General features: G+C 42.0%; 2 protein-coding genes and 1 non-coding gene across 5 annotated transcripts; all 3 read left to right on the forward strand.

The window, feature by feature from the left end:
• Positions 1 to 12217: 12217 nt before the first annotated feature.
• On the forward strand, positions 12218 to 26213 carry LOC143293468 (hydroxyacylglutathione hydrolase, mitochondrial-like). 2 transcript variants are annotated; one of them, XM_076604356.1, is made up of 9 exons: positions 12218 to 12335; positions 15748 to 15920; positions 17275 to 17339; positions 18347 to 18464; positions 19367 to 19472; positions 20206 to 20309; positions 21232 to 21333; positions 21735 to 21814; positions 24983 to 26213. In XM_076604356.1, the coding sequence occupies exons 2-9, from the start codon at positions 15816 to 15818 to the stop codon at positions 25074 to 25076; spliced, it is 774 nt and encodes a 257-aa protein (XP_076460471.1). In that variant the 5' UTR covers positions 12218 to 12335; positions 15748 to 15815; the 3' UTR covers positions 25077 to 26213. The 2 variants fall into 2 exon arrangements, with proteins under 2 accessions (XP_076460471.1, XP_076460470.1); XM_076604355.1 differs by lacking the exon at positions 12218 to 12335 and adding an exon at positions 14645 to 14789.
• Positions 26214 to 31481: 5268 nt separating this feature from the next.
• Positions 31482 to 55826, forward strand: LOC143293469 (splicing factor 3B subunit 1-like). Of its 2 annotated transcripts, XM_076604357.1 has the most exons (21): positions 31482 to 31541; positions 34242 to 34438; positions 35508 to 35594; positions 35966 to 36083; positions 40811 to 40890; positions 41754 to 42147; positions 42429 to 42880; positions 43349 to 43558; positions 44662 to 44763; positions 45325 to 45591; positions 46106 to 46376; positions 47010 to 47155; positions 47738 to 47884; positions 48728 to 48853; positions 49121 to 49342; positions 50743 to 50925; positions 51322 to 51500; positions 52050 to 52235; positions 52913 to 53185; positions 53773 to 53989; positions 54749 to 55826. In XM_076604357.1, exons 1-21 carry the CDS (start codon positions 31520 to 31522, stop codon positions 54905 to 54907), a joined length of 4038 nt encoding a protein of 1345 aa, XP_076460472.1. In that variant the 5' UTR covers positions 31482 to 31519; the 3' UTR covers positions 54908 to 55826. The 2 variants fall into 2 exon arrangements, with proteins under 2 accessions (XP_076460472.1, XP_076460473.1); XM_076604358.1 differs by lacking the exons at positions 31482 to 31541; positions 34242 to 34438; positions 35508 to 35594 and adding an exon at positions 39929 to 39980 and having other exon boundaries at positions 35998 to 36083.
• On the forward strand, positions 50169 to 50273 carry LOC143294419 (small nucleolar RNA U6-53/MBII-28). The gene has a single exon (XR_013056904.1). It is a non-coding gene; the product is annotated as a small nucleolar RNA U6-53/MBII-28 (small nucleolar RNA).
• Positions 55827 to 68768: the final 12942 nt, after the last annotated feature.

The raw sequence follows: 68768 nt of genomic DNA on the forward strand, positions 1-68768 counted from the left end.
TCAGCAGAAACGTTGTCTGCTCAGCTGTCATGTAGCACAAGCATTACTATTAGGTCAAAGAGCACTAACAAGAGGGAAGTTTGTGTAGAGCAGAAATTAACATTAACTTTACTTACTGTTTTATTTTCCTCTCTCTCTCTCTATCTCTCTCTCTCTCCTCAAGGCCTGACAAGGCACGTTGTTGGTCAGGCATCTGCTTAGCAGATTTGGTGTAGCGTATATGGATTAGTCCGAACTTCGCAGTGACGCGTCCTTGAGAAACTGAACTTGACTGAATTTAATTTACTGATGTACGCTCTCGCTCGCAAATATACACAGTTAGAAAACAACAACAATGTTCATTGTGTAACATTTTTATTTTCTCTTTCACCACACCAACAATAAGTAACAAACTAGGACATCAGTGAGAACAATATCAGAAATGACTATTTAACTCTCTCCATACGAACGGCGAAAGAGACGACGTTAACAGCGTTTCATCCCAATTACCATCATCAAAATATAGCAAGCGGAACGCTCTTATACTGAAGAGGTGAATGTTGACAAAGAATACCACAGTTCTGACGACGGAAGCTAAAGGCTGGGTCATTCAGACACCCACTGGACACCCGAGGGGTCTGTGTAGAGGAGAAGAGAGGACTGGCCGTACTGAGTGAGTTAAAATACTGACGAGTAGCGGTATAATATTTCACCCAAACCCGCAACGAACAATGGTAAAGCAGCCCCAGTTTGTCCAACAACAAAGACAGGAGCATTGTAGCTGTGAAGGAATTGGCTTCAAGTTCATCAAGATACAAACTGGACGATGCTAAATTGATGTTTCCGTGGAAATCATACTCCCACGTGCAAGACTGTGGCTAAATGTACCGAATTTTGTTGTTTTGTTTTCACATAATTCACTGTGAATAGATTTGTAAATAAAACAATAAGATAGTTTGGGTTTAATACCAAGACGTTTTTGGTTTGTTTTTGTTTTTGTCGTGGAAAACGGCAACATCATTGTGGTCTTTAAGTAACATTTAACACAATGTTTGGTCCAGCCGGTTTTTCAGAATGATGAAATGAATGGTTCTGTTTAGGTAAGTGCTGTTACTAAATCTTCAGACCAGAAGGAAGTCATAGTCGTGGCTGCATGGCTAACCAAACGATGAATAAGATAAAATAAAATAAAATACGAACATGGGCGTATCACTCTCCTTCCCCTACCCATCCCCATCCCTGCCGTTACTAATCACAGCATTTTATTTCCCAGTCGAACTCCTCTATCAATCATTCTGAAATGCTTATCACCTCATTGAAAATGTTGTTTCAGCTGGTTATCTCACCACTTGAAAATTCACCCCACCCATTACGCAGTTAATCCTGATATTCCGTATGAAGTATGATACGATCTGGAAGATCTACGTTGCTGTTTTATTCGTTCTAAAATGGACACAGCAGACAATGGAGCCATCGGGGACACTGAGTTTTATTTGTCTTGGACACTGATGAAGTCGTTCGTTGAGGCTAAAGTCAGTCACAGAGGGCAAAGGGCTTTCCACCCAGGAGTTTCAGGTCTCGTTGCCGGATCGTCAGTCTGTTCCCCATGGGTGCTGTCCCCCTTCCTTGAGAAGCTGGTGTGTGGACGTGGTGAACTGAACCAAGCACGGCATCTGTTGGTTATAAAGAAAAATAAATAATTATATTATCCATTAGATACTGTGTAACTATCAAAATCGACACTAGAAATAAGATTTAATTTCTCGCTATCTTACTCGTCGACATCCACTTCAATCATGAAGACCCAAATAATTATATCGAAAAAGATCTTTGCACCTGGCCTGAAAATGGTCTTTAGATGAGTGATTTCGACTAAATCAATTTTGTTTTAATAAATATCATGACATTGTTCTGGAAGGATTTGGCTGTATGTATGATTTTGCTACCAACGTATCACGGATACCATGTGAGAGTCATCACGTCTCCTAAAAACTGCACAAGGTCGACCTCCACACTGACAACAACCCGCCGACAGGTCTGATTGTCACCACGTCACAGCCTGTCGTTCCACACAACACTCACTGGCCCTCCTCTCTCTCTCTCTCTCTCTCTCTCTCACACACACACACACACACACACACACACACACACACAGAGAGAGAGAGAGAGAGAGATACTCTGTGTGTTTAATCTTTATTTGATTTAACGTCTTATCACTTTGAGTAATAATATACGTGTCATGTGTGTGTTTGTGTGTGGGAGGTGGGGGTGACGATGGGTATGGTGGTTAAAAGAGAATATAATTACAGAGAAAGGATAAACTAAAACAGTAGAATCACATGTGTGTGAGTGTGTGTGTGTGAACTGCTTACAACAGAAGATGAGACATTCCCTCAGGAAACTGGAAACTGCAGTCTAACTAACTAGTATTTTATAACACTCTCTACTCAGATACTGTCAGTCTCTCTTCTCAAAGCGTTGTCTAAACCATACCAGTAGGGAGTGCTCTTGAATCCCAGCTCCTTCAGGAAAGCTGTCTCTGTGCTGCTGGCGGAGGAAGAGGAGGAAGAAGAAGAAGCAGATGAGGAAGCGGAGGAAGAAGAGGAGGAGACGGGGACACCGGCAGAGGACGCCAGGATGATCCGGACCAGGTCCGCATGGACTTGGGCCTGTGCTTCAGCCTCAGCTTTTGCCAGGACGGAAGCATCCAACTCCAGGTCACTCATCACAGAGGTCCCCGCATTGGCAGCAGCAGAAGCACCCGCAGAAGCCGTGGACGTAGAAGGAACAGCAGCTGCAGAGGACCCCCCAAGAAGCTGAGCCATTTCTGCTGTGGACCGGACTCCAGCGGCAGCTGATCCCCCCAGTCCCGCCACGCCGTTCTGCAGGCCGGATCCCGCACTGGCGGAAGCACTGGCACTGGCAGAAGCAGTGGTGGAGGCGGTGGCAGACCCAGCTGAACCCTTGAGGATCTGCGCAAGATCCGACCCCGAAACCTGTGCTCCGGATGAGGCTGCCTGTGCCTGGGCCTGGGTTCGAACCTGGGCCACCGCCTCCTCCGCTTGCTGCTTGGCCGCCGCGGCCTGGGCTTGCACTTCCGCCAGTGCTTTGGCTGTGGCTGTGGCCTGGGCCTGGGCCTGCGCTCTGGTCTGAGCCAGGGCCTGCAGGGCTGCCTCTGCTCGCGCCTCTGCACGGGCCACAGCCCACGTCTGCCTCATGGCCGCCATGCCCTCTGCGCGTGCTGCTGCCACGCCCTGTGCACGTGACACCGTGACTTCGTTCCCTGCGGCCTCGCGGACACAGTCATAGCCGGAAGCTTGTTCTTCGCGGGGATCTGAAACAGACCACACACACACACACACACACACACACACACACACACACACATGACCATGATAGCCTGTATGCCTGCGAACAGCTGTACAAGTCACAATGAAATGGCACTGGGACCCAGCAGAGCAATCAGTGGCTGCTGCGTTGGGACAGCCGAATGCATGTGAATCCGTTGTTGTGTGACTGGCAAAGAGGAAAGACTTCCACTTGTTTTCAGTGTCGCTGAGCAACTGCTTGGGTCTCCAGCTACATGTTTTACGCGTGTACCTCATGTACATGTTTGTCGGAGTGTGTATGTGTGCGTGCCTGAAATCTGATTGAATGACACAGGAAACGAATGATGAGCGCCTAATGGCAGCCGTCAGTTGGCTCTACCCAGGTAGACGGCCTATTGTGTAAATGACCCCGTGTTTATAAAGCGCTTAGAGCTTGGTCTCCAACCGAGAATAGGCGCTGTATAAGTATCATATCAATCAATCAATCATGTCATGCACGTTGCACTCGTGGAAGTGTGACACAGCGCGACATGTAGGAAATAACATAATTTCATAGTTTTACTGTGAATACCGGGAGCGAGAGGGTGGATGGGAGAGAGATGGGGAAGAAACACAGAGAGAGAGAGAGAGATGTCAATCCATGCATGTGATTCATCTTTCATGAAATTTGTAGCAAACAAAGTTGATGTTGAAGACTGAGAGACCGGGGTGGTGGACACTCAAGTCTCAAGATTCCAGAAACAGAAAATGAGAGACAGACAAACACAGACAGAGACTGAGGACACTGAAGACTAATTCTTTATCAGCGAAGGCAGAAGATGAGCAACATACATTTTTTTTACATCCAGTCCTCGTCAAAACAAAAAAAAAGACAAAAGAGAAAAGAGCAATTTGTAAGCAAAAGGAAAAGAAAGTTCAATGAAAACCCATGTATCACAGCAGCCAGCCTCACTGCTTCCTGTCATTCCGTTCAGAACAGAAGAAACGAAAATACTATATCGGAGTATGTAAAGAGAAAGGCATGTAAACATGAGAGAGAGAGAGAGACAAAGAGAGAGAGAGAGAATTGATAGTAGTAGTAGTCTTCAATTTTCCGTCTTTCCACTTTTAAGTGATATTAGTGTGTGTGTGTGTGTGTGTGTGTGTGTGTGTGTGTGTGTGTGTGTGTGTGTGTGTGTGTGTGTGTGTGTGCGCGCGCGAGTGCGTGTGTGTGTGCCACACGCTTGAAAGAAAAAAAAACGGAAGGAAGGTAAGGCCTTCGGGGAAAAAAAAATCACACTTATTTGTTCAGTTAATCCGTTCAACCAAGGGACGACAGTTCCTTGAATGCGAACACAGTACAACAAATCGGGGATCTCTGACAACACACACCACGCACACCCGACACTGTCTGATCCCTCAGCTCGGACAACTCACCGTGGAAGGAGATGTCACAGCTGCATGTATGGGGGTTGTAGCGGGTACCTAGAGCACACTGCAGCACGTAGGTTCCACCCGTTTTGGTCGCCTGTTTGTAACATACCCCTAAAGGGTCCCGTGCAGGTTGTGTCTTGCACTCTGCAACAGAGTGCCGCGTGAAAGTAACACGTCTTTCTCCACACACACACACACACACACACACACACACACACACTCACACTCACACACACACACATACTCACACTCACGCACCCCCCCACACACACACACACACACACACACACACACACATACACACACACACACACACACACACACACACACACACACACACACACGCTAACTCATTCATACGCACGCGCGCGCACGCACGCACACAGAGCAGCAGCAGCACGTCTGTATACACGCAGACGTTCTAACGGTAATTTTGTCGCACCAGCCTCCTACACTGCACGCACCGACATACCCATTCGAAGGAGCTAGAGAATCTGAGCTCTCAAGTTCGAATCACACAGTCGCCAGTATTTCCCGCCCCCCCCCCCCCCCTCCCCACACGCACACACACTCCCCTCCACTAGACCTTGAGTGGTTTCCTGGATGCTAATCATTCGGATGAGACGATAAACCGACATCCCATGTGCAGAATGCAATTAGCGCACGTAAAAGAACCCACGGCAACAAAACGGTTGCCCCTGGGAAAATTCTATAGAAAAACCCACATCGATAAGAAAACAAATAGCATTGCAGACAGAAAATAATAATAAATAAAATATATAATAAAAAAATGTGTGGCGCTGTAGTGTAGTGACGCGCTCTCCTTGGGGAGAGGCAGCCCGAATTTCACACGGAAAAATATGTTGTGACAGAAGGGTAGTACAATATAGGTCATGATGATGAAAAATGTGAAGCGACATGATAGCCGTGAATGTCTACGGGTTCGATTCCCCCACCGGACCAGGATTTTTACTCCTTCCCCCTTGACGAGACCTCGAGTGGTGGTTTGGGTGCTAATCTTTCCGATGAGACAATTAGCCGAGGTCCCTGTGTGACGCATGCACAATGGAGCGCCCGTAAAAGAACCTACGGCAACAAAGCAGAACAAAAAGCACATTTTATAGTAAAACAAGTTCACATGCACATCATAGAAATAAGGGTAGGAGCTGTACTGTAACGACGCGCTCTCCCCGCGGAGAGCAACTTGAATTTCACTTAGAGAAATCTCCAGTGTTGTGACTTAAAATGATTATACATTACAATCTACAGTACAACACAATACAAAACAATACAAGCCCAGAACAGCACAATACAACGCAATACAATACAGCATAACACAAGCACAAGCACAACACCCCTCAACACAACTCGACGAAACACAATCCACACGAATACACACCGAAAGTTCAATCACAAGGGATGTATTAGTAAAAAGCACACGAATATACAAACAAACAACAACAATAACACAAAAAAAAAAAGAAGGAAGTAGATACCTTTAGCGGGTAGCGTCTTCGGCCGTGAATAGTACACAGCCACCCTGGGTCTGCTGTACCTCACACCACTGTAGCCAGACCCGCGGTACCCGGGGTGGACACGAGGACGGCGGAAAAACGTGGCCTCCACACTGGATGCTGCCACTACGGCAGACAGCACTAAGGTCATCGTCGTGAACGTCGGCAGGTGCATAGTGTTGTCTCAGGTGAGAACGATGCCCTCACTCGACTCCGCAGACCACTCTATGATACGATGATTTTATTGTTTAGTTACTCATTTGTTTTGAAACGACATCATACAATATAAATATGATATTCCGTTGGGGTATGCAACAACAAAAAATTATTGTTAGAATTTCAATAAAAAATAGACCGCGTTACGTAGATTTAAATGAGAGCAACTGTGTTTTTTAACTCACGAGCTACCGTACTGCCAAGTTTAAGTAGTGTTAGGTTAAGTAAACGATTAAAGGTCCCTAAGTTTTTTTTAAGGTCTTAAGGGCAAAGAATCCGTACTTTATTCACTGCAAGGGTTCGACTGGGTGAAGGAAGGCCTGACTAATGATTAAAGAAAGAATAAAAGTAGGAAGGATGATAGTGTGAGATGAATGAGAGAGGTAAGAAATAAGGGGGAAATGAACTTGGGAACAGAGAGCGGAGGAAGCGTAGGGAGTTAAGGGAAAGGAAGTTCGTGGATCAGTTCACCGAAGAAAAGCTAACAAAAACATTATTTAGAGAGGGAATTAGCATGAGCACACAAATCTTTACATCCAACCCTGAATGCAATGACAAAAATCTTCTGTTTTTCAAAATTCACCAAAAACGATGGGTACACACACACACACACACACACACACACACACACACACACACAGAGATGTACAGCTCACAATTTTTACTACTGAATGTACTTACTGCGCAAGTGATATATCTGCGACCTTCCCAAGGATCGCTTTTACCGCTGGAGTTTTCCTCTTGCTGTTTTCCGCGTGCGCCTTTGTCACGGGAGGACGCCTTTTTATACTTGTCACCAGGTAAGTGGGCTGTACTCTCTATGTCACGTGACAACTTCATTTGCATGATTAATTCACGCAAATAATATTATGGCTGACAAAAGAGGGGGAAGAGAGAGAGAGAGAGAGAGAGAGAGAGTCCAGAGACTGAACACAGGAACGAAAGCGAACACCCAACCCCACCCGTCCCACAGTGCGAATGATATGAACTGGACGAACGCACTTGCACGCAAATGAGAGCAAAGACCTAATTTTTAATGCAAAAGAAAGCAAAAGTTATAAATGCAAATGAGAGCAAAAGACCTTCTTCTTCTCCTGCGTTCACTCGTATGCACACGAGTGGGCTTTTACGTGTATGACCGTTTTTACCCCGCCATGTAGGCAGCCATACTCCGTTTTCGGGGGTGTGCATGCTGGGTATGTTCTTGTTTCCATAACCCACCGAACGCTGACATGGATTACAGGATCTTTAACGTGCATATTTGATCTTCTGCTTGCATATACACACGAAGGGGGTTCAGGCACTAGCAGGTCTGCACATATGTTGACCTGGGAGATCGTAAAAATCTCCACCCTTTACCCACCAGGCGCCGTCACCGTGATTCGAAGCCGGGACCCTCAGATTGACAGTCCAACGCTTTAACCACTCGGCTATTTCGCCCGTCGAGCAAAAGACCTAATACGTATTTACATAGGGACAGAGGAGGGTGGGGAGGTGGGAGATGTGCAAAAAACAAATATAATGACATGTTCCATTGAACTTTCAGAGTTGTTAATTATTTCGATTACCTCCTCCATTGACCTCGGTCATGGTAGATTCATAGTTGTGGAAAACATGAGAGCAACATGACGGAATAAACCAGACTTTTTTTCTTTCTTTTTTTCCTCTGTGTGTGTGTGTGTGTGTGTGTGTGTGTGTGTGTGTGTGTGTGTGTGTGTGTGTGTGTGTGTGTGTGTGTGTGTGTGTGCATGATTTCCATCACGGCAGGCCGAAGTACAAACCTGCGTATAGCGTTCCCCATGAACAGGAACACCATCCGCTTCGACACACAGCCGACAGACCTGGAGGAATCTCAGTGGTGAACAGTCCTGTGCGGCGCCCCAATGACTCTTACCATAGTTACGAGAGAAGAAGATGAAGAGAAGAAGATGATCCTATTCAGTTTATTGACAATTTTTTATGCTGATCAGATTACTTTTGTTGTTGTTTGTTGAACGTGTTTCCGTCTGTTTCGTTTGAAGATGGTTTCCTTGGAAAGCTTCTTCTTTCATGAGGAATGAAGCAGGTTTTCATGGATTATAGTTTGCCTCCCCCCCCCCCCCTCTCTCTCTCTCTCTCTCTCTCTCTCTCTCTCTCTCTCTCTCTCCTCCCCTCCCAATTCCCAAAGCATTTACCGATTTACCGTGACCCCCTTGTCGTCTGCACCTGCACCTTTCCTTTCTTCTATTAATTAATTGGCAGGATGCCAGGAGCACTTGTGCGCTGTTGATAGTAACTGCTTAAAAGTATCCCCTTTTTTATAGCCATCTTTCTGCTGTGCCTGCGTGCGCGTGTGTACGTGCGCACGCGCGTCAGTGTGTGTGTGTGTGTGTGTGTGTGTGTGTGTGTGTGTGTGTGTGTGCTCATTGGATGTATTTCCGATCATATTGTTACGCCTTTGTGTTTTTTGATTTTTAAAAATAATAAATTTAGGTAGTAGGTATAGTTGGGCAACAGTACTTCTGGGTGCCTTTCAGCATCTCAGTGCTAATATTCTCCGATTACAGAGTTAAATGTGCAAGTACTTAACAGTGTCTTGAAGTTTGAAAAAAAAAGGAATATATGTATTTAAAAAAAGAAAACAGTGTCTTGAAGTAGATTAGTTTTGTGTGTATGTCTTTTTTTTCTTCTTTTTTGTCTATATATGCCTACACCTTTTCCCTCAGCAATAAGTTCAATTGTGGCAGGTCCACTTCCTTTTCGTTAGCTGTGCTTGACTATGTGTGTATACATATGTATGTGTACATAACAACATGCATGTATATGAATGTGTATTGTGTGTGCGTGTGTTTATGTAAGTTTGTGCCTGCCTATGTGTGCGTATGTGTTAGGGTAGCTGTTAGATACACATGTATGTTAAAATGTATGTATGCAGTGTGTGTGTGCGTGTGTGTGTGTGTGTGTGTGTGTGTGTGTGTGTGTGTGTGTGTGTAGTCACATTTTGGTGTGTGTATGTAACATAGATATAATGTTTTATGTTAACAAAAGCGTTTTTGTAAAGCACCTAGAGCAGATTTCTGGTTAGTGTGCTATATAAGTATCCATTATTATATTATTATTATTATTACACTTCCTTCTTCACTTCTCTCCCTCCTTCTCTTTCCTCACTTACTACCATCCATGATGGGTAAGGTGGTCAAAACGTTTAAGCGCTGGATTCTCGCGTGAGTTTCATGAATTTGATCTCCGTCGTAACTGGGGGGTTAAGGGTGGAGATTTTTCCGATCTCTCACGTCTACATGATTATGTGCAGACCTGCTAGTGCCTGAACCCCCTTCGTGTGTCTATGCATGTAGAAGATCAAGTAGGCTACGTATGTTAAAGATCCTGTGATCCATGTCAGCGTGAACCCTCCCACCCCCCAAAGCCCCCTCGCCACAGCAACACCTGAACTTCACCAGCAGACGAGTGCATGGGAGCAGACATTATGCGTGCATGTGGGACTGAGCGGGTGAGCACGGGCAAGCATTTCTGTGCGTGTGTGTGTGTGATCGGAAGTGATTTTTAAATATTTTCTTATTTTACTTGGATTTCATATATCTTAATGCTAATGTACTAATTTTATTGGCGTGACATATGTTATGTGCATGCATACGTTGTGAGTGTGTGTGTGAGTGAGTGAGTGTGTGTGTGTGTGTGTGTGTGTGTGTGTGTGTGTGTGTGTGTGTGTGTGTGTGCATTTTACTTATATATACGACGATTTATTCCCTTGATGTTTTTATTAATGTATTGTTGTACAATACCTTATGGTCATAACGTGTGAGTGTGTGTGTGTGTGTGTGTGTGTGTGTGTGTGTGTGTGTGTGTGTGCATGTGTGTGTGTATGTGTGTGCGTGCGTGCGTGCACGCATGTCATTTTTAGTAATCTATACCTTTTTTTTGTTGGATGTTTTCATTTGTAAATATTGTTGTGCAATACCCTATTGTCTTAACATGAGTGTGTGTGTGTGCGGAGGGGGGGGGGTTAGTCTATCGTCAGCTATTGGGAATTCTTATTTGACTAGTTTTAATCTCTTCTTATGTTGCGCATGATGATTTTATGCCAGTGTTTACAACGAACCTGTGATTGCACAACTTAATTTCCATGTGGATTAATAAAGTGTTTTTGATTGATTGATTGACTGATTCGGTGGGTTACTAAAAACAAGAACATACCCAGCATGCACACCCCCAACAACGGAGTATGGCTGCAAATAAACAAACGGGGTAAATAAACAAAACGCTCATGCACGTAAAATGTTACATGGCTGTGTGTGTGTGTGTGTGTGCGCGCGCGCGCGCGCGCGCGCGTGTGTGTGTGTGTCTGTCTGTGTCTGTGTGCGCGCGCGCGCGGCGTAACTGAAACCTGACTGAATGACTCATTGACACAGGAAATGAATGATAAGCGCCCAAAGGCAGCGCAATGAATTTGTGTTTATTAAAAAGACCTGTGCGTTGTAAAATAAGACTCGATCACTTTTGATAATAAGAGGCGTCCAACGTTTCAGATCAAAGGTCTGTCTTCATGGACTGTATTAGCTAGAAAATGATTTTTCAACTAACACAGTCCCCGGCCGCAGGCGGACCTGTGGTCTGACGGAAGTGTTCGACGCCTCTTTTCAAAAGTGAGTCTCATTTTCAACGCACAGTTTTTATAAACTTTCTCCGTGTGTAGCTTTCAAAGACTCTGCAGTCATCTTTCATTTTATCGTCAGTCGACTCCTTGTTTGTAAAGTGCTTAGAGCCTGGTCTCTCACCGAGGACAGGCGCTACATAAGTATCAGTCCATAATGATCGTCGTCGTCATCATCCACGCCGTCTCTTCCTCCCCTGAAAAACAGGTGGCGAGCTGTGTATGTCACGGAATGGAGGGGGGAAAACTCAGCTTGTTGATGACAGATTAGGCCGACAGGTGGCAGTCTGTTCTGTTCCCATTGATCAACATGGCTCGTGACTATCTTCACAGCACAGGCGAAAAAACCCGAAGTTATTTAGTTTTGCAGGTATCGTCAAGGCTGTTCGTCAGCGTTTGGGTTTTTGAGTCGGATAAGCACCCGTGCTTTTTTTTTTTTACTTGTTTGTGGATAACACTTGAGTTACACCTATAACATGACAATCATTCATTCTTCAACTTACCGTGCAGTCGGCCAGGCATACTGTCACGTAAAACAAGTCACAGCTTCCTCCTCTTCTTCTCAGCAGTTCTCCTTCTCATCTTCATCATCATCATCATCATCATCATCATCAGTATTGTTACTATTATCATTATCGTTGTTATCATTATTACTGACTATTATTATTATTATTTAATTCACCAGCGCTCGCTCTCTCACACACACACACACACACACACACACACACACTTGGCTGATGCAAGTACTCTGTGTGTGTGTGTGTGTGTGGTGTGTGTGTGTGTGTGTGCGTTCGTATACTGTACCAGCCGGCTGCGATGTTTGTTAGTTTTGTACCCTGCACAATGTGGGTAAAAGAGCCGGAAAGGAAGAAGGTGACATGATTATGAATTGCCACACTACCATGGAGATCGTTATACATTTCCTCGCCATTGACAGTCAACACTGATGGACAAGGAGGAAATCGTCACAGCTGGATGAGAAACTGAAGATTTTTTTTTTCTTTCTTTCTTTACTTCTTTTATTTCCGTGCCGAGGGGAGTACGGGACCGCTGGTTTGACACTGACGTAGACCTATACATGGCAGTGACAGTCACAGTGTCAGCACCAGTGTTTCCGTGAGGCGAACTCCCACTCTGTCTGTCACGGTATGTATGGATGGAGGCGAGGGACGGGGCGCTAGGTGGGTGAGGTCACTGAGGAAGAGGACATCAAAGACAGAATTAACATAACAGGTCAGTACAGTATAGTTTTCTTCCTCCTGTCTCGGTGACAGAGTCGTTTCGTCTCCCCCCCCCCCCCCCCCCCCCCCCCACACACCCCCTTCCTCTCTCTCTGTCCGTCTCTCGCGGGGTGCCGTTGGGGAGGGGTTGCGGTAGTTATGTTGTTGTTGTTATCAGTTGTTTATGTTCTGTTGTTGTGTGTGTGTGTTTTGTCAGTTGTTGCTTTTATGACAATGCCGATTATTTCAAGTCAAGTCGATCCTGGCACATCATCAGTTGTGTGAAGTTTTACAGACCAGTCTACCGGCCGGCTGACTGAGATCATTTTAACGTGATTACGAAAACATATAAAGATTATGAGAGGCAAAGACAGCCCCGCAGACTGAGAGAAACATTAAACATCAAACAAAGACAGAAGAAGACCAGAATACCGTGGCAAAGGTACATTGTAGAAATCTGCTGTGTGATTTCAATCACGTGCCTCAGTCGAGTCATTTTATTTAGGCCCCATGTTACCAACAATAATAACTGCCGTAGTTGTAGGCTATTTAAGTCTCAGTTTGTCGTTGTGAAACAGCTCCCAGTGTGGGAGTCATCCTCTTCAAACTGTTCTTTACATAAATTAAATCCCGGCCGGCTCTAAGGTATTCTGCACAACCAAAGTCAGTTGTGAATAAAATCATGCCGACACTGCGTTGGCTGTCAGAGTGTGTGTGGTGTGCAGTGCGTGTGTGTGTGTGTGTGTGTTGTGAACCGGGAAGTCATGCCGACACAAGGTTGGCTGTGTACTTGGTGTGTCCGCGCGTGTGCCACTGAGTGTGTGTGTGTGTGTGTGTGTGTGTGTGTGTGTGTGTGTGCACTCCGGTCCGGGAGGGTCCGGATAGAGGCCGTGTAGCCGCGTGACGGGGTCTATCGTCGGGATTCATAATCAGACTGGTGGGAACGAGAGCCGAGTAAAGACCAAAATTAATAGGAAAACTGAATATCAGAACTGCTACTCTGATCTGGTCATGCATTTTTACAACGCCTGAGATTCACTCGGCTCACCAAGCATGACACAAACGATGTTTGTTTTGCGACTGATTAATTCAAACGATTCTCACTGATTAATTCAAACGATTTATAATAATAATAATAATAATAATAATAATAATAATAATGGTACTTATATAGCGCTGAATCTTGTGCAGAGACAAATCAAAGCGCTTTCGCGCCAGTCATTCTCATGCACGCATAACTCTAAAACTGGAGAAACTGAAGACAAGGAAGAGGCAGAGAAGGGAGGCTATTTTGGGAAGAGGTGGGTTTTAAGGCCAGAATTGAAAGAGCTGAGTGTGGAGACTTGACGAAGCGAAAGACTGTGGAAGTTCATTCCAACTGCAAGGTCCAGAGACAGAGAAAGAACGGCGGCCAACAGTCGAGAGTTTGAATCTGGGTATGCGTAAGTGGAGTGGATCCGAAGCTGATCGTAGTGAGCGAGATGGAGTGTAGAGGTGAAGGCAGCCACAGAGATAGGAAGGGGCTGATTTGTGAATACATTTGTAGCACAGAGTGCTGATCTTGTACTTTATTCGGTGTGAGACAGGGAGCCAGTGGAGATGTTGCAAAAGAGGAGTGATGTGCTCAGATCTTTTCTTCCCTGAGGACGAGTCGGGCAGCAGAATTTTGTATGCGCTGAAGGGACTGAATGGATGAAGCAGGCAAACCAGACAATAGAGAGTTACACGGTAGTCAAGGCGAGAGAGAATGAGAGAAACGACAAGTGTAGATGTTGCGTCAATGGACAGATATTTCCGGATGGAACTGATGCGCCGCAGTTGACAGTAGCGGGATTAACATATCTGATTGATAAATGTTTGCAAGGACAGTGTGTTGTTAAGGACAACGCCGAGGTTCCTGACTGAACTGGACAGAGGGATGGATATACTGCCAAGTCTGATTGTATTAGTTGTAATGGAAGAGAGTTTTTGTTTAGTTCCTATGATCATTGCTTTAGTTTTACTGGTGTGGTCAGCTTCAGTTCTCACAAACTGAGAATAAATCTACAAAAGACGTCAGTGCACAGGCTGCACCCAAGTGAGGGTGTGGGGGGGGGGGGCTGCGGGCCCGGGGGGGGGGGGAGGGGAGGTTTACGGGGGGGGGGGGGGGGGGGGTCCTTCAGCGATACAACAGCGACTGATGCCGCCCATAATATTTCCTGTATTACTGTGAAAATAAACGATATTGTTTGTATGTACTTCCAAGTTCCTCACACAACACATTCGATGCACATGTCATGACGAACCTGTTACGCTGGTCGAGATCAAGGGAGAAAACTGCACGATGTGCGGAAGTTTAAAACGGAAGTCGCACACCCTGCAGAACAAGTTTTGTCTGCTTCGAACTTCTGCAACCATACTTCGTAGATGTGGAACTTGCGAGGAGCCGCTTCCCGCATCGCTGTCATCGGTGCAATTTTAAAATCAGGTACATGACCACGTACTCTGTTTCGAGACGCGCCTTCCAAACGATGTTTTAAAATGTTTAAGATTAAATAAAAATACATGTACATGTGCATTCAAGTGTGTCCACACATTGACACACGCACGCACGCACACAAACACACACACACTTATGGAAAGTTACAAATAATGCATATGCATGTGTGCACAAAATACACAAAACCTGTGCACACACACACACTATTTCTGTTTAAAACTTACTATAACTGAATATGTTTAGAACCCATTCTGTTACACAGTGTCAGCCACTGAATGAGCATTCGTCAATGCCCCAAGACTCAAACTTTGCTATTAAGGTGTAAGCGTGTGTGCATGCATTTGAGTGCAAGTGTGCATGCATGCATGTGTCATAATGTGTTACACAGAACCACAGTTTATTGTCCAATCCAAAATGATATTATTCAGATTAATGCTCAATATCAAGTGGAGGGAAGAGTAAAAATCCTTGTCCATGCATATGGGAGCCGAACCTAGTTGAGTGCATTACCACAAGGCTACCTCTCCACTATGAAAGGAACAGAACCTAGTTGAGTGCATTACCACAAGGCTACCTCTCCACTCTGAAAGGAAGAGGTCCATCTTTCTTGATAGGATGGTAAACTTTCCTTTGTCTGTTATGTTTGGTAACTGTCAACAATAATGTGAGAGACAACTCTTTGGTAAAGTTGGGTAAAGAGAGATGGATACATTCAGTGTACATTAAAGGAAAACAGCTGAAAGAAAAAAAAGTCATTGAATCTAGCCAATGTCCAGTGATGTGGCCATATACAAGACATTACACTGAATTATAGTATTGATTGTTTTTGTAATTATATATTTTAAAAAAAAGGTTAAAGAGAGCATGTTCATAAAAAATGTGCAGGTTACAAATGCAATAGTTGTAAATCAAACATCTGTTTCATAGTTTTCTGCTGTGTGTTTAGGGGGTCTTTCGAGACTGCTTCAGGTGAACCACTGCCATTCGTCACAGACTCTGACCAGACACATTGACATGTGTGTGAAGCTTCTCCCTGCGCTGAAAGACAATTACATGTACCTCCTCATTGATGAGGAGACCAAGGAGTGTGCTGCAGTTGATCCTGTAGAGCCTGAGAAGGTATTTCTCCAAGTGGTTAGAGCACTGTACTTGCAATACTAGAGTCCTGGATTTGAATCTCAGCTGTGTCTGGTTGGTGAGGGGTGGAGATTTTTCCCCTCTCACATGTCAGCATATGTGCAGATATGCTTGTGTCTGAATCCCCTTTGCACATAAACACTTGCTGAAGATCACATATAAATGTTTAAGATCCCATGATCCTTGTTAAATGCTTGGCAGATTATGGAAACACAAACATACCCAGCTTGCACACCGCCACAAATGAAGTATGGCTGCCAAGATGGCCAGGTAAAAATGGCCATATGTATACGCTTCCCATTTGTAAATATGAGTGAATGTGGCATTTGCAGCCTATGAACAGGCTAAAAACCAAAAAGCTTCATTGGTATCTGAGGAATATAGTTTCATGGTGGTATGATCCAGTTTCCAAGGAACACTGAAGCAGAGAAATGTGTGTGTGCCAGTGGATCTCTTCTTCATCATCATTGGTGGGTTGCAACTCCCACGTTCACTCGTATGAACATGAGTGGGCTTTTTACATGTATGACCGTGTTTACCCAGCCATGTAGGCAGCCATACTCCGTTTTCGGAGGGTGTGCATACTGGGTATATTCTTGTTTCTATAACTCATTGAATGCTGACATGGATTACAGGGCCTTTAACATACATATTTGATCTTCTGCTTGCATATACACATGAAGGGGGTTCAGGCACTAGCAGGTCTGCACATATGTTGACCTGGGAGATCAAAAAAATTTCCACCCTTTACCCACCAGATGCCATAGTGCGATTCAAACCCAGGACCCTCAGATTGAAAGTCCAATGCTTTAACAACTCAGCTATTGCGCCCGTCTGCCAGTGGATCAACAATAATTGATTCGGTGAAGGGGAGATGGGGTGTCACTGGATACAGTTACATAATATGCTGTGCCTTGTCTGCAGTATTGGTGTGTCTGCATTACTGGGAGATAAAAAGCAGCTCAGAAAGGTGGCCTAATGTCTAATCATCTGTTCTACTGATAACTCAATTCTTTGTGTTCCATTTACCAGAACAGAATCCTGTGGTCGACATGTTCTTTTATGAGCATTGGTTTTAAGTGGGGATGCCAGTGTATAGCAATAGAAATCCATGGGTTGTAATATTTACATATTTTACAGACTTTCGTTTCAGTTATTTTTTCTGTTTTATTTCTTTGTTTTACATTGTTTTAGTATTTAGACACACACTTCAGTGAAGAGTTCCTTGACCCCAGCTGTAAACTTTTCAGTATTATTAAGATGGTAACTCCTACCCATGAAGTCAGTGAATACTCAGTGTCATTACTCTGTGTTTGTCCCCTGATTGCTGTGACAGGTTGTGAAGGCAGTTGAAGAAGAGAAAGTCAAACTGACATCTGTTCTCACCACGCACCATCACTGGTAAGCATCAGATACAAATGCATTCACTCACAGCTATCCATTTAACATACGCCTTTAGCTTTGCTTTTCCATTCCCTTGCAAACACACTTATGTACTCATTCACACTCAGTTGTGAACAGATTAGGAAGTGTGATTGTATAATCATGCACATTTATTTGTGTGTGTGTGTTCCTTTTGTTTGCAACTATGATTTATACCAAGGTAATACTACTTGGAGAATCCCATGGAATATAAGGGGGGGGGGGGGGAGGGGGGGAGAGAGAGAGAAAGAGGGGGAAGAAGATAATCAATGAATGAAGTTTGGAAAAGCCTAAGTTATACACACAGCAAAAAAAAAAAAAAACCCAAAAAATGATTTGTTAAAACCTTAATCAGTTAATAAAGCTAAGGTGTTGACTGATCTAATACAACATTGTAATTTATATTGTAAATGGTCACTTCATTGGCAGGTTCATTGTTCTGCCTTCTGGTAACAGAATTTCATTTCTAATAAATCCTTGAACAGAGTATGATATTTTATGGGCCTACAACTAGTACAGGGCACTTTGGATTATAAGGTGTACCCTCAAATGTTGTATCAAAACTGAAAGAGCACTGATGGTTGGTCGCTGTCACAGCCATGTTTGCAGCTTCAGTCAGTCAACCTCCACCTTGTTGAATCAGTGTGTGCTTGTTGTTATGGAAACTTGCCAGTATTTGTGAAAGATCATTCCCCTCCAGATATCAACCACGTTGTAAGCGCAGTTTTATTCATCATCACTAATGTCATATATGTATACTTCAGGGTTTGGAGGCTGACTTCATTGAGATTCTGATTCACGACAGTGTTTTTACATATTTTAACCATACATTAGGCACACAGAATTATAAATGGCATGGGTGAAATTGGAGGGGAAAAAGAAGTGAGTCCATAAAATTCTATATAACAATGCACATAAGTTGACATTGTGTCGGGGGGGCGGAGAATATTACCTTCCTTTTAGTCTACAGACTTGGCATGTTTCAGGGATCATGCTGGTGGGAACGAAAAACTGGCAGAGATGGTGGAAAAACTGACCGTGTACGGAGGAGATGACAGGATTGGGGCACTGACCAACAAAGTCACACATGGTGATGCGTTTCAGGTAAGTGATTGCTGGATGGCTGTGGAAGTTTCCAGTTGTTTCAGAATTTTAAAAGATACAATGCAATACAATGCAAACAATATAATAACAATGCATTTTTATTCATCCTACTGAAAGTTAATTGTGCATCCACAGGCATGTCACTCATGCCAAACAATATCTCGGCCCACAGCGGAATCAAACACACACAAAATGTGGTAAAGCTTGCACCAAAAGATCAAAAAGAAAAACATATCAAGCTAAATGCACATAAGCAAGAAATAACACACATTGGTTTGATTTGTGCCCCTCCTCCTCACACACACACACACGCACACGCACACCAAGTCTATTGAATAAATTGATAATGTTGATAGTAATGATAATGATAATTTTAATGATAATAGTAGTAGCAGCAGTAATAATGATAACAATAACAATAAACATGTGTGTTACTGTTAAGGAATAGAATTTCAGAATTAGAAATACATTTTTGAATTTATCCTGATAAATTGTTAAATGGCAGATTCAGATTAAAAAAAAAAGAAAAAAAAGATAGCATTCCAGCATGCAGTAAAAGAGATCTGTTTTATGCTAACACGAACATTAAAATAAATTGTACTGAGGTAAGAAACTCTGTCACAGATTGATCGTTTTAGATTGAATTCTTATATTGCTAGCATGATAGTTATGATGATATGGAACAAGCATATAAACATCCACTTTTGTAATCTCCAAAGACCCGCAACTACACACTGATCATGACAATGTTTGTGACATAATAAGGATGATGGTTAAGATGATTGTCTGTTGGATGGTTGTAGATGTTTCTGATTGTTAACGAATTTAAGAAATACACTACAAATGACAATGTTTATGATTTAGTGATGGTGATGGTGGTTGTGTGTTGATTGGCTACACAGATTGGAAAGCTTCAAGTGAAGTGCATGTTCACCCCCTGCCACACCAAGGGGCACATCTGTTACTTCATCACTGGAGGCTCTGGGGAGGACCCGGCGGTCTTCACTGGTCAGTGTTTAGCATCAGTGCTCTTGATAGATGGTGGTTGGTGTGCTGATAGCTGGTTGTGTGTTTGTGAGAACATAGGTATTTATAGTATATCCACACTTAGGTTTGAAAATGGGTTACGTTTTGTGTGTGTAGTATATGCATTATTGCCAAAACTATAAACTTAATCAGTGTGATGTGGTTAAGTGTTGTGCATTTATATCATAAACAAAACTAGATTTTTTTTTTTAGTGTGGTGTTTGGAAACTGCTTAATCATAGTATTTACAGCAGTAGTTAGAAGTAGTAATAGTAGCAGCAGTAGTAGTAGTAGTAAATTAACTTTCATATAGTTATAGTATGTTAACTTTATTCAGAAAGTTGAGATTTTCTCTCAAGATATCTACTTCAGTTATTGAATGGTTGTGAGAAAGGTTTGTGCTTGCTTTTCTCTTCTCTGTGTGCATGCATGTTTCTGTGTGTGCTTAGGGATGTGTGTGTGTGTGTGCGTGTGTGTGTGTGCGTGTGTGTGTGTGTGTGTGTGTGTAATTGTGCATGTAATTATGAGCATGTATATCAGTACCATGTCTGCACTACCCTTAAGTTGTGGTTTTATGTGGGTCTGCTTATAATGTGTCTGTTAGAATGCATATGTATGGTGAATGTTGAAGGATGAGTGACAATCAAGTCATCACCATCTGTGTCACTGATATCCAGGAGTTATGAAGGAAGAAAGTAATGTGTGTCTGTTTTAGGTGACACATTGTTCATGGGTGGATGTGGCAGGTTCTTTGAAGGAAGTCCTCAAGAAATGTATAAAGCATTGGTTGAGATTTTGGGCACTTTGCCTGGCAATACGGTAGGTTTGAAAGTTGTATTATTCATATTATTGTGTGTTCCTGTGTATGTTTGCTATTGCTCATGAGTGTGTGTGTGTGTGTGTGTGGATGCACACTCTTGTACTTGTTTTTTTGCATGCGTGTGAAATGATTAAGGTGTTATTTGCATGCTTCCACTTCATTTTTTACTCGAAGAAACAAGAATCTTTGTATCCAGAACCTAGTACAGATGCTTTGGATATTTGAAACCTTGCAACCTTTTTAGCACAATTCCTCATTTGGTGAAGGTCCTGAAACATTGAAGAAAATAGCTTGTGAAAAGAAAATGCTTCGGATTAGCTCAGAAAACAAACAACTTTTCTCTGTGTTGTGGACTTATGAAATTCCTTATTTTTTTCGTTTGATTGCCACACGACCACATAAAAACTGACTGAAGACAGTAATGTAGGCATTACCTCTGAACTAACCAGAGTGGTTGGAGACATCGTCAGAGGCAGTAGAGGTCGGGGTGGTGGTGGGGGAAAGTGGGAGAGGGGGAGTAGAAACAATGTTTGTTGTGGCTGAAAGAGCTAGACCTGTGTGCCCCCACACCCCCCCACCCCACCCCCACCCCCCACCCAGTCGAGAGCAATCTGGGCTTAATTTTTGCCCGATTGCCCAAACGAGCAATGTAGTCTTGTGACCTTGAAGTTTTCTTAAAAAAAACATACTGCACAGGAAATTAACAACTTATTGAGAAAAAATTAAGTCTCCATGCACTGCAATTGCAGTTCACATTTTACTTGAAATATATTCTCAGAAGGTTTGAGTGTGGGTGGCAGGGAGGGTTTGGGATTGATGGGGTTGTTTGTTGTATGTATGCATGCAGCTGTGTGTGTTTACATAAGTGCATTCAAGAGAATGACTCTTCCTATATTTGTGTATATGTATGTTTGTGAACAGAAAGTATACTGTGGCCATGAGTACACAGTCAGCAACCTGAAGTACGCCCTGCATGTGGAACCAGACTCAGCAGATGTGAAAAACAAACTTGAATGGGCAGAGGTAGGGAGTTTATTTTCTGCTTTCACATATTTCAACCCACATCAAACATTCCTTGTGACATGAGTGTGGATTCACCAGGAAAGGTTGATTGATTGGCTTATCCTTCATTAATGTTCTTGTAAACAGTATTTTGCACATGGAAAAATTTTACCAAACACTTCGTCTTTTTTGTGTGATCATGAGCTTGCATTGGAACTCTCTAATTACTACTCGAAGATCATTTGGAGACAAAAGACCAACACAGTTGATGACTTCTTTCATAATATCATATATCATTTTTATGTTATATCATCATTTCCATGCTGTTGGATATGACATGAATAGACATGATGATGTGGATCTTAAATCATGTTATGGGCAAGTGAAGTTTTTGTGTGAACTCATTCTTTTTTTGTCATCAGAAACAGCGTTCCATTCAAAAACCAACAATACCATCAACCATCCAGGAGGAGAAACAACACAACCCTTTTATGAGAGTTCGGTAATGTATACATGTGTTTGTGTGAGTGTGTGTTTGAGGGAAGTTGGTGTATAATATGTTTTAGCATTTGTTGGGTTACGCTGCTGGTCAGGCATCTGCTTAGCAGATGTGGTGTAGCTTATATGGATTTGTCCGAATGCAGTGATGCCTCCTTGAGCTACTGATAATGATACTGATACTAGCATGCGTGTGTTTGTTTGTGTAGTGCGTGAGTTGGTTTGTATACATATGTAGCACGTGTTTTTGGATGTGTGCTTGTGTTTGTCAGCAAGTGTCTCAGACCTGTACAGACCTGCTCTCACACACGCACGCACACTAGTTCACCAGTGATCATGCAGCAAACAACAGTTCCATTTGTTCCCATTTGTATTTCCTGTTGACTGGCAGTGTGACTGGGGTGATACATTTACACTTCAGACCTATGACCAAATATTTGTCAGTTTGTGTCATTACTAGCTCACCAATCAGGCATGATATTTTTGTCAAGTCGGTTTATGTCAAGCAACACATTCCCTGAGATGCATTTCTGTGTAATTTCTCTGCAGTTTCCATTTCAGTTTCAAGGTGTCAGAGCATGCAGACTGATCCATATACATTATACATCTGTTGTATTTGAAAAAGCAAAACTAAATTTAAGGAGCAGATGCCTGACTTTCACAAAAACACAGTGTGCTGGTCAGGCCTTCAGTCTGCAGATCCATTAGAGAACCGTCATGAAGTCTACTCATTCCATTGCTGCATGATCTGATGTATTTTCAGTTGTGGTCTCTGTTTTTGTTGTTGTTGCTGATAAGATTCCTGGAAGGCTAGTCTGTTCTTTCCCTGTTTCTGGACCTTGCGATTGGAATGAACTTCCTCTTTCGCTTCGTAAAGTCTCCACACTCAGCTCTTTCAAGTCTGGCCTTAAAACCCAAAATAGCCTCCCTTGCCTGCCCTTCTTGTCTTTAGTTTCTACAGTTTTAGAGTTATGCATGCGTGTGAATGACTGGTGCGAAAGCGCTTTGATTTGTCTTTCCACAAGATCCAGCGCTATATAAATACCATGATTATTATTATTATTTATGGAGAATATTAATTTGATAGATGTTTGGTGTAATTTCTATACAGACTGTTTTTATCAAACTAAAATATTAGGTGGTTTGGTGTTTAATGTAACTTCTGTATAGTTTGTTTTGAAACTTCAATCTCGAAGCTAATGATGCTTGACATGAAGTTGCTGTTAGGAATATATTTCAATCCTTATCAGACAGTTGACAAGCCAAGCCAAGAAGCTTATTTCACGTGCCCCATGGAGGCACAGCAACATTATACATTCGCGTCTTGACCACTTACCATATAAACAAAAAGAGTGATATCAGAAAGTAAGCAAACACAGAAACTGAGAAAGCCCACTCAAGCAAATAAGCAAATACACATTAACTCCTAGGCTGCCTATATGACGAGATAACTCGTCATCGAAATATTCTGACTTTTCCTTGCTTTGCATTCAGTTCATTGACAAAAATGCTGGTAGCTTTAGCTTGGGGAATCTTTCTAGATTCTATTCATGGCTAGAAACACCATCTGCGTCATAAGGCAGTCCTTTATTTGAACATTTTGGTTGGGTTACTGGCCGCAGTCTTTGCCTGGCTCCTCTCCTCGCTCGCTCAACAAAACGTCGGACTGACTCCGTGCTCAAGGCATGCGATTGTGGCGAACTAAATCAACCAAGATTACTTTCTTTAGCTGATGCTCAGAAAGAATTGTAGCATAAATTCAAAGGAGAAGACAGTGGTGAACATTTATAGGACGATTTGATAGAAAATAAAGGGAGCAATCAAGAGAGTGACCAAGATATGACTATCAGTGAGTGATGCCGGCTGTTCAGCTCTAGCAGATGACAGAAGTCACCGAATTTTTAGCAGGACACAGTGTGAGCTATTTTCTTGGCACTCAGCCAATGCAGTCTGATGAGAACTGGATAAAGTGACTGTGTGAGAGGGGTGAAGAGGAGGGGGGTGGAGACTGAGGGGGCGTGGCCTCACATCCATATTATCACTTCCAGAAGTCACAATGCATTATGTATCTATTTCTTTTTCAGTTTTTTTATATTGTGGTTGTTCTAGTATGATTTTGTGTGTGTAGATATCCATTTGTCCAGAAAATATGATATTTTAGTGCAAATTACCTGACTAATGTTTGTAATGAACAAGTTGAAAATGTGACAAAAAACAAAACACTGATTTCAAAACAACAGCATGTCACTAAAAATATATAAAATGGGAAAACATCATGTGTTTTGTATTTTTTATTCATTTCCCTTTCAGAAAATATATACTTTTATGGGTCTTTCTCCAATAACCAACAGCACAGAATTTTTTGAAAATTTATACTGTTTTTGTGGAAAAAGCCCTGGCAAATAGATTTCACTTGAATCTTATTTTCCTGGCAGCGAAAGGGTTAAGAAGTTGTTTTCCTTCAAGCAGACAATATAATTTCCCTGTCAATAAACAAAGTTTTCTAATGTTTGAAAAGAAACATGTGAAGTCAAGAAAAAGACCATAAGTTTTGACAATTAAGTGGAATTTAATTGGAGTTTGGTCAGCTTCTATAATTTGCAGATGATAAACATTTTCTTCCGATGTTGTCAAAAAAGGGGCACAAAAACAAACAGGAAACTCATCAGCAGTATCGTTTGTGGAACAGGTATCATGGATTCCTTCATTTTTGGTAAATTGTTGAAATGCTATTTATAAACAGGCAGTGCATTGTCGGTTATTCTAAACTCTCAGTTCAAAATTATTTGTAACACCTGTAAACTGAGCATCTTGACCAAAACATGTTTTAACATCCTGTGAGTAATATATTTGTATAGTGTAGATACATTTAAGATACTGATTTCACAAAATACATCTGACCATGTGTCATTTGTCATATTTATAGTTAGCAAATTTTAGTTGTGTAGGGAGGTTTTTTTTTCTATTCGACTCTTGTTTAATGTTTTTCTTCCTATACAGTTTCAACACACTTACAGTCTGTTGATTTTGATAAACATCCTTTTCACATCTGTTAATCAGAATATATGTCATACAGGTCACAAATGCATCACTGCAGCTGGAATTAAAGTATTAGAGGAAAACAGAATGAGACAACCACTAAAATTCATCCTTTGTCTGAATTGTGTTACAGAGAGACGGCTGTGCAAAAGCATGCCGGGGAAGAGGATCCAGTCCAAGTGATGGGGATTCTGCGAGAAGAGAAAAACAATTTCATTCCAAAGTAACATGCGCACAGAAAAACACAGACTTGCATGTGCACACATACAGATACACACAGACATACCTGCAAGGGTGGACACACACACATGCATACTTACATGCACACATAGCTGGCAGGCAGGTACTCAAGCATGCACAAATACACACATGCACACAACGCACGCACACGCACACACACACACACACGTGCGCAATGAAGTGTTACCCAGAACGCTTGCAGTCTGAATTGGAATGGTTACTGCCTTTTTGTAGGAGCTTAGTTTGTTCCTTAAATCCAAGAGTCTCATCTAATTGCTGAGGTTCATGTGTGTATTCAGAGAGCTGCAAATAATGTCTTGAAAAGAAAGGTAGGAAATAGGAAATCAAAATGGTTGCGAGTTTGTCAAAGAAGAAAAGCCTTTTCCATGAAATATGATAAAAGAGATCATATTCTTTAGGATATGTGGATGGCATTGCAATTGTTGAATTCAGATGTATGCAGATCTGCCAGCTGCTAATAAGACATAAGAGTAGCATTTTCATTATATGAGGGTCTTTTTTGTGAGAGTTGCAGCACTTATAATCAGTAACAGTTACACTGGCTTTCCATAAAAAGATCAAAGACTGAACATGTTGCCACTTTTCCCATTTAACTTGTTTAGAGGTTTTCTCATGTCATAAAACTTCATTTCAGCAGTGTGACACTTTGAAGTCATGTTGACACACAGGCCGAAAAGTGTGGTTTGAACTCAGGTGAAGGTCAATTATTCAGATATTCTTAGCTGTAAGCTTTGCAGTAACACTGTGTGGATGCTTCTTTCTTTGTTGTCGAGGTCAGTTCATCGCTGGCTTTGCTTTCACACGCATTTTTTTTCTTTCTATCAAGATGGAGTGTTGGAGGAAATTGAGCACCAGAAGGGAATGAGAGCTGGGGGAACATCTTCAGGATGATGAATGTGTGTTACATCAGAAAGATTTTTGTTTTTGCTCTTTCCAGATGTCCGTCTTTGCTTGCAGATTGATGAGGGAATTGCTCAGTTTTTATGTAAAAAGTTAATGAACTGAATAACATGTCTTTTTTCCTTTGCAATTTTTATTGATGACTTCATTATTTATTTATTTTGTATGAGAGAAAAAATAAAATATATCAGGTTTGATTCAAATATTTTTGTTGTTATGTTTTTAGTTTCACTCTTTTGGATAATGTGCCATCTGAAAGAGGAATTCATCTAATGCCGTTTTGTTGTTTGAGTTTGTGTGTGTATGTATGTGTGTGTGTGAGTGTGTGTGTGTGTGTTTTCTTCCTCTTCATTTGATGGCAGCAACTCACACGTTCATTTGGTTTTTCAACTGGTTTTTTTATGGATGACCATTTTTATACCGTTTTTTTGGCAGCATGCTATATTTTACATTTTCATGGGTGAGTATGTGTTGGATTTCTTTGTGTTTCCATTCCTCATAAAATGCTGCCAAGGATTTTGAGTTTTATTGTGCACATTTAACCTTCTGTGTGCCTGCAGTGTTGGACAGGAAATTTAAACAAAACTCCCAAAGATGCATCCATGAAGTGGATGATCTTCAGCTATGTGGTACCAGTCTTCCCATTCGAACCCATGGCATACTCAGGTCTGGGTAGGAACACCTCTGCTGGCGCTTGAAAGTTTGCACTCAGTTGTCAGTCCTATTACTGTAAGTTTCATATTTAAGCTCTCCTTTCCCCTACCCACACATAGCATTCTGATAACACCATGCTTTTTCATACCAAGGTAGTGCATGCATAGCTACTTTGCTGAGGCAACAAAAACTTTCAGTCTCACATTCAGCCAGATAAAAAGTGGCCATTGGTGTTCCCCCTCCTCATGAGGCCTAAGCACTCCTCTGAGCAGTGTCGGTGGCATTCGTCTCAATGGAAATTGGATTTTACTTTCAAATTTGCCTACTTTTTAACAGTGCAGCCAACTTAAAATCCTCTTGAAAGTTTGACTGTTTGTCCTGTGGTGCCTATCCAACTGTGCAGCCATCATAAAATCATCTTGAAAGTTTGACTGTTTGTTCTGTGTCACCGATCAGCCATTCCAGTTTCACCTGTTCAGCCTCCCTCTTTCTCAAACACATGCTCCCATGCACATGCACACACACACACACACACACACACACACATAATTATACACACACATTGTCCTGTGTTGCCTATCCGCCATTCTGTTTCGCCTGTTCTGCATCCCTTTCTCTTAAACACTTGCACCCATGCACACGCTCTCTCTCTCTCTCTCTGTCTCTCTCTCTCCATACCGGCATGGATGAGTGTTGAAATATAATATGTACATGTTGCCAGCAGGAAAAAACAGGTGTGCATACAGATATAATTTTATCCTTTGGATCACTATTTCATATTAGCGGAAATATGCAAATTGGGAAAACACCATCTGAATCCACTGATCAAATACATCACTACTTCTTCTTCGTTTATGGGCTGCAACTCCCATGTTCAGTCATATGTACGTACATGAGTGGGCTTTTACGTGTATGACCGTGTTTATCCCGCCATGTAGGCAGCCATACTCTGCTTGGGGGGGTAAACACAACACTGATCCTGGTGACACCAGATATATTGACAACCATTGCTTATATGGACTGAACCAATGGCCCCGCAGCTGAGGCCAAGCAGCCGTCATGTCAGTGTTCCCATGCCCAGCGCGCTGACAGAGCAGCAAACGTGTGCGGGCGCACACACACGCATTTGTATGTGTGTGTGTGTGTATTCTGCTGAAGTACAGAGGTGAAGTTAACAAAGTAAGTGCTTTCCACCACGTAACAGGCCTGTTTATGACTTCCTTACCTCAGTCTTTGATCATGGTGGCGTCAAAGCCACGTCTGCCTCTGTGTGTGTGTGTGTTCGTCTCTCTGCATCTTCAAAAGCCTTTGTTTCAGTCGCTCAGGCTGTTTATGGGTAAATCTGAAAGTGGGAGAGAATTAAGAGAGAAAAAATCGGCTCATTTTTTTCTTGCAATGCACAATATACTTTTATTTATAGAGTAAGTGACCATTTTTTTCATCTCTTAAAAACGTTTCCCTCGTCTCGGAAGGTTATATTTATGTGAAAAGAAAAGTGCACACACACACACACATTTATATAGATATATATATTACACAGAACAACTCAAAGAAGTGCAAAGCTGATATGACAAAACACAAGAGCAACCACAAATTAAGCCCAAGAGGAATAATATTACCATAACAAAAACAAGAAAACACTTTTCTTTCAAAAAAATATGCAAAGCAGACCTGAGGACTTACACAAGAGTGACTACTAAAGTAAGCGCAAGATCAATCATATTACTAAAACTATGATAGTAAAAAGTAATAATGATAGAAAGATGAAGAAAAAGAAAACTTTCTTTCACTACACAACGACATTGTAAAAGCTAACAAACAGTCAAACGGAATAAATTATTCCCTTAGCGATGAAATATGGTTCCCTTCTCTCCTACCTTCGAAGGTTTTCTTGAGCAATTAATGGCAGCACTAACGGAATGTTTTCTCTTTCGCATTCTCGCTCACTGAAGTTAGGGGAGTACTATGGCTGCCGTGCACGCAACGCGGTCGCCTCAAGCTGTCACACGATGAGCTACAGGATGGTTCAGTCGATCATAAAAGAGGCCGTGGTGACAACCCACTGAGCGCTGTGTTAACATACAGTGCACATCAAACAATTCACGAGTGCAAATGCTTGATTAACGTCACGCTCAATGGGAGTGTTGCGGGCCGCAGAGTTGACTTTAACGACATAAATGACAGTCTTTTCGGTCTGCACATGAAAGAAGTGCGGATGCACCTTTTCTTTTCCCCTCCACATTCAAAACAGCACCACTAAAAGACATGGGCTTGCCGGTTCTCTATTTCAACCCTAAAAGTTTGCCTTCTGCATTGATTGCACAGTCTTAACAGAGAGAGAGAGAGAGAAGAACTTCAGGGACTATAAACTCTGCACGTGATTCACTGACGTTCATCAAACCTCCCTCTCCCTCTCTCTCGCTCTCTCTCTGTACCTTCCTCCCTCCCGCCCTCTCAGTCTATGTGTGTGTGTGTGTGTGTGTGTGTGTGTGCGTGCGTGTGTGTGAAGTTCCTCTTCAGAAGATCCTCTCTCTCTCTCTCTCTCTCTCTCTCTCTCTCTCTCTCTCTCTCTCACGCACACACAGGCACACGATACACACACGTGTCTCTCACAAGCTGTTATCAAATACAGAAAAACGTATGAACAAAGTTTAGAGGGCAGTTTATGGAACAAACCATGCAGGGTTCGTGAAGTTTCAAACCATCTTTTCTTATGTATTATAGAAGTTCCAACAGCAGATTCATAAATGTACAAGTAACAAACAGCTTGTCATACTGAAATGAAGGGCCATGCACACGTCACAGTTTTGCATTTGGGTTTGTTGCACTGAGTTGCCTGATGGGGTTGTGGGGTGTGTAGAATAGAAGGCGGATCGTACCAAGAGGTCTCTTTGGATATTGTCTCTTTTATATGCAGCTACTGGAGGTTGTCCGAAGATCTCTTAGTGCTAGATCATCTTGTAGAATGCTGAAGTTCTGGTCTCTAATGGGTGTGGATGGTAGGTCAGAGTGAAGACACAGCGGTTTTCTGCATTAGGGGAACTACTGAGTAACTTAATTGGGGGTAAGAACCTGGAATCTTGGAACGGACTGTGCTTGTTTGAGGGTTTGTTCTATCAGGGTTGCTGGGTAGCCTCTGCCAGGGCCGGGGCCCTGAAGTATGTGCTTATACTGTTGCAGTTTCTATGACAGTCATTTTTTTTTTATCACTGCATGGCCGACAGAACCGAAGGTATTGAGATGCCTGTTTTGCACGGTGGAGTAGGGGAGTGGGTGTGCCAGTGGCTGGAAGAGTGCAGTAAGTACAGTACCATGGGAATTTGTGGGTTTGTAATGTACTGAGATAGGAAGGGAATGGGAGTCAGACTGGATGCTCACGGTTTTGATATCTAGGAAGGAATGGGGCATGTCGGATATCTCATAATTATGTGAATTTGTGGGACGGGTACTGAGAAGTTGGTAACATACTGGGTCAGTGGATGGAATTCAGTAGTTCAGGTTTGGCCGGGACGGTGGCCGTGGAGATTCCAAAGCCGTCGTCAATGAATCTCTTGAAGACACCCCGCTGGCTGGCCCGTCGGTGTCCCGGGTCAGTATTGCCCGGAGCAAAGATCCGTGACTTTATCCAGTATAACACATGAACTAAAAACTACTGATTTGATGGGCCCATTCGTCCAGCTTGACCACGAAGCCACTCCTCATTTGTTGGTAATCGTTGTTCCTTGTGGTGTTGCGTATATGGGTTTGACCGAACGCACGGTGACGCCTCCTTGAGCTACTGATACTGATACTTCTTCTCTTCATCACTGTCAATATCAAAATTGCCGACCAGATCCAGTGTTCTAAAACTCAAAAGAGTTATGGGTCAAGGCTACTGAGCTCTGTCAGACGAAAGATGGCGGTCACATTAATAGTTCGATAGAACTCATACTGAGGTAATGTTTGACGGCCCTGAGTGAAATAACTAAACAAAACAAGCACATACAATCCGGAGAATCTAAACATAGCAATAACTCTGAACAAGCACATACAATCCGGAGAATCTAAATATAGCAAAAACGTCATATGCTACCGTGGATGACAACTCTCAAATACGCTTGTGCGTATACACATACGCTCGTGAATGTGAAGTTTTAATTTAAAGCCCTTTTCACCTAGATTTTCGGGGGAAAATCGTTTGAAGACTGATGCTGATAATTGCAGTTGTAATGTTCAAAATTTCTGAAAGTTTGATTCACAGTCCAGTTGGACATTTAATTTGGTTAAGTTTAAGTTAACTTTGTTCTGGTTCTCGCTCCTTTGCATGGCTTTTTTCAGTTCAAGTTTGTTTTTTTTTGTTTTTTGTTGTTGTTTTTTTTGTTGTGTTTTTTTTTCAATAGTCACATTAATTACACGGCGTCAGTGGAACGTCGTTAAACTCAAGAACACACACAATCTGGAAAACAAAATCGTATAAAATCACATTATGTGGATCGATGATAAACTGAATAACACACACATTCTGAAAACAACAACAACAAAAACCCAACCTGCAACATGTGCAAGTGTTCTTTGACCAAGAATTTTCCAGAAATGTCAGTGGTTCCCCTCAGTATCAGTCTCCGGCCATGTCTGTCCATCTTTTCGGCACCCACTCTGTCTGTCTGTCTGTTTCGCTCTAGACATATACAGGAATCAATGCATTGCACAATTTCTTTTCGTAGTTGAAACCTTAACTCACTCATATCGTTAATGTCTGTTCATAAATACCTTGTTTGGATTTGTTTGGGTTGATTGCGGTTCGTTTATGTTTTGCTGAAAGCATTATGGGACGGATTCACTGACTGACGTACAACGTCAATATCCAGAAAGAAAGATGGCGGCCGCTTCACATGAGGGTTTGTTAATTTTTCTCTTTTTGAGTATTTTACAAGAAGACTAGTCATAATGACTTATATAATACACGCTGTTAACCATTCGATATTCTGTGTAAGAAATTAGTGGATTTGGATGCTCGAATTTTATTTCATTTCAGATTGTTTAAGTTCCTGTTATTGTCGCAGGTCTTTCAAAATGTGACGGCATGCTGCAAAACATTCAATTTTGCTCATTTGTGGATCTTGTCCATCTCTGAGGTCTCAGATTTGTTACAAGTTAGTAGTTCGATTATTAGTATCCAGTCGGAAGAAGACTTGAAAGTATCCAATATTTAAACAAGAATATCTAAAATAACAACACGATAATAACATGTCAAAATTACAAATGCCATGCCAGGTCACCAGCACACAAAAAAAAAAAAAAAAAAAGGAGAGAGAAGAGCACGTTGTGTTTGTACTTACACTTCCGAATCGAGGGACCGTGATGGAACCCAAGAGTTAAATATACGAGATTGATTGTTATTTCGCATGAGGAATCATGAGTGGCATTGATAAATTATCCAGTTCAGTGTCAGATAATTTTGTACAAAAAATGTATGCAGGGAATTGGGGGCGAAAAACACGCACTAAGCCCAGGTTAAATGCAGGTTTAACTTGTTGTTTTATAATCTAAATCGTTTATTAGTTGCTTATTTCTTTAGATTACTTTGTTGGTTACTCATGTCTATCACTTTGTTGTATACTGATAATGTGGGGATGTGCTTGACTTGTCAACAATGCTTGTGACTTTGAGTTTGACTTAAAAGTTCTTTGTACTGGGCACAAATACCTGACACTAGTGACAGTAGCAACTAGATTTCCTTTGAAGTTGGAAGACTTATTTCTCTTGTACACTTGAGAAATGACAACAAATATCAATGAATTGTTTTCAGCTTTGTGGAAATGAAATAATACTGTCATGCATCTCATGAAATAAAAGAAACACAATGATTATCAACATAAAACTAAAATTGATAATGAATAAATGATATTCTCTGTTGTTGAATGAATAAATGATACTGTCTGTTGTTGAGCAATAATAAAGCATCTGAAGCTTGTGAAGTTACTCTTTTCATGAAAAGAAACAAACATTGAACTTGTAGCATGTGTAAAATTCTTAATTCTCTTTTAGCTGTTTTTCATATGTTAAAAATACCTGTCATTTTTCAGTGAAAAATGTAGTGGTCCCTAAAATTAAAAAGCCACTCTACTTTGGAGTCACACAGTACAAGTGTGACCATAACCCATTAACTGGTAGCAGAACAACAACAAGAACAACAAAAAGACTGAAATTGTTCAGTTAAGTTAAGCTAATTTGATTGGGTAAAAAAGAATGCAAAGATAAACTTACTTCAACATTTGATGCGCCTCCAAAGTCATTGAATTTCTGGATTCCACATTTGGTGAACACTTGTACCATGCCATCATTGATCAACCCTTTGATCTCGGAAAGATTCAAGGGTGACTGGTAAATCCAGATTGATAAAATCTCTAATCTATGTTTGGGATATTGAAGAAGGAATTATCGAGGTGCTCCGATTGTTTTTTTTGACAGCTGGTTTTATTGGGAGGAAATTTCAACTCTGGCTCATGATGCATTTGTGTGATGAACAGAATTAAAGCAAATGCCAACTCTTTTTCATTTTGATTAATATTTAAAGTAAATTTGCTTTAAAAACATAAAGAAGAGTATGATAGCAATAATACTGCAACCATACCAACTTCTTGTTTGAACTTACTTGGTTTGAGTAACTCGTTTTGAACCCTAGGGACATGACACGAACAATGTTGAAAACTGTGCTTCAAACAATGTCTAGTGTGATGAAATTAGTGCTGCTGATTGTGTTAAAAGGCGTTATAGTTACATTTGGCTTTTTGTTAATCTGTTCAGATGCGTTAAGTGAACTTCATTGAAATGTTCAGTTTTTCAGTGTTTTGATGAGGTGCAACAACAGCAAGGTTAATTTTCACATTTTCAGGCATTTTCATATGACCCTTAGCATTTTATTTTGCAGTATTTTAACCCAACCTTTTTTTCTTTTTCATCATACATACATTTTCTATGTATGCACCTGCACCATACATACAATCAGTCGTCATGCTAGAACATGTGTTCCTGTATGATTAATTCACTGAAGTAACTAACTTCCTCTGGTGAACAGCACTGTAAAATGACCCAAATATAAGTTGTCATAGTCTGTGACTTATTAAACATATATATGGCAGTAAAGGAGCTGAATTCATTCTGATTCATTAAGAATCAGAATGAGAATACAAGTTAAACTGCAATTTACAGTAACAATATCGAATATAATTGATTATCTAAAACTTGTGGATCTGTTCTCAGATTGTGTAAGGTTCCTCGAGACTGACCTGGTGTTTTTAACAAACTGTACAGAAAGAAGTCAATAAAAAGGAACTTTTTTAACAGATAACACTTACAGTAGATTAGTGCAGTAACTGAACAAGTGGTAGTGCTTCGCAACAGTAAAATGAATATGATGTTTGTGTAGTTCCATTTACTTGAATAACTGCTTCATTTTTTGGAATGAATGGAAAATTGTTTGTGTGTTGTGGTGTTGTTTTGGGTTTTTTTTAAAAAGATTTTTGTTAAGAATACAGGTTGTTTTCTGAAGCCAGCAACTAATTCATTGAAAAGTTTTTTCTCTTTACTTTCCACAGCAATCGAAGAGCAGGTCCGGAACCTGCAGGCAAAGCGACAGGGGCTGACTGCTGGCCCACAGCAAGATGAAGAGGAGAGGGTGGGGCTTGGAACTGCTGGCCATTATGACCAAGACATTTATGGCAATGGTGGAATCAGCATGGACAGCCGCTTTGTTGGCTATGACACCTCCATTGCTGTCACAGATGAACCTGATGTGAGTATTGGCTTTCATATATATTGGTGTTTGATTTTTAACTGAGATTGCCTTCGGGAGCAGCGTGAAGTGGATAAAACTACAAGTATTTCATGATTTTAATTAGCATTCTTTCAGTATAACATTGTGTCATAATGAAAATAGGAAAAGTATACATATGCTTTCTGTAAAGGCATGTGTCTGTTTCAGTTTCAGTTTCAGTAGCTCAAGGAGGCGTCACTGCGTTCGGACAAAACCATATACGCTACACCACATCTGCCAAGCAGATGCCTGACCAGCAGCGTAACCCAACGCGCTTAGTCAGGCCTTGGGAAAAAAAAAAAAAAAAAAAAAAAAAAAAAAAAAAAAAAAAAAACACAACCACACACACAAAACAAAAACAAAAAAACAACAACAAAAAAAAAAAAAAAACAAAAAAAAAACGGGGGAATAAATAATAGATAAGCTTGCATAAATAAATAAATAAATAAATAAATAAATAATAATTATAATATAGAAAAAGGTAGTAGTAATAATATTAGTAATACTAATAAAATGATAATAATAAAACATAAATAAATAAATAAATAAGACAACAATGGTGATAAATAAGCAAATAAATGTAAAAAATGAAGACACACATTCACACATACACCCACACATGCATAACAGAAATGCACCAGACATGCAGTTTCACATATATGAAAGCACAGTCAAATACATATAAACGTACATGAGCTCCAACACACACACACACACACGCATTACCGTGTCTGTGTGTATGTTTATTAAAATTTTATGGCAGGATAATAGGTTGACTTTGTTTAACTGATTATTTTATAAATAGTGAATTTATTTTTCAGTATTGTTATGAGAAAGACACTGGTGCAAGTCGATACAATTTTCACATTGATACTAATTGTGTGAATTTGATAGTGACAAGATTTCCAGAGCTTCATGTTAAAAGTACATCATCATTATAGATTTTCAAATGTGTGAATTTTATAAACTGCTGTGCACAATTTGTATAAAGATCAGTCTGGAGCTTTTGAATAAAGTTATAAAACAGTACGACCAATTTTGTGTGCAGGATGAAGAAGACACCAGCACAGTCTTGGGAAAGAAGTCCACTTACACTGCTCCATTGAATTTGCTGCACGAGACTGCCAATGACAAGGTAAAGAACTTTTGTTGCTTCATTTCCCTTCAAGAGGTTTAGTTTATTTTGTGTTCCATTTGTTGAAAAATAATATAAAAAAAAGTAAAAGCAAAAAAACAAGTGTAGTTCCTTGATAAATGTACCTCTAAGCAAATGGTGGATGTTTTCTTTATATCCTTTGGCTTAAATGTGTATACTTATGTATGCATGTTAATAGCTCATTGTGTTTATGCTTGTTACTTGGATTCAAGAAAAAGTTGCTTGCTAAAAAAAATTACTTGTTATAAATCAAGAGTTTTCAGTGAATACTCTGCACACTTCCCAGATTTTCCTGTGTTGTGCAAGAAAGGGTCTTGACAACATTGTGACTTTGTGGTTGTGTGTTGCAGGATTATGATCCTCTGGCAGAACACAGGATCCCAAAGATTTCAGACAGGGAGGATGAGTATCGGGCACGGAGGAGAACCATGATCATTTCCCCAGAACGATATGACCCCTTTGCTGAAGGTCAGTGATCTGATGTTCACCTCTTGTCCTTTCTGTACAATCAGATGTGTTTTGGACATTCTCTTTGTGAATTTTTTCTTTCTTGCTTTTGTCAGCTTCTGTGTGCAGCTGAGGAAAAATTCATGTTTGTTGATTGGAAATTAATATTTCATCCTGCAGTTTAACAGCCTGGTTTTGTGCTGTTGCAGTTTAAGGGTTTTTTTGTTGTTGTTTTTTTAATCAAACCTGGTTGGTTGGCTGGAGGATCTGCTTTAATTATTTGATTTTTATGGGAGTGTAGCCATGGGGATGAAAAAGTTGTAAAATGTGCTAAAGTTACAGCTACTAATGATGGCAGAAGCTGACAACTGCAGCCAATCTGGAAGTGTGTTGTATGGCAAGTGAACTTCCGGTTGGTTTTTCTTTTCTTTTTTTTCGCTTGGATTTTGACTTCTTGTGATTTGACAAGGGGGGATGATGCCATCATTTTCAGCAAAAAAAATATGCAGCTGTTCCTTTATCTCTGCAATTTTCCATTTAGCACCTTAACCTTTTTACTATTAGGTGTTGAAATTGACAGCATTTTGTGCTGCGCTGTTTCATCATAGCACACTTGTCTCAGTTACTGGTGATCATGTTGGCCAATCAAATGGATAGAATACACTGCACAATTATCATCGTGAAGAAGAAGAAATCTGTGTGAAAAGGGTGCACTTTCAGTGTTTGCCCTCTAAAAACACACAACAGAGAAAATTGGTAAAGATGAGCCACTTTGGAACACACTTGCCACCTGTTTTAAAAGAGGTGACAGTTTAAATGATTTAAAGAAAGTGCTTTCTGTAAGCTGGTTGGCAAAATATAAAATGCAGAATTAAATGAGCTCTGTTCACACGGGCAACATGAAAGGGCAGGCAGATCTAGAAAAACTCTGGTGTTCACACGGGCAACATGAAAGGGCAGGCAGATCTAGAAAAACTCTGGAAGAGCTTTCTGTTTAAAGCAGAATCTTCTCTGTTGCAGTATCAGGATCTCATGGCCATATTGAATTCAAGGTGGCCAACTGTAAGAGTAATAAATATTCACTTGTATGCAAAAGCAGTTTTCGCTCCTTTTGTTTTGAACCCCATATTTACTTTTAAAAGTAAGTCATGTGCAAGATTTGCTTATTTTAAAATGTGAACAATATGTACTCCCCCTTAAAATTTAAGTTTGAGATTACACACAAAACAATTTCCCTGTTGTAATGGAAATTGAACACTCACTAGCACAGACCCAAAATAATGTTCCTGTTGCAAAGGAAATTCTAACAAAAACCGCTAGCTTTCTGTTGGAGGATGCTGTATTAATTTTATGATAAAGGACCGTCTTTGTAATGAAAACTGTTTCAAATTAAAAGCAGTAATAGGGCAGATGGTACAGTTAGTTTAAGACACTTCTGCTCAAAGGTATATATGGAACATAGCACTCATACACAGAATTGTGTATCTTGCAGTTTCAGTTTCAGTAGCTCAAGGAGGCGTCACTGCGTTCGGACAAAACCTATGATACTGATAGTATCGCAGATGGTTTAAGACATACGCATTCAGCAATGAAAGAAGCTTGCACAGTAACAATTTTAGTGGGCAGTATATCTTTAAAAAAAAAAGAAAAAAAAAAAGAAGAAAAAACAAAAGAAAAGAAGTTGAGTGGGTAGACATGTAGTATTCATTCAACACGTCAGACTTTGGGAGAGGGAGTGGGAACAACAGCAGCAGCAACACAATAATCTCAACCTTCGTTTCTGCAGAACAGTTTACTGGGTAGTCTGGTCATGGGATATTCCACATACTGCATCACTTTCTCTGCACACACACACAAATACACACACACGCACACACACGCGCGCGCGTGCACACACACACACACACACACACACACATATGCACACACACATACTTATGCACACACACACACACACAAACATGCACACACACACACACACACACACAGAGCAGCACACTCAGTCCTCACACACTCTAGATTTTAAAACAAGTTAAATCTTAGCTAGTTTGAAAAAGTGAATGTGTGGGAACTTGCGTGTGTTTCTAAATTTGATTAAGCTATGCAACTCAACCACTGCAAAGCCCGAGACTAATGAGGAAATATCTTTCCTTTCTAGCAACGCCATCCAAGTCCTGGCCACCACCAGTCGCCTTAGATATCGGCATAAAGTGCACTTTTATGCATGGTCAGAGCTGTAGAGCTTGACTGAGGAGGAGGCGCCTCGTTAACTGGGGATTTCATTTAGATGTGTAAGGGCGCTCGTTAAACTTGTAATTTGTGTAGACAAGGTAACAATGATTTTTTGGTGTCTAGTTGACCTTGGACAGACTGCTTAGGTGTTTTATATGGCGTATTGGTGATGGTAAGTTTGACGCGACCTCTGAGTGACAGCACTTCTCTTCAGGGTTTGAATCAGAAGTCTTAAAGGACTTGAAATGATTGTCATTGATTAACTTTGGGTGTTTGGTGAATTTGGTTAATTGAATTTCCCTTGTAAAATGTTTTTGCAGTAAAACTTTAATGATATCTTGATCCAGTAAGAAACTAAAAGCAAGGATGAAACAGTCTGGAACATGCTTCAACAGGTCTGAAGCTGCATGTATGTGTTTGTTTCTTTTTTCAGTAGTTATGGTGACTGACTGTCTTTGGTTGGTCACTTCCTTTTTTTTCAGTCTTGCTATTAATCAAGCTCAAAATAGATACATAAGGTAACTGTAATTTTGGGGTTACAAAAAGCCTGGGTGGAGTTAAGTTCTATTTTTTTGATATTCAAGACCAGCATTTCAGAATTCTTGGACCAAAGTTCAGAACATTTGCCACCAGGTTGGTCTGCAAGTCAGCTATCCAGGAACACATAGTTCTTTTCCAGTCCCTTTGCAAGCTACCTGTTCAATACAGAATCATCTATAAACATACATCATGCCTGATTTATCTTACATATATCATCCATGTATACATCCCATCCCATCAGCTGTTTTTCCGAAACTCCTCAGACATCTCCTTTGCATCCTTTTCTTCTGATACTCATCTCGTTTCAATCTTTTCTGGTGGAACATAGTCCTTTGATCTGTGTTACTTCTCATTTTATGGCCCAGCTGTCTGGAACCAATTCCTTTTGCAGATCAGGCACTCTTGTTCCATTTCACTCAAGTCTTCCATGGAAACCTTTGAATTGAATGGAGAACACCCCTGCTGTGTGATTCCATTATTCCTGTTGTGTACTGCTGGTGTGTGTGTGTGCACAAATGTTTGTGTATGTGTTTGTGTGTGTGCATTTTTTTAAAGAATTATATTCACATATTATGTTTATATTCCTTGTGTCTGTCTCTTCCCATGCCCATATGCACTAAGACAAACATAACAGAATCTGTACAGTGATTTATTGAAACTTTCACAAATGAGAGAGGTTGATTCCTTAGACCCCACTGCTGTTGACAGTCTTACTGAACACATTTGGGTCACCAATTCTGGTATGCTGGTCACCATTATATTTTTAAGTTTTGTAATTATCTGTTCAAGATTCTGTTGGACTCTGATTCAGATCCTTGTGTGAATGTGGATAAACGAATGCTTGCATTGACAGATAGGTTACAAGCGACGCAGGTTGCATAACAAGACAGAGAAGACGGGTTGTATGTCTGTTTATGCGTACCCAGCTAGAGTTAGAATTAAGGAAAGAGAATCCAGTTCTGTGGTGTGAGAAGGCTGGGAAAGGAAGAGGGTCGAGAGAAAGGGGGTAGGTGAGGAGCCGAGGGGTGGGTGTTGGGAAGGGGGGTGAGGTGCTGGACCCTGACTAATGTTGCCTTATGTCAGACTTATTGTAGGCTTGCAGTGTGGCCGAGGATCTCTTGCTGCTGCCGGACCCCTGAGCAATGCGTATGTATTCATCACCGCTGAAACATGCTTCTTCCTCTGAGCATGACTCCCAAAGTGGGAACTAGTCTGTCTGCACCAGCAATCCTGTCTGTCGGTGAATGCTTATCCACCTGACACTAAAGTCAGAAACTACAGTAGAAGGAACTTTTAAGACATTGAAAGAGTTATTGATGAACTTTGTTTTTCATTTTTTCTTCTTTTTTTTTACATCTTGATCTGTGTTTTGTTTTTGCTGCTGTTTTTTTTTTCTCTTAAATACCAGAAAGCACAAGGCAAACAACCACAAAAAATTGTGTGCAGGATTTTTTTTTTTTAACTCTTAACTTTCCTTCTTAATCCCCTACCCTTCCCCAACCCCAGTTTACTGTTGTCACTGCAAAATAAGTCAAAATTTGTTTGAAGGCAAACATCTGACTTGCCATAGTGTCATCAACAGTTTGCATTTGATTATTTTCTGTATCACACATCAGTTTTTGTTTTCTGGAAATGCTAAAAAGACTTGATTTTCTTCATTGATTAAAAGTTTTTGAAAGAACTGTGATGTCAGCTGCTGATCCCCGAAAAAAAGAAAACATTTGTACCAGACAGACTAGTTCTCACTTTTTGTCCACTAGACTGACACAACATGGCATTCACCCTGTCGTCAAGCCACAACACAAATCTCTATTGCCTTGCACACATGTCCACACCCACCTGCTCTTCATGTATCTGTCAGTCTGTGGACTTTCCTCCTCACATATCTCAGAAAACTTGTGTTGAGTTTTTGCCGTAATCTGACTAATTTTGTGGTCACGACTCGGGTCGTGACTCTATTCTGCTTTGTCTTTCAGGTGGTAAGACTCCTGATCCCAAACTGGCCGCCCGTACCTATGTGGACATCATGCACGAGAGAGCCCTAAACCAAGAGCAGGTAAGACTTCTTAGATTAAAAAAAAGCAACAACAAAAAAACACCCCAAAAATCATTCTGTGCTTAAAAGAAAATAAAAGAAAAATCAGAAATAGTATCACATACTTTGCTGAAATATTATTTTTCATCTTACTGGAAGGGAAGGAGGGAGGAAGAAAATGTATCTGAAAGTAGGTATTGAAGTATTGTAGATATAATACGTGACGGTCTTTCATATAAACACAATTCTACAAAGAACTACTGGCAGTTATGGAACAAGTAGATAAGAACTACTAGATGGATATTAATTATTTGTGGGAAGAATATTTGTGGTCCAGTTTCACCTCCTCCCTTTTATAATATGGCGCATCACCTTCAGTCACATTTGGAAAGAGAAATATGTTGATAGTGGTAAAATAAACTTTTTTTCTTTTTTCCTTTTATATTGAAAGAGTAGTTTATGGCAGTCTACTGTCACAGTCTTCTGCTTATTTTGAGTGACAGTAAAGTAAAAGTGTTCAGAGAGAGACATTTTTTGAATATTGTAAAGGAGTAAACGTTTAGTGATGAAGTGTAATTTTGGCCCTTCGTTTACACTTAAGCTTCATAAAAGCTTAAAAATATATATATGTATGTGTGTGTGTGTGTGTATGATAAAAAGTAGAGGGCAGAGTGAAGAAGAATGTGTAGAAGAGGAGGAGGATGAGAATGAGGAACAAACCATTAAAAACTGTGATAGTGTTGAACAGGTAGGACCTGCAGAGACATAGTGTGTTTTTGTACACCACAACAGAACTTTATTTTATACTTTCTTTAAGTCCAGTCATGAATCAAATGAATATGAATTGTGACAAGTTTGAAATAAAACAATGTTTGAACCTTCAGGTAGGACTGCGGCAGCAGATGCAGGAGAAGGCCAAGGCCGGGGACCTGCACGTGGTCAGCGGCTCAGGGGCAGCAGACTCACAGAAGGCAGCGGGCAAGCGACGGCGCTGGGATCAGACTGCAGACACTGGAGCACCGGCTGCGAAGAAAAAATCGTCCTGGGATGCCGCCGAAACGGCAGCCCCTACCCCATCCAACAGTCGCTGGGATGAAACTCCTGGCCGTCCCAAAGGGAGTGACACCCCGGGAGCTACGCCATCCACCCGGCAGTGGGACGCCACACCTGGCCATGCCACACCTGGAGCTACCACACCTGGCCGAGACAACACACCTGGTCACCCGGCCAGCAGCGCCAGAAAGAACAGATGGGACGAGACACCTAAAGCGGACAGAGGTGAGGAGTGTGTGTTTTGTCCTGTGGGTATAGTCAGTCATATGAGTGAGTGAAAACAAATTGAAACCGTGTTGTTTTATCATGTGAAGATTTTAGCTTAATGGTGCTGACATATTGGTGAATGTGTGCAACAGAACTGTAATGAGAATGGGTCTATTTTTCTGTATGTGGAAGTACTGTGGGATTGAACTAAGTTATGCATGCTGATCACATGACTGGGTTTATCTTGCTTCCTGTGAGAGCTAAACTGAAGACCTAATGATGATAATGTGTATCCACAGAAACACCAGGCCATGGGGCTGGCTGGGCAGAAACACCTCGCACAGACCGTGGAGGTGGTGACCTCATTCAGGACACACCCACCCCAGGGGCCAGCAAGAGGCGCTCACGTTGGGACGAAACCCCAGGTGGAGCCACCCCGAGTGGGCTCACCCCAAGTTTCACACCTGGTGGGCTGACCCCGTCTGGTATGACACCCTCCGGCATGACCCCCAGTGGGATGACCCCAAGTGGAGCTATGACACCTTCTGGGATGACCCCGTCTGGGATGACCCCCAGTGGGGTGACCCCTGTTGGCCAGAAGGCCATGGCCATGGCCACACCCACACCAGGTCATCTGATGTCCATGACTCCAGAACAGCTACAAGCGTACACGTGGCAGAGGGAGATTGACGAGAGGAACCGCCCTCTGAGTGACGACGACCTGGACACCATGTTCCCCCCAGGGTACAAGGTCAGTGATGTCGGGGTTCCTGCAGCAGTGATTGTAGGAAAGTGAGGGAATAGCAGGGCCCTTGAACCATGGCAGAAAACATTTCAGAATAACGAATGTCAGTCACTGCTGCCCATGCAACCAGCAGCCAGAACTATTTTGGACGTTTTCAGTGACCAGTGAAATCATGTTGCTGGCATACTGCTGCCCAGAATGGTACATTTCATACATCCTGGGGCAGGCAAGCGGTTTGTTTACACTATATGGCAAGTCTTGAATAAACAAGTTACTTTTCTGTTTCTTGAGAGATGCACTGAGAAAATGAAAGAGATTTTATGATGAGGTATGTTTTAGACTTAAAATTTCCTTTTCTAATGTCTGATACATCAGTTCAGAAGGTGAAAAAAGTTTTGTTTTTTCTCTTTTGTTTTAAACTTCTTTTTTTTCTCCTTTTTTCTGTTTCTTAACTATGGATGCTCTTGCTTTCAGGTGCTGCAACCCCCAGCAGGTTATGTACCTATCCGCACCCCAGCCCGTAAACTGATCGCCACACCCACACCTCTGGTTGGGGTGGGAGGTACCCCCACAGGCTTCCGTATGCAGACGCCAGACCATAAGACAGGGGTGGTGGACATGCAGCCCAAAGGGAACCTGCCCATGATGAAGCCAGATGACATGCAGTACTTTGACAAACTGCTGGTAAGTGTGTGGATCTGTGTATATCTGTACTTTAACACATTTCAGGGCTCGACATTAACGGTTGCCTGACTGCCCGGGGCAAGTAGATCATTGTGTCGGGCAAGTATTGCCCTTACCGAACTTGCCCAACTGGGCAAGTTATATTTTCCAAGACTGGCATGTTTTGTTTTAAAAAATATCCATCACGCTCCCGATACTGATCGTTTGACACTCTTCCTCTAGCAGACGATGTTTTGAGTCTGACTGTGACAAGTGGTCACTGGAAAAAGAGAGCTGTCCTGCAGCTCTAAAAGGTGATTTGCCATTGGTTGCTATATTTGGAGAGCCAATGGTAATTTTTCTTATAGCGTAATTCATCTTCTGCCCATCACATCACAACTAAAAAAAAATCATGTCGCAACGTACTCTAATGTCGTTCCACTTTAAACAAAAAACAACAACAGAGTTTGTTTCCATGACAGACCTGTTTACCAGTACCATTTTGGGGGTAATTTGTACATCATTTTGACTTAGAATACACCAGTATGCGAAAATAGATTTCAGTAATACTTATGATGAAAGAAAAAATATTTTGGCCAACCAGAGTTTTATGGTCCACAATAACAAAGTGGAGTTTTGACACTGTTCGTGTGGTGACGAGTTCTTTGGAGGAAAGTGGAAAGTTCACTGCTGGCACCCGTTGGTATTAACATGATAGCCAGCCAGGCCTGTCTGTAGTCAGTCCAAGAGGGCAACCTACATCAGTCATGATTGGCCGTGCCCATCTTCCTTCCCCCTACCCACCCCCACTCTTCATTTAAGAATAAGACATTTACTTTGTGGTTTAGATGTCCCTGGCCCACAACTGCAGACTTTTCAGTATTGTAAAACTCAGTGACCTAAACGTGCATGTGAAGTCTGGTCAGGATCAACTGTGTAAGAGAAAGAGAGAGAGAGAAAGTGGTTTTAGTATCTTGTTACCCTTTTTTTTCTTTTTTGGTGATTCATGTCCCCAGCCTCACTTTATGTCCTTTGTGGTAAAATGGTTGAAAGTTATGTTGTAAATTAACTTCAGTATTATTTATATCTGCCATTCTTAATTTGCATGCTGTTTTACGTGACAGGTGGAGGTTGATGAGGAAACCCTGTCGCCAGAGGAACAGAAGGAAAGGAAGATCATGAAGCTGTTGCTGAAGATCAAGAACGGAACACCACCCATGAGAAAGGTATGTGAGAAAAACAGCTGATCCTTTTTGTGGTTCTTTTTTTTAGAATTGTTTTTTTTATTTTTTTATTATTTTTTTTTTATGATAGTTGTTTTCAATCATGAAAACCATGATCATAATGGTAACCATTTTTGAGATGTGATGCCCACTTTAGTAAACATTTTTCTGACTTATCTTTTATTTATTATTGACCAGAAAGATGTTTTTATGTTCCTTACTTTTTTTTTTTTTAAGATTCGTTGTATTGTGCTTTCCTTTCATTAGATAATGAATACCTGAATTTCAATTTAAAAGTAAGATAACACTGGGAGAAAATGTGCCTGAAAGGATCGGACTCCCTTCCGGAGTCTGCACTAGTGGGTCATGGTAAAGTATTTTAGATAAACGTAATTTTAGGAAAAAAAATTTCCTTTCAAAATACCATGCCTTTCAGGGTTCCTTATCTTATGCAGTAGTTTCGAATTTTTGGCAAAAGGTATTTTAAAAGTTTTTGAATAATTCACTCTTGAGTTTGTGATTAAAAACCTGTATGAAGTAATGAACTTTGTTGATGATTTGCAGGCTGCACTGAGGCAAATCACAGACAAGGCCCGTGAGTTTGGGGCCGGACCTCTGTTCAACCAGATCCTGCCTCTGCTCATGTCCCCAACTCTGGAGGACCAGGAGCGTCACCTGCTGGTGAAGGTCATCGACCGCATCCTGTACAAGCTTGATGACCTTGTGAGACCTTACGTGCACAAGATCCTGGTGGTGATTGAGCCCCTGCTGATCGATGAGGACTACTACGCCCGTGTGGAGGGCAGAGAAATCATCTCCAACTTGGCCAAGGTAGGGTTCGCTTGCCAGTTTCCACTTCCTGTTCTCTCCCTTTCATACCATACCATTCCTGACTCCTCAATTCTCGGCACACTGGGCCCCAATTCCTGCCTAGTCTTTTTTAATGGAGGGTGAGGTTGTGATTATTATTATTATTATTATTAGGGTAAGTTACTTGATAATTATTGAAGGAAGTCACTTTGTCCTTATTGTGAGATTGCAATATATATTTGTATTATTTTTTACATATAAGCCTGATTCATATACACCATACAAATTTTACACATACTTTTGATTCTTATGAGAAAATGCAAGGGGGGTTAGGTGGGGGAGGCATTTACACAGTTTGAAAGCCTGCTGTAAAGTCTTCCCTTTTTACATAATATTAAAAGAATTGAGGTAAACTGGTTCCACAAGCTTTGTTTTTTTTCTCTTTTTTATGCTTTTCTGTTGGTCTATGAGCTGATCTGACATGTTCACTCTATTTATAAGAAATCAACAAGCATATCTGTCATTTGTCTTCTAGGCTGCTGGCCTGGCCACCATGATTTCTACCATGCGTCCTGATATCGACAACATGGATGAGTATGTGCGTAACACCACCGCTCGAGCCTTTGCCGTGGTGGCCTCGGCGCTGGGTATTCCGTCTCTTCTGCCCTTCTTGAAGGCCGTGTGCAAGAGCAAGAAGTCATGGCAAGCTCGTCACACAGGCATCAAAATTGTGCAGCAAATCTCCATCCTGATGGGCTGTGCTATCCTGCCCCACCTGAAGAACTTGGTGGAGATCATTGAGCATGGTAAGCAGCTGTCTTTGCCTCCTCCATTCACAGGTTGTTGCTGAAGCAAGTCGTGCTGTCATTCATTTTACAGTGAATTGGCATTGTAACATATAAACCCTTTTTGAATAAGTATGCATTTCTGATGCTCTTTATTTTTTGTGTGGGGTGGGGGTGAGTGTGTGTGTGGGGGAGGGGGGGGGGTAGGGGGGGGGGCTTCTTTTTGGGGGGGTTGTTTTTATAGATTTTAAAATATTTTATTGACATTCAGACCTGTTCATGGATTCACTGCAGATTTTACTTAGCACATAAAGTGAGGAGATAGGCCTTGAAGTAGATGCTGACTGTCCGGAATTTTGATTTTACAACTTTCAGCACATGTATTGTTTCAGAATTAAAAAAACATTTATACTGAAGGATCACAGTTTGCTAAGTTTGAAGACTTTCTTTCTTTCTTTCATTTTTGTTTTTCAAATATTTTTTTTACACACAAGGTTTAAGCACTGTTGGTTACTATCCAGTTTCTTCATAAAGGTGACTTGGTATAATATTAAACAGCCGGTTATTCCTCCCCCATGCAAATACAGTTGTTTTTTTCCTCCACTGTTAGTATGTCAGTAGAGAGACCAAATGGATACCATTGATTATGTGCAGGGTTGGTGGATGAACAGCAGAAGGTTCGAACCATCACTGCCCTGGCCCTGGCTGCCCTGGCTGAAGCAGCAACCCCGTACGGTATCGAGTCCTTTGATAGTGTTCTGAAGCCTCTTTGGAAGGGTATCCGTCAGCACAGAGGAAAGGTGAGGATGAATTCCACGTGGACATGCTTGTTTCGGTGTATTCATTTTGGTGTACATTTGAGAGTACTGTGAAATTCTCCCAACTTGCTGGTGTGTTGTTTTAGTGTACCTTTGTGAGCACTGTGAAATTCTCATCCTATTGAAGTATTCTCAAAAGACTAGCCTTTAGACACACAACTTCTATTCTGAAGAAAAGAAGGTTTGTGTGTGTGTGTGTTTTTTTTTTTTGTCTGAATATGAGACAGGCCAAGCAGTTACTACTGCCTGTCTGGATGATTATCTCTTGTGTCACATAGCGTGAAGTTTACTTCAACGAGATCCAAAAAAGCAAAAAGAAAAAATGTTGAAACACTATTCTTATGAGAAGGCAGATTACAGGCGTTGACAGTTGTAGTTTGTATTGTATTTTATTATTTGTGCTTAAAAAAAATTTTTTTTTGAAAGAAAGAAAAAAATTGTCATCTGCTGTCTTCATTGTCTTCATTCATTTTAGATTTTTAAGGGAGTGCATTGATGTTGTTGTCTTGCCTGGTGTCTACATGTTAATGGAGTCATTACATGTGTAGGTTTATGACTTTGCAGGGTCTTGCTGCCTTCTTGAAGGCCATTGGTTACCTCATCCCGCTCATGGACGCTGAGTATGCCAACTACTACACCCGTGAAGTGATGTTGATCCTCATTCGAGAGTTCCAGTCTCCTGACGAGGAAATGAAGAAGATTGTGCTGAAGGTGAGAAGCTTGTTCTTCAGTTGTTTGCAAAATCAGGCGAAGTTTTCCTGTTTCTTTTACTTTTTTTTCATTCGTAATTTTTCCTCTTACTATTGATTGATAGATGATTGGGATTTCTTTTTTTTTTTTTTTATTTTCCTTTTTTTTTTTTTAATGATAAATTGTGCACACAGTACAGTTGGAGCCATTTTTCTGACACTGCATTGAATAATGTAACTATAAGGGCCTTATTGTGGAGGGTATCTATAATACATTGAACATTTTGTGGACATCAGCGTGGATGCTGACAGTCACTTTTCTTTCAAGAAATTGATTTTTGATTTTTTACAACAGATCACTTTTACAGTGCCAAAAGTTCACTGTGGTGGTATTATCTCCCTTCGTTTATGTTACATGGGCATGTTAAAATGACTTGTGTTTAAAATAACAAAAATTTTGTAGAGGATACTTGTTGAAAGACAGAGAAACTCAAAAGAATTGAAAAAAAAATCCTTGCCTCATCTAGAGAAATGTAAACAGAATTGATATCTTTAGCTAAAGCACAATAGACTGCAAAAACTAGGCTTTGTCCTCGCTCAGAAATGTGGCAATAAGTGGATATCGGGTAGGAAGCCAAAAGCATTTTGTTGCATTATCACGCAGTTTTGCTTGGAGGATATAAAGAAAAAACATCCTTTAGCATGTGGGCATATTAGCAAAAGAAGTCCAATGCATTTTGTGGTGTGGATTGGTCAGCTATTGCGCTTTGGATTAACCATTGAACTGACCATTGTGCTATGGACTGATATCCTGTCTGTTGTGCTGTGAACTGACAGTTGAGCTGTGGTTATCTTCATGGTGCAGGTGGTGAAGCAATGCTGTGCCACGGATGGTGTGGAACCACAGTACATCAAGGATGAAATCCTGCCTCCCTTCTTCAAGCACTTCTGGAACCAGCGCATGGCCCTTGACAGACGCAACTACAGACAGGTGAGGTCTTCAGCATTTTGCCTGGGGATACGGGAAGGGACTTGAGGGGGAGGGGGGTGCCCTATTGTTTGTTATTGTTCAGACTTCATTTCAGACATTTATTTTCTAGTAGTGAGAGTGTTTTGTTTAATTGTAGTAGTCATTTAGACTGCGGTTTTTTTTTTTGTCAGCGGTGGTTGTGTTTTTTGTTTTGTTTTGTTTCCTTGCTTTACCGTATTAAAAAAATCTGTGTGTGGTATGATCTGATTGTTTTTGCTACATTTTCAGCTGGTAGATACGACTGTGGAGATTGCCAACAAGGTGGGAGCAGCAGAGATCGTGTCACGTGTGGTGGATGATCTGAAAGATGAAGCTGAGCAGTACCGTAAGATGGTGATGGAGACCATTGAGAAGATCATGTCCAACCTGGGGGCTGCTGACATTGACTCCCGACTGGAGGAGCAGTTGATTGACGGCATTCTGTATGCCTTCCAGGAACAGACCACAGAGGTTAGCAAACCTGACTTGCTTTTGTTTTTTTAGATTCACCAGTTTGCTCATGCAGTTCTGACTGTCATTGAAGTCTGGAACCTACATTGAAAATTTAAAGTCTGTGCCATATTTGATTCCATTTTTCTCAGTGTTGTCATTCCTTTAGGGATATCATTCAGAACAAAGGGGGAAGAGATGAGAAAGGGAAGAAATAAAAATGCATGAAGAAACATGGAATTAGTTTCAGTTCTTTGAGGTGTATGTTCTTTGAACAAATTTCAGTGTTTAAGTGCACAGTAAAAAGAAATCTATCACTATTCTGAACATGATGATTCCACTTTTGCTGTTGACAGTCAATAAATCTTTGGCCAAGATCCTGCAAGAATGCACTGATATGTTGTAGAATTTAACTCGACCATACAAATCCATAAACAATGCTGGAACAAAATCTCTCAAGACCTATGTATATATGTACCACCAGAGTCTAGCTACATCATATAAACATACCAGCTTTAACAGTTAACTGTTTTTGTCCACAACACAACATTTTAATCCAATATCAAATGCAGTGATAGAGAAAGGGAGAGAGAGAGAGAAAGAGGGGTTGGGTTGGATGTTTGCTGAGAGTTGTCAGATCTTTGTGCTTGCCTTTTTTCCTACCATTTCTACCCCATTCGAAATAAATTTAAGCTTGTGAAAAAAAGAAGAAAAGTTTAAGCTTGTGGCTGAGATAAGTAATGGAAATTTGGGATTCATCTGCCAAGACATGCTTACTGCTATTCAGGTAAATTCTGGTGCTATTCCCTTGTTGACTTTGAGAAAAGTTCTATACTGTGGGATGGGACACCAGTGATGATTAGCCATGCTAATACTGAGGGGTGTGTGTGGCCCAGTGTGTGGGCCTTGCTCACATCTCACTGAGTTCAACCTTCTCATGTAACTGAGGTGTCTCCTGTGGGAAAACAGACTTATTTTGTGTGATGTGTTAGCATTTGTGTTTTTGTATGTGTGGATGTATGTGTGTGATGTGTGCTTTGGGTGTGTGTGTGTGTTATGTGTGTGTGTTGGGGGAGGGATTTTGTTTATATGTGTGTATGCTTGTTTGTGTGTGTTTGTTTGATCTATGTTAATGTTTTACACAAACTTAAGAAACCTTGACTCTTTGAAACTGACAAAAGATGTGAATATTTAGAATTTTGTTTTTGTTTTGGATGGCATAGACTGTTGAAGATGGTTTTCTTTGCTTAAAATCAAGTTGGAAACTTTAAAGTTTGTCAGTGACAGAGGGTGTCCTTATATTATTGTACTAATTACACAGTTGCACTGATAAAGAATTGTGATCTCAGATCATCTTGACCATTATGACACATTTGATTTTCAGCTGTGGATGTCATGTGTTGTGTTGACCCTGTGTACAGGATGTGGTGATGCTGAATGGTTTTGGCACGGTGGTGAACGCCCTGGGAAAGAGAGTGAAGCCCTACCTGCCTCAGATCTGTGGTACCATCCTGTGGCGACTCAACAACAAGTCTGCCAAAGTGCGACAGCAGGCAGCCGACCTCATCTCTCGCATCGCTATTGTCATGAAGACCTGTCAGGAGGTCAGTTCTGTGGGCCTTTATTGGCAGATTTGATCCTTCCTTTTCAACAGTAATGCTGTGTTTTAAAAGCAGCATTTATACTACAATTGTTTGAAAGCGGCAATGTGAAATATTTTGTGTTGAAAGGGTTTTGCTACAGTTAATAACAGTGAACAAGTAATTTACATCCAAACTAAAGCAAGGGTGATTAGTTAGAGGCCAGTGATATTTACTGTTTCTGAAGAGAACTTTTCTGCATTTGCATATCAGAGCATGAAAGTATATATTTGTTGTGGCAGAATCAGTCCTATCTTTTTTCTGTTCTGTTTTTCAGACTTTCTCATTCCAATTTATCATTTCCTTGAAGGTTTTCATGCTGTGTCATTGTTTAATGCGTGAACGTACATAATTGTGCAGGAGAAACTGATGGGTCACTTGGGCGTGGTGTTGTATGAGTACCTGGGAGAGGAATACCCTGAAGTGCTGGGTTCCATTCTTGGAGCTCTCAAGTCCATCGTCAACGTCATCGGCATGACCAAGATGACTCCTCCCATCAAGGATCTCCTGCCTCGCCTCACCCCTATCCTCAAGAACAGGTCAGTTTTCATCTCTCTGTACCTGTGTGATATTCAACACTTGTCTGCTTGATGTGCAGTCATACATCTGTGTTGATTATACTGCTTTTTAGTCAAGCAGCCCGTAAAGGCCATTTTAATTTTTCACTTAAGTGTCTGTGATATTTCTTTCCTTTTGTGGTCAGGTTGTGTGTTTCGTCCCCTTGACTGTTTAATGAATTTACATGAAGTATAATATTTCACCATTCTGCCTGAAACTGCTGTCATATATGAATTGAACAAGCTTGCATTTTTAGAATCGTGGTTGTAGGGGTGCCTGTATAAGTGGGTGGGGGTGGGATTTAGGAGAGAATACAGGAATTCTCAGGGAGACAGGTGGGTTGGAAGGGTGGGGGATTCGGTGTGAAAATTGTGTTGGCTTTTGTGTGTGTATGAACTATTTCACGTGAGATTAGGAAGGGAATTTGCATTGTTACATTTTTCTTGTAGGTTTTTTTCTGGGGGTGTAGAAAGGTTAGTCTGTTACAAAGAAGCATTGACATTTCTGAATCAAGTTGGTTTGGTTTTCAGACATGAGAAAGTGCAGGAGAACTGCATTGACCTGGTTGGACGCATTGCTGACCGAGGAGCAGAGTTTGTGTCTGCCCGAGAGTGGATGAGAATCTGTTTTGAGTTGCTGGAACTGCTGAAGGCTCACAAGAAGGCAATTCGTCGTGCGACTGTCAACACCTTTGGCTACATTGCAAAGGCTATCGGGTATGTGGATGATGCTTCTGTGTTTATGGGCTGCAGCTCCTACATGTACTGGCATTGTTAGCAGGCGTGTGTGTGTGTGTGTGTGTGATGATCATTACTTACACCATTTAGGCTTCTAGCAATAATAGTATATTTTTAAAATCTTCCTTTCAGCAGCTGAAGCATACATAACTGTCTTATGACATTGCTGACGCAGTTAGCATTTTCTGTGTTATTGTCAGTGTGGATTCGCAGAAAGACTTGAATAATTTTTTTCTTTTTCTGGACTTGATAACTGGGCATTCTTATTATGTTGTATTCTTGTTTGCACAAAGGACATGTGAGGTGCTACTTGGCAGTTTTTGGTTTTGTATGCCTGGTGCTAGATATTATTTTGTGTAGTATGTTTTAGCTTGTTTAACATTCTGGTTAGTTGTTTGGTTTTTTTTTTCTTACTTTAAAAACTGACAGAATGGTCAACATCAGAGGTGTGTCATTTATTTATGTGCATGAATATGATCATATTTGTATATTTGTGTATTTTCTTTTCCAGGTGTTTAATGTTTTTGCTTTCCCAGGTTGTATGGAATCAGTATTTACAGTTTTTCAACCCTGGTACAGCCCTGTATAGTTGGCTGGGCTGTGAGCAACAAAGATAGGTAGACAGAATAAATAAATAGATAACTATGTTTTTTCAGTCCCCATGATGTGTTGGCCACCCTGCTGAACAACCTGAAGGTTCAGGAGCGCCAGAACCGTGTGTGCACCACTGTGGCCATCGCCATTGTGGCAGAGACCTGTTCTCCCTTCACCGTGCTGCCCGCCCTGATGAATGAGTACCGTGTGCCAGAGCTGAATGTCCAGAATGGGGTGCTCAAGTCACTCTCCTTCATGTTTGAGTACATCGGGGAGATGGGCAAGGACTACATCTACCCTGTCACACCCCTGTTGGAAGATGCTCTCATGGACAGGTCTGCAGTTTCTTTACAATCCTGTGTGTGCATGTGTTTCCTTTTTGTCTTTATAGGTTTTTGGTCTGATTATTTATTTTATGCTGATATCTTTTATTTATTTTATGTTGATATCTTTACAGAGACCTAGGATAGGCTCTCAAGGTCTTATCAGCACATTTGGTTTATCTGAATGTCAGACATCCGCTGCTTTCTATTATTTTTATTTATTTATATTTTTATTAAACAGCAGACATGGTGTAGCATAAATGGATCAGTCTGCATGCTCTGACACCTTGACATTCAAACTGAAAACTGAAACTTTAGAAAGATTATGACAAGGAAATGTATTCACTACATACATATGTCTTAGCACTACATTACAGTACACCAGACTGACACTTTCAGGTAATCCTTTATGTGTTAAAGTAATGGATAAATGAAATGGAGTGTTTCAGTAAAGTGTTAGGGTTGCATGCACCAGACTGTAAGGTATATTCAGGTGATATTCCTTCCTTTATTCAGATCTTTACAAAAATAATTGAACATCAATACCAGAATATATGCCAATCTGTAAACTGAAACTTGCTTGGTTGTGGTGTGTGCAGAGACCTGGTCCATCGACAGACGGCCATGGCGGCCATCCAGCACATGGCCTTGGGGGTGGCCGGGTTTGGCTGCGAGGACGCCTTGATCCACCTGCTGAACTACGTGTGGCCCAACGTGTTTGAGAGCTCCCCCCATGTGGTGCAAGCTTTCATGGGGGCCATTGAGGGATTGAGGGTGGCGGTTGGGCCCTCCAAAATCCTCCAGTACACACTGCAGGTACGTGGTGCTTGGTGAAGAGAGAGATCCACTTTGTGGCTCACTGGTTGCAACTTCCATCTTTTCTGTCAGTGTCCATAGGTTCGAGTCCCATACAAGGACCAAGATTTTTACTCTTCCACTCCACAAGAGCTTGAGTGGTGGTATAGTTGTGTGTCTTTTGGATGAGATGGTAAACTGAGGTCCAATGGGCAGTATGCACTTAGCACTCATAAAACAATTATGGCAACGGAAGGGTTGACTGTTGCTAAAATACTGCTGAAAAATCCACTTTGATGTCAAAGAACAAATGCAGATTTTAAAAAAAAGGGGGTGGCACTGCCCTGTGGTGACATGCCTGTTAACTCACTCAGTACGGCCAGTCCTCTCTTCTCCTCCACACAGACCCCTCGGATGTCCAGTGGGTGTCTGAATGACCCAACCTTTAGCTTCCGTCATCAGAATTGTGGTATTCTTTGTCAGCATTCACCTCTTCAGTATAAGAGCCTTCCACTTGCAATATTTTGATGATGGTAATTGGGGTGAAACGCTGTTAACGTCGTCTCTTTCGCCGTTTGTATGGAAAGAGTTAATGAGCAGAGAGGAGACAGCGGGTGGAACGCTTGTTTTGAAATTGTTCCCTCCTCTTCTTGAAACACATGGCCCCCAGCTTCAGTAAGTTTTTTTGTTTCAGTCACTCACACATCCCTGTATATGCTGTGCTGAGTTCCCTTTTGTTTGTGATACAGGTAGTGCTAACTGACTTCTCTTTTGTTGCAGGGTCTGTTCCATCCAGCCCGCAAAGTGCGTGACGTGTACTGGAAGGTGTACAACACAGTGTACATCGGTGCCCAGGATGGCATGATTCCCTCCTTTCCTCGCGTCCCCAACGACACCAAGAACCAGTACATCCGCTACGAGCTGGACTACATGTTATAGCTGGGGAGGGTCCTGGAGTGTACATAGTTGTAAATGATTATGTGGTTCACATCACGACAGTTCTGTGCCAGCCAAACTGGAAACATGAATTACCTTCACATGTCTTCTGTCTTTCTTCATAGACGAAGGGAAAGAAAAATGCCATCACCATATTAATTCCTGGAGACTGTTAATACCCTGTTTAGAGACTGAAACGTTTGTGTTAATATTGTGCAGCTTACGTATTGTGGTTGGAAAAAATTGTCATCTTCTTTCATCTTATTCATTGCGGTTAAAAATATGTCATCTTCACATTTACTTCTGTTCTTTTGGATTGTTCAAGAATTTTCTGGTTTGTGTTACCATCTTGTCAGCAATTAAAAAAATTTTTTTTTTAAATAGCGTTGATTTTACTGCAGATACCTTCTTATTTGTTCACCTAAACTCTTTCACATTCTGTATAATGTTAAAACAAACATGTGTTTTCTTATTTTTCTCTTGATGTGGTTTGCACAAGAGTATTGAGAAATAAAGTTGGCACTATTTGTGACAATATAGTTCATTGATAACCTTATGACAGACTGTAATGAACAGAATAGGGAGGCATTACGGACATGAAGTAAATATTTTGTTCAACAAAATGAAGCAGGAGATGGTTTTGGGCATCTGAAGGCAAAACTGGAAACAGTGTAAGGTTTTGGGATGTGGATGGGGTTGCAGTTGACATTTGAATCCCCTTTTTATTACACAAAACTGAATGTGTTCCTCTAGACCTGAAGCTGCTTTTTTTGTGTTGAATGTAGCAGTGATACAGATGTCGACTGGCTTTTGCTGTGGTTTTTCTATTGTGAAGAAAAGGGGAAAACATTTTCAAGTACCACTGAGTCAGACTGTCATTGTGAATATTTTCTGGATGTAAAATAAATTTCACAAAATCACAGTATCTGTGTGAAGGGGTGTGTGTGTGTGTGTGTGTACTGTACAGATATAGAGAAACACACTTTGCATTGAAAACATATCTCTATCTGTCATCATGAAAGCAGTATCATTTGCCAGAAATAATTTTCCATGGCAGTGTCAGGCTTGCAGCAGAAATGGCTGGCATTCCCATGTGCAGAGCTTATCAATACAAGAAATTTGATCATTTAACATATGTAATGTTCCACGTCATTTCAAAAAAAAAAAAAGGAATTAAGTTCTGATTCCTCTACAACAGAATATTTGGAAAACATTTTTTTGCTGTTTTTGTCAGAAATAAAAACAGGTTTCATAATATTGTGAATTGTTTTTTAAATGCTTGTCGTCTCTGCCACTTAGCATCTTTGCTCTCTCTCATACTATCATTCTGAATGTTACCTCCTTGCCCTTTGCTTTTTCATCAAACACACGGAAAAGGGAAACACAAATACATACTCGCACATGCGTAATATTAATATTGATTGAATTTGACAGGTGTGTCAGATTCTTAGAGTCAATTAAAAAAAGAAAAATTGTCATCTCACAGTGTACGTCAATCTTGACGAAGCTGGAAGTGTCGCACCATTGTGCAGCGGCTGGTGTCATGACTGATAGTGAAGCAGTGGCCCAGTAAGGCGACTGACTTGGAAACAAGTGTCCACAGGTTTGAGTCCCATATATACATATATATATATACAGACCGGGATGTTTACTCCACCCGCCACCAGACCATGAGTGGTGGGCTGGGTGCTAGTCTTTCGGATGAGATGATAAACCGAGGTTCTATTTGCATCAGGCACTCAGTGCACGTAAAAGAACTTGATGGCAACAAAAGGGTTGTCCCTAGCAAAATGATGTAGAAAAATCCATTTTGTTAATAAAACAAATACACTGGCTGACAGAATGGGTGGTGCTGCACTGTGGCAAACACGCTTTCCCAGAGATAGCAGAGAATTCTGTCGTGACAAAAAGTAATAAAAGTTGTGGCTTTGAAGGTTGATGGCTTGAGTGGCTTTCCTTAGTTTTGTTTTTTAACCAAAACCAGTCTTGCTGACACAGAGCACACAAGTATTACACATACATAAAGTGGAACTGAGCATTTCCACATATGTCAGGGGTTGTGTTGTTGGTACGTGTTTATATCAACAGAATTTTGCAACATATTGTGGACTTTTTTTTTGTTTTGTTTGTTTGGGGTTTTTATTTTTGTTCTGAAAATATGTGAAGTGGGCCATAGACCAATCAATTTGTGTGTGTGTGATCTGGATTGATGTCCAGATCCACGGGAACTCTTAAAGGATACTTCACAACTAGGAAATAAAGGATTCTTTTAAAGGATACTTTACAACTTGGAGATAATTAAAGTGGTTTATTATTATTATTTTTTTTTTAATCAACTGGGAGTTGACAGTCGATTCTTCAGCGTCGGGGGGTAGGGGAGACAATTAGATAAATGTTCGGCGTTGGAATGCCATCAACACACACACACACACGCACACTGTCTCTCCCTGTCTGTGTTGAGATGATAGTGTCTGTGATCACGAAAACAGGCTTGTTCCATTCCGCCCCGAACTGTCAAAGTGTCTAGTCCCTCGTCCCCCCACACCCCGCCCCTTTTTTTTAAGGGAGGGTTTCTGGTTCCCCCTTCGTAGGTGTCCAATACTGCTTATTATACACCTTGGTTTATTGCAACATTGTGAACACTAATTATGTTGTCTGCTATCCAACAGTTCCAGGAAGCAGACTGATAAATGTGAAGACCGTTGGGACTGACAGTTACTCCACCAGTTCCTTGGAAGCATACCACCCATTACTGATCAGGATCGGCAGCTTTGTTTAGACAAGTACCAGATAGTAGGACTAAGTGTTTGCTGCTCAAACAATGAACATCAATAAATAACCCCCGTGTACAGTAACTAAACGGAACGGCTTGCGTAGTTATTTTGACGAACGGGTCTTGCCTGGAGTATTAACGTCTGTTGGCCTGCCATGGCTTCCAATGTTATCTGGCTGATTAATGTTAAATCGCGCATGCTTGGACACATTCCTGCAGTACATGACGTCATTTGTGACCTTGGTCGTGATCGACGTCAGTCATTGCTTAGATTTCAGGGCCACGGTCAGAAAATGTGTTGTTTACATGACGAGGTAAGGTTGCCAAGCCGTAAAAGATAATCCACCTGTACATGGGATTGAAGTGAACATGTTACAGTAAGCTATATCTTCCATAGCGAGCCTTAACTAAATTTCGGTCAAGGTTATTCCCAGATGTCACTGTGTGTGACAACAACAATAACTACAACTACCACTACTATTTTGGTGCCAGGTTTCGCAGATATACTCGATATGCTGATATATCTCGTGGAGGCTGAAAATCTGTTTGCCTATTTCGCAGTTCACCACATTGCCCGTTTTACCCTGATTATTGATGGAGGTGAATTGACATTGATTTTATTGAAAATAACAAGCGACTGTTAGCCTTGTCCGTGATAGTATGAAACGTAAAATGGATCTGAAAAGAATGACTACGAATACACGCACTCCTTCCCATGTGCGCATGGTTTGGAAGCAGATAAAGGGAGTAAAATGATTGGTCGGTACATGGAGAGCCGCGTCATTGACCGCTTGGGGACCGTACAGCCGAGTGGATTGAACGTCAGAGTCACTGACGTCTAGCGCCTGGGCCCTTCTGCCTTGATCTCTCTGTCCTTATTCTTTCTTTACCTCCTATCCCTCTTTTTAGAAGCAATATATATGTGTATGCAATTTGTGTGTGTGTGTGTATGTGTGTGTGTGTGCGTGTGTGTGTGTGTGTGTGAGTGAGTATGTATTGCACTGAATGGTGATCAGCAAGTGTTTCGTGTGCATGGCCCATCAAAACAGAAAGTAGTGAGATGTCATCACCCTTTCCTCACATTCCTATTCACACTGTCCTCTTCTCTTCACTTGACAACGGGCCTATGATCCAAAACGTCGTGAAAAAACAAAGAGGATTCAACTACCACCCAAAAGGCTTTTATAAACATTAGTTTTTTGTCTTTGAAGAATCCTGCAGTCATTTTTGTCTTCTTCCCTGAGACAGTATGCATTCATTATTAATGTACATGATATACCTATTGTTATGTTCTGTACTTCTGCGTGGAATACACAAATAACTCACGGGGAGTGGGGCGGATGGGTGGGGGATGGTGGTAAGGATGGGTCGGGGGCGGGGCGAAACACCTTTTCTATGCTGGCGAAAATGAATTACTAGCAAAATACACACATAAGTATGTGTTTGTGGCGTGGCGTAGCAATGTATATTTACTGTTAACAGTTACCTGCTGAAGATCTCGATCTCTCTCTCTCTCTCTCTCTCTCTCTCTCTCTCTCTCACACACACACACACACCGTACCAGTGACGCGCGCACGCGCGCCCACGCACACACAGACAGGCACACACACACACACACGCGCCGCGCCCACGCACACACACACACACACACACACACATTCTCTCTCGGTAGAGTTGAGTTTAACGACCTATCGGCTTCACGCCCTTAAGGTCAAGACATTCTCTCTCTCCCTCTCTGGGGGATTATACGGAAAACATGTTGCCTCGCACTGGAAAAACAAACACGGCAGTCAAGGCATAGACAAACATGTTACACTGTACAACACGACGTTCCACTGAAGTCTAAAGGAGGCGGGGTTGGTGAGGGGGTGGGGGGTCAGTAGGGCAGGTGGAGGGTTCGGGGGAGGGGGGTTGATGTCCACGCAGCGCCTGGCAAAAAAAAAAAAAAAAGAAAAAAAGAAAGAAAAGAAAAATGTTGAACAACACAACGGGCGTAATAAAGATGCCAGATAAGGGGGGGATTACTGTTGCACAGTGCCGACGAAGAGCACAAAATGATTGTGGTGTATGGGGACGTGTGCTTGTTTGTCTGACCAGAGTGGCCTGTCCCTGCCATCAAAGAGTTCTCTCCCCGGACCAGGCTGTAGGCTGGCGCTTCCAGTAAAAGGCGTGCGTTTCACGAGGTGCTTCATTTTGTTTTTATCAGAGATTTAAGGGCATTTGAAGTGACTTTGGGGTCGTGCGAAGGCGTGCAGTTAGTTACCTTCACCTTGTGCAGTTGCCCCGAAACCTTTATTCCCCCCAAAGCCTAAAAACGGTCGTCTGTGCAACTTGAGTGAAAGTACTGAAAAGATGTGGTTAACTCTGGGATCATAGCTTTACTTTGGACGTAAAAAAAAGAAGAAAAAAAAAAAGAAGGTTGTATCAGATAAACGGAATGAATAGATATGTGTTATCAAGAATATACAAAGAAAGAATGCATGAAATGGAACGATTTACTATGCCGCAGTACACACACACACACACACACACACACACACACACACACACACACACACAGGCGTGCGCGCACACCAGCAGAAGAATTAGACCAGATGTAGGGTGCTGCCAGCTGCTCTGCGAGATATTGTTCACTGGTCAGTTGAATAGATAAATGAATGAATACATACACACATGCATACAGTACATACATACATACATACATACATAAAAGGAATCACTTGACTGACCGAACATTCTTACAACGAAATACTCCGTTTCAAATTTGGCATTTTGTTTCCAGATTGTTTGGGGGCGGAATATCCTTTCTCAGTTCTGTCTGATGTCTGTCTGACAGAAAAGGGTGTTTGATCTGTTTTTCAGTCAGCTCAGTTACCGGCCAGACTGCAGAACGGGGCGGGTCATTAATCCCCCGTCAGTGTCTTTGATGACCACCCTGGTGTGGGTGAATCGGGAAAGATTTCCGTTTTGACCCTTCTTGACTTGGTCGCCGAATTCGACGCGATCGATCACGCTGTTTTGTTGAACTGGTTACAGACTTCGGGAAGTTTCGAAGTTGAGGGTAATGTGTGGTTCGTCCGTCGGGATCGACGAGGACCATCTAGTCATCCTGGGGGTGGGTGGGTTGGGCTCTGTGGGTGCGCAGATGACTGGTCAGGCCAATCCGCGCCCGGAAGGTTCTGACGCAGTGTGGACAGGGGATGGTGGCGGCTGTCGGGGACTTGCTGGCACTGCTTTTCCTGGCCTGTCTGCGTTGCTCTGCTGCAGAGAATCTGTTGGCCTCACAGGATTTGGCGCCTTTGTGGACAGCTGAATACCACTTTGGTCTGTCCATTGCATTCAGCTCCCATGTGTCGTGGCTGATGCTGAAGGCCTTCAGAGAAGCTTTCAGAGTGTCTTTGAAGCGCTTCTTTTGGCTTCCATGGGAGTGCTTGCCATGTTGGAGTTCGCCATACAGCAGTTTTTTGGGGAGCCGGTGGTCTGGCATGCGAACTACATGGCCTGCCCAGCGCAGCTGGGCCTGCATCAAGATGGTGTAGATGCTGGGCAAGTTTGCACGAGTGAGCACCTCTGTGTCAGGGATCTTCTCTTGCCACTTTATGCCGAGAAGTTTTCTGAGGCTGTTGGTGTGGAAGTGGTTCAGCTTTTTGGCGTGGCGTTTGTAGACCGTCCATGATTCACATCCATAGAGCAGTTTCGAAGTTGAGGGTAATACACTTCTCTTCAGATGATATTTTTAAACGGAAATAGAGCATGGCTGTTTCTGTGTTCAGTGGGGAACGACTGGAAAAGGATGACTCCAAAGCAATATATATATATATATAAATTTATATTATATATATATATATATAGAGAGAGAGAGAGAGAGAGAGAGATATCCGAGATAGGCGTCCCACAAGAGTTGGTACCACTTCATTTCGGTCCTTCTACTTCACTTCTTATCTTTAGTTTGGGCTTGAAAACAAAGAACAACAACAACAACAAATAATAATAATAATAATAATAATGATGATGATGATGAAAAACTAAATAAATGAAATATTTAAAAAAAATTCAAATCCAGTGAACATTAATCTCTTTCCCCCGTACTCCAATCTTTAGACCTCAGCCTCCCTGAGCCATTCCGGCTTGTTTATTTACTTATATTCATTCCCCTTCCAGCCCCCTCCAGTAGATGTTGTGTGGTGGTCTAAAAACTAGGAGGCAAGATAAGACTGGCTCTGAGTGCTGCAGCCTTGGGGGATGTTTGACTTTTGGGGACCATCTCCAACGCTGACTGTCCAAAAAACCCTCTTGGCCGAGAGAGTGGGGATGTAACTTGGGCAAAACACTCTCTACTGTAATTAGCTTTTAGCCCAGACACTCGGGACAGCGGTTGCCACCTCTGCTGTTCTGATGGTTATTGTCAAACCAAGCTGACGATCATACATTAAGGTGCTTGTCATCCGGATGAGTCGGTAAACCGAGGTTCTGTGTGCCGTAAAAGTACTCACGCCAACAAAATGGTTGGCTGGGGCAAAACTATGTGGAAAAATCTACTTTGATAGTGAAGCAAATCATGATTATTTGCAGACAGAAAAAGTGGGTGGAGCTATACTGTGGCGATGAGCTCTCCCCAGGGAGATCAGTCCTGAATTTCACATGGAAAAATCTGTTCACACAATACCGACCTACCGACCCACCCACACCAAGTTCATTGCCCTAGGTCAGTTCACAACACCCATTCGGTGCTGTTCCTACCGATGCCCCCCCCCCCCTTGTACATTGCTCCAGGTCAGTTCACCACACTGACCTGGTGCTGTTCATACCGACCCCCCCACCCCCTAGTACATTGCCCTAGGTCAGTTCAACACTCCGCCCCCTTCTCGTCGTCCACGGTCCCGGTCAGGGGCAGTTTGAACTGACCCGTCTCTTCTTACAAGTCATCAGAGTGTGCGTGTGTGAGAGGGAGGGGTGCGGAGAGATGGGGGATGGTGGAAGGGATGGGGGGGAGTAGGAAGGGGTATGTGCGTGTGTGGATGGGAGGAAGCTGGTTTGGTGTGGGGGTGGGGATGTGGGGGGAAGGGTGAAGCGGTGTGGAGCAGAGGGACGTGTGTGTGTGTGTGTGTGTGTGTGTGTGTGTGTGTGTGTGACAGAGACAGATAACTAAAACGCGGTCATTGTGGATGCCCGCGGCCCTGTCTTTTTTTGTCTTTTTTTTAAAATCTTTTTTTTCACCTTTGCTCTGGATGTCAGTCGACCATACCTGATCATATTCTGATAACCTGATAATGAAGGTGATCTGACAAGGAAGAATAAAATGATTTGAGGAATGAGAAGTATGTGTGTGTTCTTGATCAGATATTTTGTTTTAAAATAGGTCACGTGTTTTGTTTTGCTTTTAAACATTATATCTAATGTTATTGTTATGTTGCTTTATGTAACTTTACTGGAATCGATTTTATTTTTGATTACTTGTTTCCGGCATTTTACTTCATGTTGTATTTTATTTTTGTAGTGGTAGTAGTAATAGTAGTAGTAGTCCTTCTTCGTCTTCGTCGTCGTCGTATTTGCTGTTGTTGCTGTTGCTGATGTTGTTCATTTTGGTATTGTTGTTGATGATGATATAATATTGTTATTGGTGTTGCCGTTTTTGACGCTACTGCATATCAATCAAAGCGAGAAACAAAGCGAACTGAGGAGTAAAATGGACCTCGTGGGTTCGGTTATTAAAGTTCGAAGGAGTCAGCAGAATAGACAGTCACAGGTTTGATTATTACAGGTCGAATGAGTAAAATGAACCCTGCCGGGTTTTGTTGTTACAGATAGAAAGTTGTATGGTTCATTGAGTATTTGCTATATCACGGGATATCAGTCGAGTGTGTCTCAGCTATATGTAAACACTGAATTTCTTATCCTCTACACGAAAAACACCAGGAGTGCGAAATAAAGACTGTCTGTCGGTCAGTCGGTCTCTCTCTCTCTCTCTCTCTCTCTCTCTGTCTGTCTGTCTGTCTCTCTGCCCCACTCTCTCTCTCTCTGTGCCTCCTTTTCTCTCTCTCTCTCTTTCTCTCTGGACTATCCACCCCCACCCCCCACCCCCCTTACCTTCCTTCTTTTAAAGTTTTTTGTCTATTTTTATTATTGTTTTTTTTTTTTTTTTTTTTAATAGTACTTAAATTTTTTTTCTCTCTCTCTTTTTCTTGTACTTGATAATTGCGAATTTGTGCGTGTTTTTTGTTTTCTTGTTTTGTGTGTGTGTGTGTGTGTGTGTGTGTGTGTGTGTGTGTGTGTGTGTGTGTTTTCTTCTTTTTTCTCTCTTTGTCCAGGGCTGGGTGGAAAAAAGCATGTGTACTCGCTTATCTCATTACCCTGTTGAAATAAAATTTCGTTTCGTTTCGTTTCGTTTCGTTCTCTCTCTCTCTCTCTCGCTATCTCTCTCTCTGCCCCCCTCTCTCTCTGTGCCTCTTTCTCTCTCTCAAACTCCCCCCTCTCTATCTCTCACAAACACAAACAGACACACACACACACACACACACACACACACACACACAAAGAAACCTCTTCCTTCAAGCAGGTAGCCTACAGAAGTACTCTCTGACAGGCTGTGGAAGAGTTACGTTTGTTTTATCGGCAGCAGTGTGCGAGTGATCCTCTCCTGATGTCACACTAAGTCAGGGCGGCTGAACGACTGTTCAAATACACTCCACAGAGGCACCCCGACCAAAGACCTCCCCAGCCCTTCTCTCACATCCACTTCTCCCGTCAGAGACTATCTTCTTCAAAGGGACACACACACACACATACACGCACACACGCACGCACGCACGCACGCGGACACACACACAGACACCCACCCACACACACATACACACACACAGAAGAAGAAAGAATGAAAAAGAAGAAACAGTAATAACGCACACAAGGACGGAGAAGAAGAATTTAAGGACGAAAACATTGAGGAGGAGGAGGAGAAGGAGGAAAAGAAGGATAACAACAGCAGCATCAACAACAACAGCAACAACAATAACAGCAGCAGCAACAACAATAACAATGACAACAAAACACAATAAAACAGCAACAAGAACCAGATAAAAAAAGAAAGGCAGTGGAGGAGTTGTAGGGGAAGGAGGAGGAGGAGAAGAAAAAGACAATTATAGCAACAAGAAGAAAAGAGAACAATCAGAAACCAAGAGAAAAACAAAAGGCACAACGAAAGGAAGAAGAAGTGAGATGGAGAAACTGAGAGACGAAAAGAATGAACCAATTTAGTATATAAAAAATAAATAAATAAATAAAGCAAGAAAAAACAACCACCTCATAAACAATAAACTTCAGTGAGAAATAATCAAACTTAAATAAACAATAGCTTGCAGTGATTTCTTTTCTAAATGGAGGAAGAAGCCAAAAATAACGAGAAGAAAAAGAACGCCGACGACAACAACAACAACAACGACAACAACAACAGTTACAACAACAGCAGCAACAACAACAGCAACAACGACAACAGCGGCAACAACATCAACAGCAGCAGCAGCAACAGCAATAACAACAACAGCAGCAGCAACAACAATGACAACAACAGCAGCAGCAACAACAATGACAATAACAGCAGCAGCAACAACAATGACAACAGCAGCAACAACCACAACAACAACAGCAGCAGCAACAACAACAACAGCGACAACAACAGCTACAACAATGACAACTTGACAACAAAAATCGACGGGCGCAATAGCCGAATGGTTAAAGCGTTGGACTTTCAATCTGAGGGTCCCGGCTTCGAATCACGGTGACGGCGCCTGGTGGGTAAAGGGTGGAGATTTTTACGATCTCCCAGGTCAACATATGTGCCTGAACCCCCTTCGTGTGTATATGCAAGCAGAAGATCAAATACGCACGTTAAAGATCCTGTAATCCATGTCAGCGTTCGGTGGGTTATGGAAACAAGAACATACCCAGCATGCACACCCCCGAAAACGGAGTATGGCTGCCTACATGGCGGGGTAAAAACGGTCATACACGTAAAAACCCACTCGTGTGCATACGAGTGAACGCAGAAGAAGAAGAAGAAGACAACAAAATGAGAACAAGAAGAGGAGAAACATTTCTCAGTTCATCTGAAAGTAAAAGAAGAAACGAAGCGCAGACCAGGAAACTGGAGAGAGAGGATATGAAGGAGACGGTGCCTGAGACAGGGGGGGGAAAAAGTGACCACAAAAAAACATGCTCGGATAATAATAATAATAATAATAATAATAATGGTATTTATATAGCGCTGGATCTTGTGCAGAGACAAATCAAAACGCTTTCGCACCAGTCATTCACACGCATGCATAACTCTAAAACTGTAGAAACTAAAGACAAGGAAGGGCAGGCAAGGGAGGCTATTTTGGGAAGAGGTGGGTTTTAAGGCCAGACTTGAAAGAGCTGAGTGTGGTGTGTGTCCATCGATATCGATGATGACCATCGTTGTCATCCAGCTGGGGGATGGGGGTAGGGTGGTGGTGGGGGGGGGGGATGCTCATGAATCTATCTGTGAGTGCGCAGATGGCTGAATAGTCCAATCTGCGCACGAAATGTTCGCTGACAGTTGGGGCAGACAAACACAGGCATATCATTGTCAGGGAGCTTGTTTGCCCGTAACTTTCTGGCCTGCCTCTTCTGAACAGCTGCAGCAGTCCTGTTGGCCTCGCACAACTTGGCACCTTTGTGCACAGCAGCGCGCCATTTGTCACGGTCCACTGCAGATTCCTCCCAGGAGTCAGGGTTGATATCAAACGCTTTCAGAGAGACTTTCAGAGTATCTCTGAAGCGCTTCTTCTGACCTCCGTGTGATCTCTTCCCTTGTTGCAGCTCGCCATAGAAGAGCCTTTTGGGCAGCCGATGGTCTGGCATGCGCACCACGTGTCCAGCCCAGCGAAGCTGGGACTGCATCAGGATGGTGAAGATGCTTGGAAGGGTTGTTTTTGCAAGCACCTCCGTGTCTGGGGTCCTGTCTTGCCACTTGATGTTCAGTAGCTTCCTTAGGCATGTTGTGTGGAAGTGGTTCAGCTTCTTGGCATGTCGTTGGTACACTGTCCAAGTTTCACAGGCGTACAGTAGTGTGGGGAGAACTACTGCTCTGTAGACCTTCAGTTTGGTCTCAAGACCAATGCCTCTTCTGTTCCAGACATTTGCATAGAGTCTACCAAATGTTGCCCTTGCTCTTGCAATCCTGACGTTCACTTCATCGTCGATGGTCGCATTTCGTGACAGTGTGCTGCCAAGGTATGTGAACCGCTCCACTGCACTGAGTTTCTGACCGTTGACTGTGATGTTGGGCTCAACGTGGGGTTTCCCTGGAGCTGGCTGATGGAGAACTTCAGTTTTCCTCGTGCTGATGGTAAGGCCGAAGTTCCTGCTGGCAGTGGCAAACCTGTCGACGCTGAGTGGCATGTCAGCTTCAGATCCAGCGTTGAGGGCACAATCATCAGCAAACAAAAAGTCTCTGATGATGTCTGTCATGACCTTCATTTTTGCTTGAAGCCTTCTGAGGTTAAACAGCTTGCCATCTGTTCGGTACTTTAGGCCGATTCCAACATCGCCATCTCTGAAGGCATCAGTAAGCATTGCAGAGAACATGAGGCTGAACAGTGTTGGAGCCAGGACGCAGCCTTGCTTGACACCATTTGTGACAGGAAAAGGAGCAGATGTTTCGCCATTGTCCTGGACTCGAGCCTGCATGCCTTCATGGAATTGGCTGACCAAGGAAATAAATTTCCGAGGGCATCCGTACTTAGCCATGATCTTCTACAGTCCATCTCTACTCACGGTGTCGAAGGCTTTAGTGAGGTCGACATAGGTGGAGAACAGATCAGCATTTTGCTCCTGACATTTCTCTTGCAGCTACCTTGCAGCAAACACCATGTCGGTGGTTCCGCGCTCTTTCCGGAATCCACATTGGCTCTCAGGCAAATGACCTTGGTCAAGGTGTGCTGTGAGGCGGTTTAGTAGGATCCTGGCAAGTATCTTGCCTGCGATGGAGAGCAAGGAAATGCCCCGATGGTTATCACAGGCTTGCCGGTTCCCCTTTCGCTTGTACAAGTGAATGATAGATGCATCTTTGAAATCCTGGGGGATCGTCTCTTCTTTCCACATGAGTGAGTACAGCTGATGGAGCTTCTCAGTCAGCACAGTGCGTCCATCCTTGTAGACCTCTGCTGGTATGGAGTCTGAGCCAGGTGCTTTGCCACTGGATAGCAGACGGATTGCTTTCTGGATCTCAAGAAGTGTTGGCGGATCGTCCAGTGCTTCGTTGATGGGGACTTGTGGGAGACGGTCTATGGCTTCATCATTTATGGAGGAAGGGCGATTTAAGACACTGCTAAAGTGCTCAGCTCAGCGTTTGAGAATTTTCTCCTTCTGGGTGATCAAGGTATTCCCATCTGCACTGAGGAGGGGGGATGATCCTGAGGATGTGGGGCCGTAGACTTCTTTTAAGGCATCATAGAACCTCTTCATATCGTGCCTGTCAGCATATCCCTGGATCTCATCAGCTTTGTCACTCAGCCACTTATCCTGCATCTGACGTAACTTTTGCTGAACAGTCCTGCGGATGGCATTGTATGCATCCTTTTTTTATATGGACTTTGGGTTGCTCAGGTAGGCTTGATGCAGACGGCGTTACTCATCCAGAAGCTGCTTGATTTCATCACAGTTTTCATCAAACCAGTCTTTGTGCTTTCTGATCATGGGTCCCAGGGTCTCTGAAGCTGTACTATAGATCAGCTCGCGCAGGGTCCTCCAGTCAGACTCCACATTCTGGTTGTCCAGAGAGGCGGATTCCAGACGATCTTCCAGCAGCTCCACAAAGGTCTGTTTGATGGTGATGTTTTTCAGCTTAGCGATGTTGAGCCGTTTTGGAGCCTTCTGGCCTTGGGGGCGTCTCTTGGGCTGGATTCCAATATTCAGCTTCGAGACTACAAGGCGATGGTCTGTCCAACACTCGGCGCCGCACATGGTCTTTGTCACACGTACATCTTGCCTATCCCTTTTCCTGACGATGACGTAATCAATGAGATGCCAATGCTTTGAGTGAGGATGCATCCATGACGTCCTGTTACGGATAGG

The sequence above is a fragment of the Babylonia areolata genome, chromosome 19, assembly GCF_041734735.1.
Source record: "Babylonia areolata isolate BAREFJ2019XMU chromosome 19, ASM4173473v1, whole genome shotgun sequence".
NCBI lineage: Eukaryota > Metazoa > Mollusca > Gastropoda > Neogastropoda > Buccinidae > Babylonia > Babylonia areolata.

Bases quoted from the DNA above. Each gene is read 5' to 3' on its own strand.
- LOC143293468 (XM_076604355.1), top strand. From the start codon at position 14,729: ATGTGGAACTTGCGAGGAGCCGCTTCCCGCATCGCTGTCATCGGTGCA. The intron at 15,921-17,274 runs GTATTTCTCCAA...TTGCTGTGACAG, and splicing joins ATCCTGTAGAGCCTGAGAAG to GTTGTGAAGGCAGTTGAAGA. The intron at 21,815-24,982 runs GTAATGTATACA...ATTGTGTTACAG, and splicing joins AACCCTTTTATGAGAGTTCG to AGAGACGGCTGTGCAAAAGC.
- LOC143293469 (XM_076604357.1), top strand. From the start codon at position 31,520: ATGGCGGCCGCTTCACATGAGG. The intron at 34,439-35,507 runs GTGAGTATTGGC...TTTTGTGTGCAG, and splicing joins CTGTCACAGATGAACCTGAT to GATGAAGAAGACACCAGCAC. The intron at 45,592-46,105 runs GTAGGGTTCGCT...TTTGTCTTCTAG, and splicing joins TCATCTCCAACTTGGCCAAG to GCTGCTGGCCTGGCCACCAT.